A 60948-nucleotide genomic window follows, 5' to 3' on the forward strand; every position below is an offset into this window, starting at 1 on the left:
TATGATTTTGACCATTAAATTTAGCCTTTTCTAATTTTGAGGGGCTCTTATTTTTACACCATTTAACACATATGTTGGTTATACGATGTTGACGGTTTCTGTCTTTGTTTGACGCTTTTTGGTGAATAAAATTCTAACAAGAGATAATATTTTTAGCAGAGGCGTTATAAATGCAGAGGCTGAAAATTGCATATTTGAATGTGATGAATTGGAATGAGTAGAGCATCACTTTTTCGATTGTGTTTGTTCTAATAAGGTTTAGCATGGGGTTCTTAAATAGTTTGGTGTGTAGGGTGCTCTTCATAAAAATGCAATCTCACATTCTCATTAGTATAAAGGCTTACACGTTCGTTATTTGAATATTCAAGATAGTTTTCACGTTATTTGGTTGGCAACAATTTGAGTATTTAGAAAGCTCGTAATGATTTCTTGTTTCATACTTCATCCGATCCTTTTTATAAGGAACACTTTGCAAAAAACACACAGGTCAAGGAAACTAATTTTCTCATTAATAATTTTAAAGTTTTATGTTTTATTCCAAAAGTAACATTGGACTAACATGGAGAATATGTCTCTCTAATTAATGCACTAACATTGGAATGAATAATTTGATTTCATTTTAATAAGAGTATAAATGGAATTGTGTATTTAATAAAAAATAAATTTAAAGAGTGTTTCTTATAAAAATAACCAAATAAAAATTTCAAAGTGTTCCTTATAAAAAGGATCGGAGGGAGTAATAAATTATTTGATAGCGACTTTGTGCTTGATCAAATAAAGGTCAATGTTTAGTGGTGGTTTAAAACGAAAATTAATGCTTTCGAGTGTGCATTACCATTCACCGTGCAAAAGTATTATTTACCATTAGATTGTGAGGTTTTTAGGTTGTTATGGTGCATCACCAACACCTTATACATTATATTTCTCTCTCTTTTTTGTTGTCTTTGTCAAAGCAACATCACAGCATCACAACCATCAAACTTATAATAATACACAAAAATTACATAAACTATTTGCATAGACTCAAAAATAAGCTAATCCAAACAAGCATATATTTCATAAATTGTCTAACTCAAATTTGTCCTTACAAACAACGGTACAATCTTGGCACATATAATTTCGGAAACAAAAGTATGAATTAGATAAATGAAGCAACTACCCAAAATTTGTCGCATTGACTTAATTAGCGTGTTAAGGAAAAATCTTAAATATACAGCACCTTGTTCGTGAGTCTCATGTCACATATGCTTCAAAAATTAAATAATGGAATTCATATCGCTATAGTGTAGCTACTCAAAATTTGGACTAATCAATAAAAGAAGGGAAGACTTCTGACTGACTTATAAAAGAATTCTAAGGTTCTTTCATGCAACTTGTGAAAAAAACTAGTACTACCTTTGAATTCAACATAAAATACTCCTTCCCCGTAGATTATTCGATGTTGCGATGTACTTTCCTAGTAGCTTTTTTGTTTTGTTTTGTTTTGATGACACATTTCCTAGTAATTTAACACCAAACGAAGCAGGATTTCCCACATATATATATTTTAAGCAACATTTTGCTAGTTACTTTCTAAAATATGTCGAGAAAAATTAGTATGAATTTATTTATTTAAAATATCTGTTCATATATCTTCGAACATATTCACAGTTTAATGTGATTATTGCAACTTCGACCGACACACAATATGAGGAAGAAACTCACAAAGAGTGTCAGGGAAGTGTAATATACAAGATCACAAACGTAGATTATTCACAACTAAAGGTTTAATTAATAAAGGGATAGAGCTCCTAAACAATAAAATATATCGACATGAAAAGACCTATATATGTCCTATTAGAGGTGTTGCGAATATCTTAATCAAGTTCGAATCAGCTTTGTAAGACTCTACAAAATGTTAATCAAAATATGATTGGTAGAACATTGTTATTATTAATTAATTAAGCAAAATGAAAAATTATTAAAATTGTATACAATTTATATTTTACATACAAAAAATACTTTATTTGATTATATTGGAGTCTACTATCATAAAAAAGGTGGTAAATTTTAAATACAGAGCGTATCACTGTTGAATATGTTGTTGTGTTGTTGGAGATTGTTTGAAGTCTCACATTGTTTAGGTTTCCGGGATGTGAAGTGTATAAATATGTGAGGACAACCTCACCCTTTGAGCTAGCTTTTGGGGATGAGATCCAAGCATATTTAACATGGTATCAGAGTCGGGTTAACGACTGCAATGTGGACATTTGACCCAGGACCACGCTAGGCGTGAGGGTGGGTGTTGAATATGTTGTTGTGTTGTTGGAGATTGTTTGAAGTCCCACATTGCTTAGGTTCCCGGGATGTGAAGTGTATAAATATGTGAGGACAACCTCACCATTTGAGCTAGCTTTTGGGGATGAGATCCAAGCATATTTAACAATCACAACTACTTATTTGGATTCTCTATTGTTTTTTCTTTTATGTCCTCTCTCTCGACTAAAAATAACAATATTCATTTTAATAATTGATAGAATATACCTACAAATTTAACATCGTTAAAATTGAAAAAGATGAATTTGAGAACAAACCCACAACATCCAAATTAATAGAATACAATAATAAAATATATTTAACCCTTATTTTTTTTATGTGTCTTTATCTCTTGTCATCGCTTCATTATTTTTAATTTCTCTCTTCTTACACTCACAAAATAAAAATTGTTCTCCTATGATGTGCACAGGAGGAGATAATCCAAATGACAACTACTACCTAAAATGAAAATAAGATACACATTATATAAAAAATAAAATAAAATGTGGGACTCCCTATTACCCAATCCAATTTTCTCACACATGGGATTTTCTCTATAAATGTGAAGGTTTTGCAACTCCCTATTACCCAATCCAATTCCAACCAACCAACCAACCACCCACCCTAAGCTCATCAGTATAGTATTAGTATCACTACTAATTACTAGCTTCATTAATTCATTCGTATCCCAGCCAGCCAGCCACCCTACTTCTTTTCTTCATTCCTACCTGTCTCTTCTCTCATCAATGGCCCAAACTACTCCTAATCACACACAGACCGTATCCGGTTGGGCTGCTCATGATTCTTCCGGCAAGATTACTCCATACACTTTCAAAAGAAGGTACTATGACTATACTGATTCATGTTTTGAATGGCAATGTTATTTTTCTTGCTAGTATTTTGTAAATTCAGTTGTAAATTAGCATTAAAATTAAGTACTACTTGTTATTTCATATTCTGCAGGGAGAACGGCGTTACTGATGTGACTATAAAAATTTTGTATTGTGGTATTTGCCACACTGATCTCCACCATGCCAAAGATGACTGGGGCATTACTATGTACCCTGTTGTTCCCGGGTAAGTATCTATATATTTATTTATATTTATTTACACGAATTCAATGTCACTCAAAAATGATATACATGATTTTGATTGTGATCGATGCTTATATATAGGCATGAGATAACAGGGATTATCACCAAAGTTGGGAATGATGCAAAGGGTTTCAAAGAAGGAGACAGAGTTGGTGTGGGATGTTTGGCTGCTACATGTTTGGATTGTGAGTATTGCAACACAGATCAGGAGAACTACTGTGAAAAGTTGCAGTTTGTGTACAATGGTATTTTTTGGGATGGTAGCATCACTTATGGTGGCTACTCACAGATGTTGGTCGTAGATTACAGGTTCATCAATATCCTTATACTATATCATTCCTTTTTTTTTTCTTTTTAATCTTTGTTTTTTCTGTGTAATGGTTTTCAATTTTACGAAAAAGATCTTAACGTTTTTTAAGATTGCGTTGACTTTTAAGACTGTTTTAAAAGATTTGTAACAATTAGAATTCTAAAGTTTCGATTTTAATCAATTTTAACCTGGATCTATTAATTATGACTATAAGCAAGACCATAAATATACCCCGAAAAATAAGTGGGTATAGGAAGTGGGAAACAACAAAAAGAAGAAAAAAAGACCGAATAAACAAATAGACTAAACAAGTTAGGTTGAAGAATGGAAGCCATATGCTACAAAAAGAAAGGATAGATAAAATTGAACAATGATATTAAACTAACATAAATAAGAAAAGTAAAAAATAAAATAAAATGAATAATGGGGAATGGTGCCTGCCAAAAAGGATTTTGTTTCGAGGGTTTAGGTGAGATTGTTGAATGAATATATTATTTTTATCGGTGATACTAATTATTATAATTGCCAAATCAACGAAATGCAAGAATAAAACTAGCAATGATCATGTTTTCCACAAAAGTCCAAATTTATGACGAAACACCAAAATTATTATGCCCACAGCATTTCGTTCCCGGACAAAATAGTATCACTCTATTTTTATTTTCAATTAAAGTTCGCTCCACACAAGAATTCATCAAAATTTATAGACTTTTGAATATCTAAAAATCATTTATAAGTTATGAAAGATCTCAATTGAATATCAATGAGTTTCATTGTCCTGAAAAAAAAAATCTTAATGATCCTAATTGAATATCACGAGATTTATTTAGATCTTATAAAAGGTTTGATTGAATAATATAAAATTGTTTTATGATAAAAAAGTATTGTAATAAATAAAATCTATTTTATCATTAAATTGCTATACTCAATAATAATTTTTAATATGAAATGGAAAGAGGAAGTGAATAAATTTAAGTATGTAAAACAGAGGATTTTAGTTTGGGAATAAGAAAACAGAGGAGGATGGTATCTGTTTTAAAGTCCAACAGAGTGGTCGTTGAAGATGACTGAGACATATTATTATTATTGTGGTTTAAATGAGTAGTCTTTTTTAACACTTTATTTTTTGTCTAGTCTTTTTTAACACTTTATTTTTTGTCTAGTTTTTTTAACAATTTATTATTACAGCCAAATGAAGAAAATAATAGTATTAATGAATTGTCCCTAACGTAGACAGATTTCGAATCTCTCCTTATTTTATTTATAGTACTTCATGTATAAAAACAAGAGAGATTTTTTTTTTTTTACTTAAAAAACAAGAGAGATAGTTCACATGTTAAACTCAAAATTTTAATACTGTAATGTTTTCTTAATCATCGTTCTACTAAAAGACTAGTATTTTTAAATATTTATTAAGAAGTAAAGATGTTTTTTTTAAGGAAAACATTACAGTATTAAAATAGTCATATAGATACGTTTGATTTGAACTGTCGAAAATGCCGGCTACTGAACAAAAAATCTTAAAGAAATGGAAAGCTATTTTCATATAGTATAGTATGAGATATTTTAATTACTAACTAAAGATTATGAAATTTTGATGTGAAGATATGTAGTACACATTCCAGAAAACCTACCAATGGATGCAGCTGCACCTCTACTGTGTGCTGGAATAACAGTATTCAATCCATTGAAGGATCATAATTTGGTATCATCACCAGGGAAGAAAATTGGTGTGGTTGGTTTGGGAGGACTTGGTCACATGGCTGTTAAATTTGGTAAAGCATTTGGTCACCATGTTACTGTCATAAGCACTTCTCCTTCCAAAGAAGCTGAGGCTAAAGAACGTTTAGGAGCTGATGATTTCATAATCAGCACCAATCCTGACCAATTGCAGGTTTGCTTGCTACCTACCTTATTAGTTTTTTTCACATTTAATTGTACCCATATGCTTTTTATGCTATATGATTGTTTATGTGTCACATTTACTACTGGGTCCAAAATACGATTTTCATGGGCCACAGAAATGCATAAACGATCATTTTGTTTTTTTTGTTTTTATTTTATTTTGAACTTTAAAGTGTAAAGAAGTAAGAAATTTCGAGCTTGAACTTGCGTTTTAGGATATTATTTGTCGACTTTTACCATTTAAATTATATTTATACTTTTTTTTGGTGACAGGCTGCAAGGAGAAGTTTAGATTTCGTTTTGGACACTGTATCAGCAGATCATGCTCTCTTGCCCATTTTGGAATTGCTCAAAGTAAATGGGACTTTATTTATCGTTGGTGCACCCGACAAGCCATTACAATTACCTGCTTTTCCATTGATATTTGGTAAAATTAACGTTAATTGAACACCTTTGAATTTGATCACCCAATTTATCATTAAACTAATACAATTTGTTGATGAGGATATATAATAATAAACTATTGTGAAATGTGACAGGGAAGAGATCCATAAAAGGTGGAATCATAGGAGGAATAAAAGAGACGCAGGAAATGTTGAATGTTTGTGGGAAGCACAATATCACTTGCGACATCGAGTTAATCAAAGCAAACACAATCAATGAGGCTTTTGAGCGCCTTGCGAAGAATGATGTTCGCTACCGTTTCGTTATTGACATAGCTAATGCTGCTCCCACCCAAGATAACTAATCCCTTTATGGGTAGCATTGTGCTTGTGCAATTGAATTCTATAATCCAGCCTATTAGTAGTACTTTTCTATTTTAATAAGATTAGTTATCTTATATCCTTGCATTACTAGAATGTTTACATCAAATATCTATGATCATTAGTTTTATTTTTATATTAAAATTACTAAACATTTGGATTAGTTGTTGAATCTAATACAAAAAAAATTATTGGTTGAACAATTGAGACTAGTGCCTTTTTGTATTGGTGAAGTTTTGAGATTATAATGCAATAAATTTATTTTAGTAAAATAAAAATTGAGACTTTATTAAAATTGAAGTTTTGAAGTTTTGAGATTTTAGTATGATCATTAATAGAAATTATTAAAATTGTATATAATTTTTTTTTACAAAAAAAAAAGTTGTATATAATTTGTACACACAAAAACTGTGTTATTTACACACACAAAATTGACACCGTATTTGAACATAGTATAAAACACAATTCACTCGAATTGCTGTTGACATCAGAACTAATGAGAACCAATGAGTGGAAAAAAAAAACAATATAATTTTTTTTTAACAGTGTTGTAGTTTTTTTTAACTATTGTTAAAAATATATTTTTTTAATGTATGTGATTAAACAATCATTTAAAAATTCGTCTTTTAACACAATTTCATATCACAAAGGTAATAGAAAATAAACTTCTTTCGTATATAGTCTAAGTTTCCATTTAGTGGGGGAATGATCACATTTTACTTAGTGAGGATGAATATTAATATATTCAAAACTAACGGACACAAATTGAAATTAGTGGGGCAGATGCCCTCGATTACAAGTCCTACATCCTGTTGGAGAACAAACACATACACTTTGTGTTATTGAAGAAGAAGATAATTTAGAGAGAAAGAAAATAGTTTTATTTTTTTGAAGAAGCAGAAAATAGTCTTATTAATTAGAGAATATGAGAAAAGTTTACAAGAGGTTATGAGAGAGTAAAAGAAATGTGAGATTACAACTGTATTTATAGACTATACAGTGTAACTACCTCTCTAAGTAACTAACTAACTGCAATGCTTAACTGTCAACTAACTAACTGCCTTACAACTGTAACAACAGATAACAGAACAGATGCTTAACCATTTGATAGCACATCACAGTACTGGATAGGTTTGACAATTACTAAACAACAAGCTCCCTTAATTTCTAACCTATACATCAGTTCCTAACTTGAAACACTCCAAGTGAATTCCTTAAGCTCAAAAACCTGTATGTTTTCAAACTCTTTGTCAAAATATCTGCAACCTGAGAACCAGTTCCACAATGCTCCACTTCTAGGCTTCCTGGATTGACTTGCTCCCTTAGAAAGTGAAACCTTGCCTCGATGTGTTTGCTTCGACCATGAAGCACTGGATTCTTAGCTAAGTTTATGGCAGACTTGTTGTCAATCTGCAACTTAATTGATCTTTCAACATCTACCTTTAGCTCCTTTAAAACTGATTCAATCCATAATACTTGACAAGCAGCATATGAACCAACAATATACTCTGCTTCACATGATGAAAGGGCAACTACTGGTTGCTTCCTTGAACACCAAGAAAATGAAGCATCCATGAACTTAAAGAAATAACTAGTGGTACTCCTTCTATCAATCTTGTCACCACACCAGTTAGTATCTGCTGGTTTTGTGAAGCATTCTTGGATTTATTCTTTCCTTTGTAGCCATCATTCTTCTTGAATGTTAGAGCTTTCAACGCTTGTACCCCCTTTCTCTCATTAATCATCAATTCATGTGCTTTTAAAGAATCAACCAAATCTTCCAATTTTATGTCTGCTACTGTACCAACTTCTTGGATAGCAACAATTACATCATCAAAATTAGGGGTTAAGGTTCTCATTACCTTTTCAACAATCATCTTCTCAGAGATTTCTTCACCACAACTCTTCATGGTGTGAACCAGTGCTTGAACCTTTGATGCATAAGATCCAATCGATTCATTGTTGTCCATTTGCAGTAATTCATACTGCCTCCTCAATGATTGTAGTTTCACAGCTTTCACCTATTCTCCACCATCATAATACTTCACCAAGATATCCCATGCTTCTTTAGATGTTTCAGCATGAGAGATCTTATCAAAATTTGTTGAATCTAGTGCAGCCTGAATTGCATACATTGCCTTGCAATCTTTCTTCTTCAAATCTCTATGATTGTTTCTTGCCTTTGAATTTACATTTGTAGGTAATGCTGCAACACCATTAATCACCACTTATAGTGTATCTTGAAACCCAAACAGAGATTTCATTTGCTTGTTCCATCGTTCCCAATTCTTTCCATAAAGAATCGGAAGATTGTTGGGTAAACCACCATTGTCACTTGCCATTGCCTCTGAATGTTGACAATCTCACCCAAGAACCTGAATCTTGTGATGCTACACAATGAACCAAAAGGCTCTAGATACCAATTTGTTGGAGAACAAGCACACACACTTTGTGTTATTGAAGAAGAAGAGAATTTAGGGAGAAAGAAAAGAGTTTTATTGATTAGAGAATATGAGAAAAGTTTATAAGAGGTTTTGAGAGAGTAAAAGAAATGTGAGATTACAACTGTATTTATAGACTATACAGTGTAACTACCTCTCTAAGTAACTAACTAACTGCAATGCTTAACTGTCAACCGACTAACTAACCGCCTTACAACTGTAACAACAGATAACAGAACAGATGCTTAACCATTTGATAGCACATCACAATATTGGATAAGTTTGACAATTACTAAACAACATATCTATCCTTAAATCAGATCAGTTTAAGCTATGTGCATATAAAGGAAAAATTGATTAAAAATAAATAGTTTTTTTCATTTGATTATTATAGAGGAATGTATGCATCAACAAATAAATTATTTGTTTATATTAAAATAAAAAAGGTAAATCTTAAATAAAAATTGTTCTCTTGTGCAAATAGGAGGTAATCCAAACCACGTGCTACTACCTAAAATGAAATTGTTCTATAAATGTGAAGGTTTTGCAACCAACCAACCAACCAACCAACCAACCTAGCTCCAATCAGTATTGTATTAGTACCCCTGCTCCCTCTCCCTTAGCTATTCATTCATTCATATCCCAACCAGCCAGCCAGCCACCCTACTTCTTTTCTTCATTCCTACCTGTCTCTACTCTCATCAATGGCCCAAACTACTTCTAATCACACACAAACCGTATCCGGTTGGGCTGCTCATGATTCTTCCGGCAAGATTACTCCATACACCTTCAAAAGAAGGTACTACTACTACTATACTAATTCATGTTTTGAATTATGGCAATGTTATTTTCATCTTCTTTTTTTTTTTGTAAATTAAGTTGTTTGTAATTTCATTTACTGCAGGGAGAACGGCGTTACTGATGTGACTATAAAGATTTTGTATTGTGGTATTTGCCACAGTGATCTCCATTATGCCAAAGATGACTGGGGCATTACTATGTACCCTATTGTTCCCGGGTAACTAACTATATATTTATTTATTTATTTATTTATTTATTTATTTAATGTTATTATTCATATTCAAATTAATTAATTAATTAATTAATTAATATACATGATTTTGATTTGTGATGATTATATATATATAGGCATGAGATAACAGGGATTATCACCAAAGTTGGAAGTGATGCAAAGGGTTTCAAAGAAGGAGACAGAGTTGGTGTGGGATGTTTGGCTGCTTCATGTTTGGATTGTAAGTACTGCAACACAGATCAGGAAAATTACTGTGAAAACTTGAAGTTTGTGTACAATAGTATTTTCTGGGATGGTAGCATCACTTATGGTGGCTACTCACAGATGTTGGTCGTAGATTACAGGTTCATCAATATCCTTATACTATATCATTCCTTTTTTTTTTCTTTTTCATCTTTGTTTTTCTGAGTATTGGTTTTCAATTTTACGAAAAAGATCTTAACGTTTTTTAAGATTGCGTTGACTTTTAAGACTGTTTTAAAAGATTTGTAACAATTAGAATTCTAAAGTTTCGATTTTAATCAATTTTAACCTGGATCTATTAATTATGACTATAAGCAAGACCATAAATATACCCCCGAAAAATAAGTGGGTATAGGAAGTGGGAAACAACGAAAAGAAGAAAAAAAAAGACCGAATAAACAAATAGACTAAACAAGTTACGTTGAAGAATGGAAGCGATATGCTACAAAAAGAAAAGATAGATAAAATTGAACAATGATAGTAAACTAACATAAATAAGAAAAGTAAAAAAAATAAAATGAATAATGGTGAATGGTGCCTGCCAAAAAGATTTTGTTTCGAGGGTTTATGTGAGATTGTTGAATGAATATATTATTTTTATCGGTAATACTAATTATTATGATTGCCAAATCAACGAAATGCAAGAATAAAACTAGCAATGATCATGTTTTCTACAAAAGTCCAAATTTATGACGGAACACCAAAATTATTATGCCCACAGTGCATTTCGTTCCCGGACAAAATAGTATCACTCTATTTTTTTTTTTCAATTAAAGTTTGCTCCACACAAGAATTCATCAAAATTTATAGACTTTTGAATATCTAAAAATCATTTATAAGTTATGAAAGATCTCAATTGAATATTAATGAGTTTCATTGTCCTGAAAAAAAAAAAATCTTAATGATCCTAATTGAATATTACGAGATTTATTTAGATTTTATAAAAGGTTTGTTTGAATACTATAAAATTGTTTTATGATAAAAAAGTATTGTAATAAATAAAATCTATTTTATCATTAAATTGGTATACTCAATAATAATTTTTAATATGAAATGGAAAGAGGAAGTGAATAAATTTAAATGAGACATATTATTGTGGTTTAAATGAGTAGTCCTTTTTAACACTTTTATAATGTAAATCTTTTTTAACACTTTATTTTTTGTCTAGTCTTTTTTAAGAAAATAATAGTATTAATGAATTGTCCCTAACGTAGACAGATTTCGAATCTCTCCTTATTTTATTTATAGTACTACATGTATAAAAACAAGATAGATGGTTCACATGTTAAACTCAAAATTTTAAGTCACGGCTCACCCCCACCCAAAAAATAATAATTTTTTTATATGTAGAGTATTAATTTAAATGTATTATTAATGATTTTAAGTCATATAGTATACATATTTGTACAAATGTTAATGTAAATATTAATTTAGAGTTTATTATTGATGATTATAAATAACTCGATACACATATTAGTTTAAGTATTAGTCTAAATATTAGTTCATAATTAATTGAATTAATTTATTGTATTAGATAAAATTAGCAATTGAACTAGCATATATAAATATGAAATGACATAAAAAAATATGTTTAATTAATATTTAATTTTTTAAGTCCCATATTTTCACATTTGTTGCAATTTTAGTCATATCTCAATGTTTTATTTTTCTTTTTTGCGGTAAAAAAAGTGAATTTTAATGCCAAAAAAATGTGAATTTTGGTCTCAAATGTTGGAGACAATAAATCACCTTTATTGCCAAAAATCACAATTTTTAGAGTAAAAATATAGATTGTTGGTACCAAAATTGTAACATGAAAATAGAGAGACTAAAAAATTCAATTTGAAAATAGACTAACTTTTTTCCGGCCCACCCACAATATATTTTCTAGTTCCGCCACCGACTGTAATGTTTTTTTAATCATCGTTCTACTAAAAGACTAGTATTTTAATATTTAACCCAAGAGTACTTGGATGAGATGACGCGAGTCTCTTCTAGCTTAATCAAAGTCTTGGGTTCGATCCTTGATTTGGGCATGCAACAGTGTTAAAACTCTTAGGGAGAGTTTGCCATCCATTTGGGTCTTACAAGGCTCGAGGGATTAATCACTGCAGTTGCGCGCAGTGGATACCCGGTTTACAAAAAAAAAAATTTTTAAGAAGTAAAGATGTTTTTTTTAAGGAAAACATTACAGTATTAAAATAGTCATATAGATACGTTTGATTTGAACTGTCGAAAATGCCGGCTACTGAACAAAAAATCTTAAAGAAATGGAAAGCTATTTTCATATAGTATAGTATGAGATATTTTAATTACTAACTAAAGATTATGAAATTTTGATGTGAAGATATGTAGTACACATTCCAGAAAACCTACCAATGGATGCAGCTGCACCTCTACTGTGTGCTGGAATAACAGTATTCAATCCATTGAAGGATCATAATTTGGTATCATCACCAGGGAAGAAAATTGGTGTGGTTGGTTTGGGAGGACTTGGTCACATGGCTGTTAAATTTGGTAAAGCATTTGGTCACCATGTTACTGTCATAAGCACTTCTCCTTCCAAAGAAGCTGAGGCTAAAGAACGTTTAGGAGCTGATGATTTCATAATCAGCACCAATCCTGACCAATTGCAGGTTTGCTTGCTACCTACCTTATTAGTTTTTTTCACATTTAATTGTACCCATATGCTTTTTATGCTATATGATTGTTTATGTGTCACATTTACTACTGGGTCCAAAATACGATTTTCATGGGCCACAGAAATGCATAAACGATCATTTTGTTTTTTTTGTTTTTATTTTATTTTGAACTTTAAAGTGTAAAGAAGTAAGAAATTTCGAGCTTGAACTTGCGTTTTAGGATATTATTTGTCGACTTTTACCATTTAAATTATATTTATACTTTTTTTTGGTGACAGGCTGCAAGGAGAAGTTTAGATTTCGTTTTGGACACTGTATCAGCAGATCATGCTCTCTTGCCCATTTTGGAATTGCTCAAAGTAAATGGGACTTTATTTATCGTTGGTGCACCCGACAAGCCATTACAATTACCTGCTTTTCCATTGATATTTGGTAAAATTAACGTTAATTGAACACCTTTGAATTTGATCACCCAATTTATCATTAAACTAATACAATTTGTTGATGAGGATATATAATAATAAACTATTGTGAAATGTGACAGGGAAGAGATCCATAAAAGGTGGAATCATAGGAGGAATAAAAGAGACGCAGGAAATGTTGAATGTTTGTGGGAAGCACAATATCACTTGCGACATCGAGTTAATCAAAGCAAACACAATCAATGAGGCTTTTGAGCGCCTTGCGAAGAATGATGTTCGCTACCGTTTCGTTATTGACATAGCTAATGCTGCTCCCACCCAAGATAACTAATCCCTTTATGGGTAGCATTGTGCTTGTGCAATTGTGAGACTGAATTCTATAATCCAGCCTATTAGTAGTACTTTTCTATTTTAATAAGATTAGTTATCTTATATCCTTGCATTACTAGAATGTTTACATCAAATATCTATGATCATTAGTTTTATTTTTATATTAAAATTACTAAACATTTGGATTAGTTGTTGAATCTAATACAAAAAAAATTATTGGTTGAACAATTGAGACTAGTGCCTTTTTGTATTGGTGAAGTTTTGAGATTATAATGCAATAAATTTATTTTAGTAAAATAAAAATTGAGACTTTATTAAAATTGAAGTTTTGAAGTTTTGAGATTTTAGTATGATCATTAATAGAAATTATTAAAATTGTATATAATTTTTTTTTACAAAAAAAAAAGTTGTATATAATTTGTACACACAAAAACTGTGTTATTTACACACACAAAATTGACACCGTATTTGAACATAGTATAAAACACAATTCACTCGAATTGCTGTTGACATCAGAACTAATGAGAACCAATGAGTGGAAAAAAAAAACAATATAATTTTTTTTAACAGTGTTGTAGATTTTTTTAACTATTGTTAAAAATATATTTTTTAATGTATGTGATTAAACAATCATTTAAAAATTCGTCTTTTAACACAATTTCATATCACAAAGGTAATAGAAAATAAACTTCTTTCGTATATAGTCTAAGTTTCCATTTAGTGGGGGAATGATCACATTTTACTTAGTGAGGATGAATATTAATATATTCAAAACTAACGGACACAAATTGAAATTAGTGGGGCAGATGCCCTCGATTACAAGTCCTACATCCTGTTGGAGAACAAACACATACACTTTGTGTTATTGAAGAAGAAGATAATTTAGAGAGAAAGAAAATAGTTTTATTTTTTTGAAGAAGCAGAAAATAGTCTTATTAATTAGAGAATATGAGAAAAGTTTACAAGAGGTTATGAGAGAGTAAAAGAAATGTGAGATTACAACTGTATTTATAGACTATACAGTGTAACTACCTCTCTAAGTAACTAACTAACTGCAATGCTTAACTGTCAACTAACTAACTGCCTTACAACTGTAACAACAGATAACAGAACAGATGCTTAACCATTTGATAGCACATCACAGTACTGGATAGGTTTGACAATTACTAAACAACAAGCTCCCTTAATTTCTAACCTATACATCAGTTCCTAACTTGAAACACTCCAAGTGAATTCCTTAAGCTCAAAAACCTGTATGTTTTCAAACTCTTTGTCAAAATATCTGCAACCTGAGAACCAGTTCCACAATGCTCCACTTCTAGGCTTCCTGGATTGACTTGCTCCCTTAGAAAGTGAAACCTTGCCTCGATGTGTTTGCTTCGACCATGAAGCACTGGATTCTTAGCTAAGTTTATGGCAGACTTGTTGTCAATCTGCAACTTAATTGATCTTTCAACATCTACCTTTAGCTCCTTTAAAACTGATTCAATCCATAATACTTGACAAGCAGCATATGAACCAACAATATACTCTGCTTCACATGATGAAAGGGCAACTACTGGTTGCTTCCTTGAACACCAAGAAAATGAAGCATCCATGAACTTAAAGAAATAACTAGTGGTACTCCTTCTATCAATCTTGTCACCACACCAGTTAGTATCTGCTGGTTTTGTGAAGCATTCTTGGATTTATTCTTTCCTTTGTAGCCATCATTCTTCTTGAATGTTAGAGCTTTCAACGCTTGTACCCCCTTTCTCTCATTAATCATCAATTCATGTGCTTTTAAAGAATCAACCAAATCTTCCAATTTTATGTCTGCTACTGTACCAACTTCTTGGATAGCAACAATTACATCATCAAAATTAGGGGTTAAGGTTCTCATTACCTTTTCAACAATCATCTTCTCAGAGATTTCTTCACCACAACTCTTCATGGTGTGAACCAGTGCTTGAACCTTTGATGCATAAGATCCAATCGATTCATTGTTGCCCATTTGCAGTAATTCATACTGCCTCCTCAATGATTGTAGTTTCACAGCTTTCACCTATTCTCCACCATCATAATACTTCACCAAGATATCCCATGCTTCTTTAGATGTTTCAGCATGAGAGATCTTATCAAAATTTGTTGAATCTAGTGCAGCTTGAATTGCATACATTGCCTTGCAATCTTTCTTCTTCAAATCTCTATGATTGTTTCTTGCCTTTGAATTTACATTTGTAGGTAATGCTGCAACACCATTAATCACCACTTATAGTGTATCTTGAAACCCAAACAGAGATTTCATTTGCTTGTTCCATCGTTCCCAATTCTTTCCATAAAGAATCGGAAGATTGTTGGGTAAACCACCATTGTCACTTGCCATTGCCTCTGAATGTTGACAATCTCACCCAAGAACCTGAATCTTGTGATGCTACACAATGAACCAAAAGGCTCTAGATACCAATTTGTTGGAGAACAAGCACACACACTTTGTGTTATTGAAGAAGAAGAGAATTTAGGGAGAAAGAAAAGAGTTTTATTGATTAGAGAATATGAGAAAAGTTTATAAGAGGTTTTGAGAGAGTAAAAGAAATGTGAGATTACAACTGTATTTATAGACTATACAGTGTAACTACCTCTCTAAGTAACTAACTAACTGCAATGCTTAACTGTCAACCGACTAACTAACCGCCTTACAACTGTAACAACAGATAACAGAACAGATGCTTAACCATTTGATAGCACATCACAATATTGGATAAGTTTGACAATTACTAAACAACATATCTATCCTTAAATCAGATCAGTTTAAGCTATGTGCATATAAAGGAAAAATTGATTAAAAATAAATAGTTTTTTTCATTTGATTATTATAGAGGAATGTATGCATCAACAAATAAATTATTTGTTTATATTAAAATAAAAAAGGTAAATCTTAAATAAAAATTGTTCTCTTGTGCAAATAGGAGGTAATCCAAACCACGTGCTACTACCTAAAATGAAATTGTTCTATAAATGTGAAGGTTTTGCAACCAACCAACCAACCTAGCTCCAATCAGTATTGTATTAGTACCCCTGCTCCCTCTCCCTTAGCTATTCATTCATTCATATCCCAACCAGCCAGCCAGCCACCCTACTTCTTTTCTTCATTCCTACCTGTCTCTACTCTCATCAATGGCCCAAACTACTTCTAATCACACACAAACCGTATCCGGTTGGGCTGCTCATGATTCTTCCGGCAAGATTACTCCATACACCTTCAAAAGAAGGTACTACTACTACTATACTAATTCATGTTTTGAATTATGGCAATGTTATTTTCATCTTCTTTTTTTTTTTGTAAATTAAGTTGTTTGTAATTTCATTTACTGCAGGGAGAACGGCGTTACTGATGTGACTATAAAGATTTTGTATTGTGGTATTTGCCACAGTGATCTCCATTATGCCAAAGATGACTGGGGCATTACTATGTACCCTATTGTTCCCGGGTAACTAACTATATATTTATTTATTTATTTATTTATTTACATATATTCAATGTTATTATTCATATTCAAATTAATTAATTAATTAATTAATTAATATACATGATTTTGATTTGTGATGATTATATATATATAGGCATGAGATAACAGGGATTATCACCAAAGTTGGAAGTGATGCAAAGGGTTTCAAAGAAGGAGACAGAGTTGGTGTGGGATGTTTGGCTGCTTCATGTTTGGATTGTAAGTACTGCAACACAGATCAGGAAAATTACTGTGAAAACTTGAAGTTTGTGTACAATAGTATTTTCTGGGATGGTAGCATCACTTATGGTGGCTACTCACAGATGTTGGTCGTAGATTACAGGTTCATCAATATCCTTATACTATATCATTCCTTTTTTTTTTCTTTTTCATCTTTGTTTTTCTGAGTATTGGTTTTCAATTTTACGAAAAAGATCTTAACGTTTTTTAAGATTGCGTTGACTTTTAAGACTGTTTTAAAAGATTTGTAACAATTAGAATTCTAAAGTTTCGATTTTAATCAATTTTAACCTGGATCTATTAATTATGACTATAAGCAAGACCATAAATATACCCCCGAAAAATAAGTGGGTATAGGAAGTGGGAAACAACGAAAAGAAGAAAAAAAAAGACCGAATAAACAAATAGACTAAACAAGTTACGTTGAAGAATGGAAGCGATATGCTACAAAAAGAAAAGATAGATAAAATTGAACAATGATAGTAAACTAACATAAATAAGAAAAGTAAAAAAAATAAAATGAATAATGGTGAATGGTGCCTGCCAAAAAGATTTTGTTTCGAGGGTTTATGTGAGATTGTTGAATGAATATATTATTTTTATCGGTAATACTAATTATTATGATTGCCAAATCAACGAAATGCAAGAATAAAACTAGCAATGATCATGTTTTCTACAAAAGTCCAAATTTATGACGGAACACCAAAATTATTATGCCCACAGTGCATTTCGTTCCCGGACAAAATAGTATCACTCTATTTTTTTTTTTCAATTAAAGTTTGCTCCACACAAGAATTCATCAAAATTTATAGACTTTTGAATATCTAAAAATCATTTATAAGTTATGAAAGATCTCAATTGAATATTAATGATTTTCATTGTCCTGAAAAAAAAATCTTAATGATCCTAATTGAATATTACGAGATTTATTTAGATTTTATAAAATGTTTGTTTGAATACTATAAAATTGTTTTATGATAAAAAAGTATTGTAATAAATAAAATCTATTTTATCATTAAATTGGTATACTCAATAATAATTTTTAATATGAAATGGAAAGAGGAAGTGAATAAATTTAAATGAGACATATTATTGTGGTTTAAATGAGTAGTCCTTTTTAACACTTTTATAATGTAAATCTTTTTTAACACTTTATTTTTTGTCTAGTCTTTTTTAAGAAAATAATAGTATTAATGAATTGTCCCTAACGTAGACAGATTTCGAATCTCTCCTTATTTTATTTATAGTACTACATGTATAAAAACAAGATAGATGGTTCACATGTTAAACTCAAAATTTTAAGTCACGGCTCACCCCCACCCAAAAAATAATAATTTTTTTATACGTAGAGTATTAATTTAAATGTATTATTAATGATTTTAAGTCATATAGTATACATATTTGTACAAATGTTAATGTAAATATTAATTTAGAGTTTATTATTGATGATTATAAATAACTCGATACACATATTAGTTTAAGTATTAGTCTAAATATTAGTTCATAATTAATTGAATTAATTTATTGTATTAGATAAAATTAGCAATTGAACTAGCATATATAAATATGAAATGACATAAAAAAATATGTTTAATTAATATTTAATTTTTTAAGTCCCATATTTTCACATTTGTTGCAATTTTAGTCATATCTCAATGTTTTATTTTTCTTTTTTGCGGTAAAAAAAGTGAATTTTAATGCCAAAAAAATGTGAATTTTGGTCTCAAATGTTGGAGACAATAAATCACCTTTATTGCCAAAAATCACAATTTTTAGAGTAAAAATATAGATTGTTGGTACCAAAATTGTAACATGAAAATAGAGAGACTAAAAAATTCAATTTGAAAATAGACTAACTTTTTTCCGGCCCACCCACAATATATTTTCTAGTTCCGCCACCGACTGTAATGTTTTTTTAATCATCGTTCTACTAAAAGACTAGTATTTTAATATTTAACCCAAGAGTACTTGGATGAGATGACGCGAGTCTCTTCTAGCTTAATCAAAGTCTTGGGTTCGATCCTTGATTTGGGCATGCAACAGTGTTAAAACTCTTAGGGAGAGTTTGCCATCCATTTGGGTCTTACAAGGCTCGAGGGATTAATCACTGCAGTTGCGCGCAGTGGATACCCGGTTTACAAAAAAAATATTTTTAAGAAGTAAAGATGTTTTTTTTAAGGAAAACATTACAGTATTAAAATAGTCATATAGATACGTTTGATTTGAACTGTCGAAAATGCCGGCTACTGAACAAAAAATCTTAAAGAAATGGAAAGCTATTTTCATATAGTATAGTATGAAATATTTTAATTACTAACTAAAGATTATGAAATTTTGATTTGAAGATATGTAGTACACATTCCAGAAAACCTACCAATGGATGCAGCTGCACCTCTACTGTGTGCTGGAATAACAGTATTCAATCCATTGAAGGATCATAATTTGGTATCATCACCAGGGAAGAAAATTGGTGTGGTTGGTTTGGGAGGACTTGGTCACATGGCTGTTAAATTTGGTAAAGCATTTGGTCACCATGTTACTGTCATAAGCACTTCTCCTTCCAAAGAAGCTGAGGCTAAACAACGTTTGGGAGCTGATGATTTCATAATCAGCACCAATCCTGACCAATTGCAGGTTTGCTTGCTACCTACCTTATTAGTTTTTTTCACATTTAATTGTACCTTATTAGTTTTTTTTGTGACAGGCTGCAAGGAGAAGTTTAGATTTCGTTTTGGACACTGTATCAGCAGATCATGCTCTCTTGCCCATTTTGGAATTGCTCAAAGTAAATGGGACTTTATTTATCGTTGGTGCACCCGACAAGCCATTACAATTACCTGCTTTTCCATTGATATTTGGTAAAATTAACGTTAATTGAACACCTTTGAATTTGATCACCCAATTTATCATTAAACTAATACAATTTGTTGATGAGGATATATAATAATAAACTATTGTGAAATGTGACAGGGAAGAGATCCATAAAAGGTGGAATCATAGGAGGAATAAAAGAGACGCAGGAAATGTTGAATGTTTGTGGGAAGCACAATATCACTTGCGACATCGAGTTAATCAAAGCAAACACAATCAACGAGGCTTTTGAGCGCCTTGCGAAGAATGATGTTCGCTACCGTTTCGTTATTGACATAGCTAATGCTGCTCTCACCCAAGATATCTAAACCCTTTATTTGGGAGTGATGGGTAGCATTGTGCAATTGTGAGACTGAATTCTATAATCCAGCCTATTAGTAGTACTTTTCTATTTCAATAAGATTAGTTATCTTATATCCTTGCATTACTAGAATGTTTACATCAAATATCTATGATCATTAGTTTTATTTTTATATTAAAATTACTAAACATTTGGATTAGTTGTTGAATCTAATGCAAAAAAAAAAAAAAAAATTAAAAAAATTGGTTGAACAATTGAGGCTAGTGCGTATTTGTATTGGTGAAGTTTTTAGATTTTAATGCAATAAATTTATTTTAGTAAAATAAATCCGAAGAGTGATAGAGACAAAGTTAAGGTAGGTGATAATTATGTGTTGTTAACTTAAACTAGTAACATTTTTTGTAACAAGAATGGGCAAGCATATTTCAAATACATTAATCAAAGAATATTGTTTGAATGACATCACTCAAGTGATTGTATTTGGAAGAATCCAACCTTAAAAATATAACAACATTAAAAGTTGAGAGAGAATTTTAGCAAGAGATTATTAATTAATACATAAATACAACTCTGAATAAGTGGTGCATAAGATAGGATGATGCATTTGTATTTACGTTAATGATAAATTTGTGGTGTGAGATTAACTATAACTAGTAGAGAGAGACTTGTTCATGAATTCATGGCTTGTCTTCGATTAAAATTTGTTTTGTGATGGAAAATGTTACGGAACATATGCAATCATTATAGGAGTCCTACGTGGCAGACAGATATCTATTGAATAGAAATTTAATTTTACGACCCCACGTTAAGACATTTATTTATTGCCATCTGTGTTCTCCTTTTGATATTTTGTGGTAAAAAACATGGGTGTACTCTCATATCACATCGCATCATATCTTAATCTTACACACAACACAACAATAAATGAATGAATATTACTAATAATAATGGGGCAGGAATTGAGCCTTGCTAACAAACACAATATACGTGGATATTATCCACCATCCAAAATCTATGCATTGGAAGTTGGAATTGGAACCATACTACTCGACTCGAGTACTCGTTCGTTCGGAAAGAAAACATTGTTTTTTCACCATCTATTATTCAAAAACTTAAAAATGGTAAGCAATACCATTTAAATGAAAACTCAGTTTACATATCACAACTTAACTTATAAAAAATATTGAAATTTTAGCTTAAATACGATGACCGGAATAACTCTGATTTATTTATGAGTTTATAATAGCTTTATCATTTCGTCTATTTAAAAAAATTAAAAATAGAGAATATGTCCCTAAACAAACAAACACATGACTCTTATCTTGTAACAAATAATAAACTAACTATTTCATACACTTATTAATTAATCAATTCAAATTAATTGTCTCTATGAGTTTAATTCAGTTAGCATGAATTGTGGAAAAAACTCTAATACCATCTTAGAATTGAGAGTTGAGTCTAAAACATATTCAGGTCATGTCGCAATCGATGTGAGACTTCTTAACATTATTCACTTTAAGGGTGACTAAAATAATTAACGATTGAATTAATTAATGGAATGAATGGATGGATAGACTGAGCTTGTGGGAGGAGCTAGGTAGCAAGGGTGGGTTAAAGAACGTGTGAGGTACACTAACGTGCTCCCAAAGCTAGCTATACTACATTTGTGGTAATACTAACTGCCAACTGGATTTCTTCTTGATAACAAATAACTTGACTTCTCCCTAATTAATAGACTAATTTATACACAACACAATAACACGTACACACCGACCTCTTCTTAATTTCTTTCTATTCTATATATATTCTTCACACCATCCCTTCTTCCACTTTTAACATCATATATATATCAACTTCTACTCCAACCAGACCACATCAAATTGTTACATCTAAATTCCAACATGACATGTTCTCGCTGGTTTTGTTCTCTTCGTATATCAGGTACGTACACTTCAAACATTCTCTACAAATTATAATTGTATATTTTTTTTTCTATAATTATATATGTTTTTCTCCCCCGAAAGCATAATTGATAACTCAACCTAGCTTTGCTTTTCAATTCAATTATTTTTCTTCATTATTATATGATATGCTTCTAGTTTTTGTTAACACAATGACAATGAATTGATAGAGGACGATCATGACTAAAGTAATTCAATTTTGCTTGAAGATAGAATTTAGAGACATATTTCTTGTTTCCATATATCTCTAATTTATAATTACTTTGTTAATTCAATTTTATCTAGTAAATCATATTGATGAAGTTCATTAATTTTGTGGAAATGAATTAAGCAGGTAGATCACGAAAAAAATGTGATGAGGAAGATGGCTTGCGTAGCAAGCCAAATGTAAATGAAGAATATCTCCAAACATTTAGAACAGAATCTTATATGGAAATATGCAACAAAGCACAAAGGCAATCTGGGAAGAGAATTAGCACCAAAAGACTCTCTTCCTCTTCTTCAACATCTCCCCTTCCTCCCATATGCTTGAATCTCACTGACTCATTGCTCGAACCACGACAAGAAATCATCGCAAACTTGATACAAAATTTCAAGGTGCATAATCTTCTAGTGGACTATTTCGAAGCTAGCTTAGAAGCATGTCGTTATTGTGACACAATTCTTGAAGGAATCCACTCAACAAGACTTTCTTATACAAGAATCACAAGAGTTGTTAAGCTAAGCAAAAGGGTATTAATAAATTTCAATGATAGCACCAATGAACAAACAAAAAAGGATATATACAAAGAGCTTGATTCATTTTCATCAAAACTACAAAATAATCATTTGTCCGTTATTAGCACAACGCAATTCAGCAACATTCACAATAAGTACATGGAACTTCTTCAAAGACTAACATCAAAGAGAAAAAGAATTAAAAGAAGACTAACATTGATTAGTGTTTGCAAGAAAGTTGGAGGAATTGCTCTTGTTACTTCACATGGTGCTATTCTTATTGCTTTATTAGTGGTTTCATTACACAGTGTTGTTGGGTTGGTGGCTGCTCCAAGTATTGTTGGTGGTTTAGTTGGTTTGTTCATAAATAGAATCAAAATTAGGATAAAGAAAAGAACAAAGTGTGAAAGATTATGTGAACAACTTGATGCTGCTGCAAAAGGGGTTTTTATATTGATAAATGATTTGGATACTATGAGTAGGATGGTGAAGAGGTTGAATGATGAAGTGGAACATAGAAAAATGATTGCTGATGTTTGTGTGAAGAATGTTGGTAGTAAATGTGAAATAATGAAGCGTGTTATGAGTGAATTTAGTGATCATGATGGTAGCTTTTTGGAGCAATTGGAAGAGCTTGAAGAACATGTTTACTTGTGCTTTCTCACTGTTAACAAATCCAGGAGACTTGTTATGCAACAAATTACAGAGAGACCACAACATTAATTAATTTAGATAATTTGAAATTTATTAGAATTAATGTAAAGTTATTTAAGGTAGTTACAGTTTACAAGTAATTATATAGAGAAATAATTCACGACCATGATTTTTTATGAGCCTTGTCCAGCTCATATATCTCGTTTTGTAATCGCTGATGCTTCTGGAACTGTTGTTCCAAGGCTAGATAGCTTGTAATATTTTCTTTAGGGCGCAAGCCCTCCATTCAATCAAAATAAAAAATAAAAACATTCACGATCACGACCATGATTTTTTTTCTTCCTATGTTGAGGTTATATTTTGAGTCCTGCATTGCAAGGTTGCTCATATAATCAATCTCATCTTATAAACTAGTTTGTCCAACACCATTTAACATCCAAGAAACACTTTGCCGAAATAATTCTTTAAAAAGTACCGATAAATACAACATCAATAAACACTTGCCGAAAAGTACTATATATATGAAGCATAACACATAACTGATCAATACTTAACACACAATCTCTTAATTAAATACAACGATATATACAGAGATTATCTAACGAGATTGCATTGGAGCCTGATCTCTTGTCCACCATTGGTAATGCTACTCATCTTGATCATGGATTTGACAAAAGCTCTTTCAAATTCCAATTGGGAATGAGCATATTTGGAAACCAATGCTTTAGTGGTTGGGTGAGTGAGTAGAGCTTGATCAGAAGAGAGTATGCTTTTTCCTTGGAGTAGAAGTTTGTAATAAGCATTGTCAAAATATGTGGCACTTGAATCCAATGGGGACCCTGCATTTTTCACCTTGTTGTTAATATGGCATTTGCTTTGAAGTGTGTTTGCAAATGATGGGTTTAAGGATGGGTCAATGCTCTGTTTGGAGCTGAATTTGTGGATTCTGTTTTGGAAGGATGAACAATGTGCAAACCCCAGGGTGTGGCCTCCTGCATATTATTTATACAACATTAATAATATTTATTTTTTTTCTAAAAATTTAGGGGCAAAACTCTCACACGAAATAGTACCTGAGAGGGCAACAAGATCTTGCAAGGAAAGTCCTCTTTGAGAGAAGCTTTGTTGTAATTGGGAGATGTTGAAAGTTGGAGCTGGCAATTGTCTAGTTTCAGCAGCCTTTGAGATTCTACCATCCTTTCTTCCTTTTGGTACTTCCCAACTTGGCCCTCCAGACTATTAATGCCATTCATTCAGACCCCAAATCAAGAAAGAAAGAAAGAAAGAAAGAAAGAAAGAAAGAAAGAAAGAAAGAAAGAGTGACTATATATCTAATTTACTTAACATTAAAACTCACTCCTATGTTATGAATATGATAATTTGTGAGTGAGTGACTAACCAGAGTGACAGCATCTCTAGCAGCAAGAGCCAAAATATCAGCACAAGATACGACCCCTGGACAAATGGCTTCCAATGCTTTCTTAGCATTCTCAATTACATAGAATGCATGCAATGATATGTTAGCAGGTCCATCCTTTTCTGCTTTATTCTTTCCCTTTGATTTCAACAGAACAGACCCATCACACCCCTTCAAAACAATATAACATTTGTATGAATCAAATTTACTACTATATGTAATTTATGTATGAATCAAAGTAGTATATATATACCCTTATGAAGCAATCATGAAAATGCATGCGAAGCAGAGCAGATGGTACTGTTTTGTCATTCAAGGTTGCTTTGTGTACTGCACCTGCCACGATGGATTCTACCCGAGGGCATGTATGCTTATAGTAATTCACACTTAGTGTACTTGCATTAATACAACTTGAGCACACCATCATGACCATGATCACCATGCCAATAGCTGATGATGCCATGCTTCAATTCACAATTGAAAGAAAGAAAAAAAGACTTAATTAATTTGCTTATGTTATGATTAATTTGTGAGGAACAGTAGTATTTATAGAGTAGATGATAGCACATGAAAGTTGGAGTTGTTACATTAATTACAAGTATGTATGTATGTATGTATAGTTGTTAAACATATTTGGTGATCTACGACCCTATTAGTGGAGTGGTGTGTTCAAGCATCTTTTTTAAATAATTGCATTTGGTATAATTGCTTTACAAAAGCGTATTTGGAAAATGTATCGAGAGTAGTCGCCCAACATGCAGTTAACCTACAATCTCGTAGTTGTTAGATCAAAATTGGACGACTCAAATTTTAATGCAGTTTTAATTGGATCGAGATTGGACGACCCAAATTTATCTAACTGTATGCAGTTATATGGTGTCAAGTGTCAACTGCATCAAATCCAGATAAATTCGAATTCGTATTTTGTTCCTCCATTTTCCTTTTGGATTAATTTTTAAAGCTTTATATTTTCATGGTAGAGATGTGTTGTCACATTCTTTATAAATTTTGAACTTTATACCATCTTTTGCATTTGGATCCTCAACATCTTGCATTTGACTAAGTTATTCGCTACTTCGTAGTAACATCATGAACTTTTTCTCATTTTCAAAAGCTTGATAGAATGAATACATAACATAAAAGTGACAACCAACAACACTATATTAATTGAAATATCTTAGGAAATCAATAATTTCCCAACTCATCAGTACAGCTAGAACAATAGTATCCGTCCAAAAAAAAGAAGCTAGAACTAGAACAATAGTACTATTCATGATTTTATACTATAAAATATATAAACTTGAAAAATGCTTATTAATTTCTACATGCTTGAGACTCGAGAGAAGCTTCAAATAATATGATGATGATGATGATTGTTATTATTCATAAGAATAACAATTCATGCAAGCCATGTGGCTTAATCAAGGGCTTGAACTTGATGAGTTTAATCCATCCACCAAACCAGAATAGGGGTGGCGGGCTGCTCCAATCAAATAAAAAAAAAGCACGCCTCAGCCGTTCTGATAATCGATTATGTAAAAATCTTGAATCAAAAATTAAACCCATAACTTTAGAGTGTCCTTATTTAGAATTGGAGCTTGCTAGAGAAAGTTTGACCAAATGCCCAATTAGAAGGAACAATATTTTGGAAAGATCTTGTTACTCCATCAGTTGTTGTGACTTTGAAAGACAAAGATTGACCATTCAAATAAGCATTTGATTGCCAATTAGCACCCCAATTTCTTGACATAGACATCCAACCTGTTTTGGAGCCTTTAATGGATACAGATTGAATTGATCCAGCAGCACCTAGATTGCTGATCAACACTAGCTCAAAATAGTCCCTCCCATTTACAGTGAACCTAACTCCTCCATGCTTTTTACAAGGTACCCTGTCCAAAATATCATTAATTGTAAGTTGATATACATCATTGATTGCATGGTTTCTCAACCGAGTTGTGTTATTTTGACACAAATTTAAGTAACACAGGTCGAATATGCAGTTAATTATGTTCACTAGACGGCGTTAATGAATATATCAATGTCACAATTTATTAATCATCAACCGAACACAGTTAACTACGACTTTGAGCGTCAGTAACCACAGTTTTCAAATATCTGGGAGTATCTGCATAATATATGCAATAATGTCTCAACCAACTGAGCTATACGCATGGTACAATGAGTTGTAACTCTTTATTATGTTCATTAACTATCAAATAAACTATGTTAATCACATATTTAAACTGCATCAATCATCTAATTTGTTGTCACATTTTTGTGTAAAAATATCACTTTTCTTGACAATAGTATTTTTAACATGTCATTGATCTTATTAATGACATTAATATTGTTACATTATTAATTAATTGTTAAACCAAGACAAAGATATAGTACAAGTTTAAATTCTAACCTTTGGTATAAGACAGGGATGATCCCTCCTCTGTAGATTCCAATTTTTTCCCAAGCTGGTTGAGCCATATCAAAATGCTTGAGAGGTGGATTGCACCATCCTCCATCATTGTTAGGAAGATCAAAATTAGGAGGGCAGAAATTTGTGGCTGTTATGGTAATAGATCTTCCTTTTATGCACCATCTTGGATCTGTCTTATAATCACAAATAATTTTGTAACATTCCCCACAAGAAGCTCCATCATTAAACAAAGCAGTACTCAATGCAGCTGTTCTTGTCCCATACCCTGCTGAATACAGATTCCCATAACCACAAGCCCCTCCTGCATCACACACACATATATCACAAAGAAAAACTCAATCTTTGTAGATCATAGACTACTAGATACATACATTAATCATTCATTCAGTGAATCTAAAAATAAACTTCTTTTATAATAATAAGAACTAAAGAGAGTAAATCACACTGGTGTCGCGATAAAATACAATTAATTGTGATCTCAATTGTGGTCGCAGAAATAGCAAAAACTATTAATAGAACATTGACAAGGGCTTACCCATAGTGCCTGAGGCATCACTGCCGCCATAAAATGTGGCATGGCCTTTATTCCATCCTGAAGCTATGAAAGCATAGGAATTTAATGTGAAACAACATAATCCAATGAGGGTGCCCAAAATAAACATAATAAGTTTGGTCATTTTGTTCTTGATTTGCTGAATGCTTAAAATCCCAAGTGAAAAAGGATACAACAATGCAATTTAAGATTTTGTATTTACATTAATTGTGGTTTGAAAGCACAAAATGTTTGTGTTTAAATAAGGAATTAGAATGCCTAAGGCAAGGATGGCACATGTGAGTGAGGTAGTGCAAGTGCAACTAAGAAATATTTTAAATTATTTAATAAAATGAGTTAATTAATGAGTGCAAGTAAGTACAGAGAGAGTTTTGAAGGTTATTCAATCATTCCCATGTTCTCTTCAGACTTTGTCTTCCAACCCACGTGTTCCTCCCAATGTAAGAGCCGTGAATGAATGAATCAAAACCCACGAAACCCCATTTCGTCCTCTATTTTCTTTTCTCCCCCCTAATGTTTTGCTCATCCATCATCCCAATGACTACTTAATAATAATTCTTATTTTTTACTACTATAATCAACTAATAATAATAATAATATTTTTTTTTGAACAAGAATAATAATAATAATAGTATTGCCCAAGAACGTTCAGATAAGATGACGTTGTCTCTTCTAACTTAATCAAGATTTTGAGTTTGATCGTTGATTTGAACATGCAGTACCGTTAAAGTTCTTAGGAAAAGTTTGTCACTCATTTGAGTCTTTAATCAGGTGGTCGGGAGGGTTTGATTCCCTAGCTTCTGTATGAAAAAACTCGATTAGAAAGAGAAACTTTACTTTGTGTGTCTCAAAATACTTATTAAAAAAAAAGGAAACAAAGCAAACCCAGTAAAGTCCCTATTTCGAATTTGGATGAAATTGTCCATCATAATACTTTTTTCGGTCCTTAATATAAGAGAACTTTGCTGTTAGTTAAGTTAAATCTTACAAATCATTAATTATTACTATGAGTGTGTATTTCACACAAAAATTGCTCGATATACTCCATCCATTTCAAAATATAAGTAAAAATGAGTCAAACAAACTTTATGTATTTGATTCAAAATTTGAACTAAATACATTCACTTTTGTTGATCAACTTTTGATTATATTTTAGAATGAATGGAGTAATTCTTTTGTCCTATATATTTTTTTTTGTCAATGTAATAGCTAAACTCACATTTTAAATATGAAAAAGTGAAAAGTTCTCATAGATATCTCTAACAGCTATCAATTAAACTTTACTAGTTAAAAGATTGTCCTGTATGAATCTCTTAGTTTGTACATGTTTTTGGATAAAATGACAGAGAGAGAATAGTTTTATGAAATGGAACAGGCGGCAGAGATCGTAAAACACATTATTGTCACATGGAGATGCATGGCAATGTCGTTTTTGGTAAGCTACATCCACATGTCCCATTTTAGCTATATAGATTGTCAGTTGTCTCGTAGCAAGCAACTCTAAAATAATCACCGATCATTGTTCATTCAATCTCAGAGAGAGAGAGAAATAGATCCAACCACATATTTATCCTTCAAGTAAATAAATAATTCACAAGATTGGACACTTAACATTCTTTCGTAACCTTATAAGCCTGATTTAAACAAGCCCTTCTATCTAGGCCATTATTACAGCACCACCGACAAGCAAATTCATATGACAACCAAGTTCACCAAAACAAATTCCCCTTAGACTAAAAAACGCTAAAACAACAACGTTGAGTTAAAGCTAGACTTCGTGGAGAAGCAAAGTTTAGATCACAACTTAAAAAAGATCCACATTTAATAACCGATACTGCTAAAACAGAAAATAAAGAATGGGGGCATTTGTAATCCTACATAAAAAAAAACTATACACTAGCAATGGATAATTAGTGATATAACTCAAATTAGTCATCCACACAGCAAGTACTTTAATTTCTTTTGGCCAATGAGTAATTTTTTTTCCACAGTCAAATTTCACAACTAAATCACTGATATGGTTGGTCCTAAATAATTGATTAATTTTTTCGGAACCAGGAAGATTATTCTCCAAACAAGGAAACAAACCATAGCTAAACACCATGGTTGCAAATAAGCAGTGAATATTTCAGTATATTGAAGTACAGGGATCTTCCATCTAAAATGTAAGCCCACGTTTTAAAAAGGTGGTATTAATGGATGTTCTCCACAAGATTAACATGAGCAAAGGTAGTAGCATGGAGTGATCCTCACAGCAACTGGTAAGATAAATATAATATAATCATCATCAGAAGTCATCATCGTCATCATCCTCTTCAATATGCTTCGCCAGTTCTTGCTCTTGCTGTTGCCTCTCTCTCCGCTTCTCAGCAATTTCTTTCTCCTTGTGTGTATTTTTTGGAAATCGCAGTGCTTGAACAGCCTCATTGTGCATGTTAAGACAAAAGGCGATCCGAGAATTAAAGGCCAACTGAGGCTCATTTGTAGAGTAAATATCTCCAGTTTCCTTGGACAACATCCATTTATTAGCATGATCCAATGTTGCATCAATAGCTCCATCACGGATAGCCTTTGATATAATGCTTTCTGCATCAGCAATGGGATCTGCAGAGCTCAATCTCAACTTTTGAGCTACATCAGCCAGCGAGATGCGAGAATATGATATACTGATGTTGCGCAAACCAGTCCTTATCACATTATGACGCAATCGAACAATCAAATTATTGGTTCCATCTGTACTGAAAGTGGTGGCATACTTCTCTGCAACATTCCTAAACAGCTCTAAATCACCAATCCTAACAGCCTGAAATTCCATAACATATACTAATATTACCACAAAGAAGCACAGTAAATAATGTACTATGGTTATCAAACAATTTCATGTTAGAATCGGAAGAGACTTCAAAATCAAATGAAAAATAGTGGATCAAGAATTAAAGACTAAAAATAAATAACTTCTAAAATGAGTTTTATTAGATAATTTCAACAAAAGAAAAATTGTTCAGGCAATTCAAATTCTGACCGGCACAACTTTCAAAAATCCTACCCATAGGTGCATCTCAAAAGTATGGAAGATGCACCGTAAAATTGTTTTGAAACTAAACACAAAAAGCACCAAAAACTAAAAGGGTAGTATCCTACAGGGCGTTAACCTGCGAGCAAGGTAGAAAGCGCATACACAAATATTTGAGTATATAAATTAGCTGTGCTGCATAAGTAGAGTCATAGGTTCTAATTTCTCAATAAACTGATTTAAACTATATTAAAAATAAAATGACATAGCATTTAAGTGGGTCTTCTATTTAAAACTATAATCAACCTTATTTGTGTAAGAAATGATGCGTCTTTAGCCTCTTTAATGTTTCATAATAATATTTTCTCAATTCGAAGTTTTGTTCACAATATTTATATTTGATACAACTCTTCAATAATGTTTAATGACTGCAATGTAGAGAGTAAAACAAGTTAACTTCTCTCGTGTTTGTCAAAACTAAAAGACAAGTATCCAACAGGGTGTATGACAATGACATGATGTTTGTCATTAGCTTCTGTATTCTTAATTGCCTGCAATACTATCCTCTGGGCAAGACTAAACTATCTCTTTCAATGAAATCTGGCTGAAAGCAACACGTAAACTTCTTGGTTCACAATTATTCTATTTATGTCAAAGCTTTGGTTAAAAAACATTTGTGTATGATTTCATTGCCTCAAGGCTTGGAGTTCCATCAACAAAGAGTTAGTAGGGAAGAGATAAAGAGTTCATAGGGTAGAATAATGTGGCAAGGCACCGGTAATAAAAAAAAAAGGCTTAACTATACATTTGGTCCCTTACGTTTAAATTGTATCAATTTGATACTTTTTAAACGTAAGGGACCAAATTGAAACCTAGAATAAATGTAAGGGACCAAATGTGTAGTTAAGCCTAAAAAAAATAGGGTGCTTGTGTCAAAAATTAGCTACACTAGATCAGTCCTGTTACTAATATTTTTTTCAACTGACATGTCATAACTTTAAGGGTCTGTTTAGTTCAACAGGGGAGGGGTTTTAAATTTTGTGATTGGTTTGAGGAGGGGAGGGATTTTAAAATTTAAAATTTTGTATTTGATTTGAGGCAAGGGATTTTAATGGAGGGGAAGTGCAAATTTACATTTTTTTTACAATTGTGGTTTTAAATAAGATGACATTTAAGTCCAAATGGGAAAGACATTGCTCTCCCTCCAAATCCCCCCATTTTGAAGGGACTTTTATCCCCTCCTTTCAACTCCCATCCCCTATTAATAATTGAACCAAACAACTCAAATTTAAAATAATCTCTCCCTTCCATTCCCCGCCAACCAAACACATCCTAAGAATTATAAAATATGAGAATAGCAGCTAGATAACAGAAAAAAGCAAATAACTAAAGTAACTATATCAAAAAAAGATGAAGCTGTAGAAACTACATTTATAATCAAACCGATTATAAAATAAGAAGTTCAGTTTTATACTGAACCTTAATATAACCAAGTATAGTTGAAAATGTAAACTTACATTAGTAAGTTCAAAGTAAGGCCTCAAAGCTTTTTCCATTCCTTTCTGCACGAAGATAGTCCTCTCAGGAATTTCTCCCAACAGTAAACGCACTATAATGGCCCACTTGTTACACTGAATCCGAAAACCCTGTGCTGCAACTGGTGCTTTACGAGCAGCCTGCAGGAGAGACTCTTTTGCATCGGTATACTCCAACTGAATGGTCCGAATTTTTCCAAGGTAGAAGAGATAGCGGCAGAACTAAAACAGAATGCAACAATATAGACATGTCAAGATGAGATGAATAAAAAGTCAATTTTTAACAACAATTAATTAGACGAGATAAAAAATTGAAATGTAGAATGATGTCAAGAAAGTTCAACACAAGGGCATCATATCAAGAGTCTCAGACTGTCAGACCAGGTATAGAAGGTGGAAATTGCATTCACTGCAGGAAAAAGTCCTTGACACAGAATAAATGAATACCTGCTGGTTTGAATGAGCCTCAAATCGCGGAGCCTTGGACCTTAACTTCTCTGCCTGATCATATAGGTTGTAGTGGAGGTAGTTACGAAGTAACAGATTAAGAAGTGTTTCCTGCATCACATCACCAGGTAAGTACATAATCGATCACATTTATAAAATAAATCTCAAAGCAAGTCAAAACCAACCTGACCAAGCTCATCATGGCGCAGGGTAGCAATCCGGTGCAACTGAAAGAGGTTGCTGAAAATAAACATGCCATTTAGTAATAAATGTGTCAGACTCAAATCCAATAGTTCAGTTGTAAAACTCAATTAACTGTTGTGTGATGTGTCAAATACATATGTATAAGCATCGGTCTATGAATTCGTTCATGCTTAAATTGAATAGACAAGCACGTAACTAACTTACCCTCGAATTTCAGCAAGATCTCCAGTAAGCTCATAGCTGTATGAGTAATAAAAATACAGTCTTGAAGCAATAACATCAACAGTTCTTCTATTCAAGCTCTTGAGCCGATCAATGCTAGCTGAGGAACAGGCTTTGGCCTAGAATGCAAAATTAAAGCAACCTCAGCATGACAGCATACAATCAATCATAAGTGGTCAATTGATGTATCTGATAACAGTATCTATTCTAACCTCATTGTATCGTTTCTGATCAATAAGAAAAAGAAGCACAAGAAAGTAAGAGTAAATTTCTAGCTCAGGCAACAAGTGCTTAGATGGGGTTTGAATAGCTGCAGATGTTGCAGTGTCCACTTCCATGTCGTGATCATCATCCTATACAACCAGTGAAAAAGAACAAAGCTTTAAGACCAAACAATAAACTATAAATTAAAATGGTGCTATTACAAGTGTTATATCTCAAAGGCAATTAAGTGTGTATAGCCTAAGTTCTTATCCTATAACGAAAGATAACGTAAAATCAAACTATTTTCATTAAAGCTATAAGTTGTTTTCCTAAGCTATAGTGGAGAGCTTACGATTCATATGTTAAGCTACAGTTTTCAGCTTATGGAGATATGATAAGCTGTTTTCATAATAAGTTCTCTGAAAAATACTTATACTAGTAGATAGAGTCAACTAAGTCGATCCAAACAAACAGAGGCTATAAAGGTAAATATATATAGATCAGAGAAAAGGAATTACCTTGGGATTGGGAAGATAAGAAGATAACCTAGAGTGAGAATCAGAAGCAGGAGGAAGAACATGATCGATGAAAGATGAGAGAACTGGAGCTGTGAGCTTGGGCCTCAACGCCATTGTAGAGCGCAAAGCACGAGAAATTCTGCGAACTTCCTTAGAGTTGGAACCAGTTTCAATGATTGATGCTATTTCCTTCAAATCTGTGAATTTGACAAAAGAAAATTGAGGAAAATAAAATTGAGGAAAATAATTGGGAGATGAAGTGATTTGAGCAAGATGCTTACTTTGCAATGTAGATGGAATAGTTGGAGTAATGGAGTGGGAAGGTTTTGGGTGATCTTTCATCTCTTCGTCTTGAGTTTGAGTCATATCTTTTTCAACAAGAATTTGAGCTTGAGTTGGTGGATGCAAACCCTAACACGGTGGGTGGAGTGAGGAATACGAAGACGATGTTCAATTGAATTCAGTGTGTCTCTTTTCTTTCAAACTAGGAATATATACTCCAACCAACGACAAAGGCAAATTCTAATGTCACCCACTCAATGGGCTTTTCACTAATTAACGGCCTTTCTATCTAATTAATAATAATAATCATAATTGTTAAATCTACCCCCAACAACAATTGTGTTGCATTATTTCCTTTTTTTGAAAGACAATCATCATAATTGAGTGGTAGGATTGATCTGATGGTTGAAAACAATTGAAAGTTAGGGTGCAGTTCCGCAAAAAAAGTTAGAGAACCGTTTCCTTCCTAAACCATCTCTTATCGTATACGGAGGCTATGTTTGGATTGATGGTACATAACGGAATGGAGCGGAATGGAATAAGATGGAATGGAGCGGAGCGGGATGGAATGGAGCATAAAATGTATTCCATTGTTTGGACATTTTGTATTCCATCCCATACACCCCAAATTGGAGGGGAAGAAAAATAAGAGAAAATGATGGAATGAGATGGAATCCATACCATCACATACCACTCCATTCCATTCATTTTTAAAGAATCCAAACAATGGAACTTCACTTCATACCACCACATACCACTCCATTCCATCTCATACCACCAATCCAAACAAAGCCTAAAGTTACAATTTCCCTACGGTCACTGCAGTTGAGCCTAATCTCGACCGTTCCTTTAATCAAATGTCTTGTAATGTGACATGTCATCTAAAAAATAAAACCAATTGTTTTACATCATGTATCTTCTAGTTTACAATTGACTCAAAATGGAGTGAATTATATACAATTGATATTGTTTGTGTATGATTTTGCGGTGAAGAGAATTAAGTTTGAGAGAATTAATTTTAGTTAAAAGTGAGTTGAACATAATTGATTTATGTCCGGATACATTTAGTAAAAATGATTTGTCAATTCTTCTTCTTGTCTCTTTTAATTTATTGGTAAAATTTATTTTGACTGTGGGATTAATCTAACGGTGTAGATTTGTCAACTGCAGTGACTTCAGGAAATGTGTAACTGCAGTTAATTTGTATCCTCTCCTATCTCTAGCTAGCTAGCGCATAACAATTGGAACTTGTGAGACAAGACGACTATACGGCATGGTGGTTAGAGTCACCACCAGAGGTATACTTCTTCTTCCGCTTCCGGTTTCACTTTCAAACTCACTCTTCGTATTCTCTTCTTCTTCTTCGATGCGTTCTACATTCACACTATTTCGCAATCTCACTCTATCCACTCTCCACTCACCACCACCACGCACGCTCCCTTTCCGACTTCTCCCCACCCGTTTTCCCCGCCTCCAAGCTGCCACCGACCAATGGGTTCTCCATGAAGACCTTCCGGAACATGACTTTTTCCATTTCGAGGTGGAGCCGGAGGCTGATCAGAAGCGGCTTCCCCGTCCTGAGGTCGAGGTGATGGAGTTGAGTGAGGTGCCGGAACTGTGGCGGAGATCTAGAGTTGCTTGGCTGTGCAAGGAGCTGCCCGCTCACAAGGCGGGAACTCTGATTAGGATTCTTAATGCGCAGAGGAAGTGGTTGAGACAGGAAGACGCCACCTATATCATTATGCATTGCTTGCGGATTCGCGAAAACGATACTGCTTTTAGGGTCAGTTTCTCCCTTTTCAATTTCATTTTTTTACACTTTGGTAACTGTTTTACACTGTTTTTTGCTTCAATTCAGTTTGTTTGTTAGAGGGAGAGTTTTAATATATAATAAATAAATGCTAGATATTCATGAAATTAGTATAGCAAAATTCCAAGCTGTGAAACCAAGTTCAACTTCTTAGATAATACTGTATTATCATAAGCTGTTATTTGTTCCCAAATTTAATTATTTTTGTCCTGCTTAAAGGTATACAAATGGATGATGCAACGGAGTTGGTATCGATTTGATTTTGCTCTTGCTACCAGGCTGGCTGATTACATGGGTAAAGAGCGTAAGTTTGCAAAGTGCCGTGAGGTTTTTGATGATATTATCAATCAAGGACGTGTTCCCAGCGAGTCAACATTTCATATATTGGTTGTGGCTTACCTAAGTTCTCCTGTTCAAGGTTGTTTGGATGAAGCATGTGGCATTTTCCACCGAATGATTCAGTTGGGTGGATATCACCCCTGTCTTAGCTTGCATAATTCCCTTTTCAAAGCTCTTGTTAACAAGCCAGGGAATTTTTCAAAGCAGTACCTTAAGCAAGCTGAGTTTATATATCACCGAATGGTTACAACTGGATGTCATGTACATAAAGATATTTATGGTGGCCTAATTTGGCTGCATAGCTATCAAGATTCTATAGACAAAGAAAGAATAGAAGCATTGAGGGAAGAGATGCTTCATGCTGGAATTGATGAGAGTAAAGAGGTGCTAGTATCGATCTTGAGGGCTTGTGCAAGGCTGGGGGAGGTGGACGAAGCAGACAAAACTTGGTCCAAACTTTTGCAGTTTGAAAGCAACCCTCCATCACAGGCTTTTGTGTACAAGATGGAAGTCTACTCTAAGGTTGGTATGCCTATGAAGTCGTTGGAGGTATTTAGGGAAATGCAGTTGAAACTAGGTAACACAAGTGTTGCAGCATATAATAAAATAATAGAAATACTGTGCAAAGCACAAGCATCCGAATTTGCAGAATCAGTCATGACAGATTTTGTCAATAGTGGTCTGAAGCCCCTTACACCATCATATGTTTATTTACTGAACATGTACTTCAACTTGGAATCACATGATAAATTGGAAGAGGTGTTCTCTCAATGCCTGGAGAACTGTCGTCCTAATACTGCTATTTACAGTATATATTTGGATTCTTTGGTGAAAGTTGGTAAACTCGACAAGGCTGAGGATATCTTTAGCCAAATGTTTCGTGATGCAAGTATTGGTGTCAATGCCCGATCATGTAACATCATCTTACATGGATACCTATATTCGGGAAATAACTTAAAGGCGGAGAAGATCTATGACTTAATGTGCCAAAAGAAGTATGACATTGATGCCCCGTTAATGGAAAAGCTTGACTTTATTCTGAGTTTGAGAAGGAAAATTATTAAAAAGCCAACGAGCCTGAAGCTAAGCAAAGAACAGAGAGAAATACTGATTGGGATGCTTTTAGGTGGTTTGCAGATTGATTCTGATGACCAAAGGAAGAACCACATTATCCGTTTCGATTTTGATGGCAATTCTGAGAGCCATTATGTCTTGAAGAGTCATATACATCGCCAGTTTTATGAGTGGTTGCATCCTACTTTTAAGCCAAGTGATGACAGTGAGAACATACCAGTTAAGTTTTGCACCATTGCAAGCTCTCATTTTGGCTTTTATGCCGAGCAGTTTTGGTCAAAAGGTCAACCTACAACTCCAAAACTTATTCATAGGTGGTTGTCACCATGTGTTCTTGCATACTGGTACATGTATGGGGGCCATCGAAATTCATCGGGGGATGTTTTACTGAAAATTAAGGCAAATCGTGAGGGAGTGGAGAACATTGTCAAAAAGTTCAAAGCCATGTCAATTGATTGTAAAGTCAAGGGAAAGGGAAAGGTTTTCTGGATTGGTATTTTGGGAAGCAATACGACTTGGTTCTGGAAATTGGTTGAGCCATATATTCTAGAAGATGTAAGAGATTTCACTAAGGCTGGTGTGAATATGATGGGGCAGGATTTAATGGAAACTCAAGACATTAACTTCAATAGTGAGTCAGATGAATGAAAAAGGGTGATACTGCATTGTTGATCATGGTTGGACTCGGGAAAACAAAATTTAGTAGTTCGCCGGACTAGGTTACACTTTTACACAGGTGGCTAGAAGCTGAAAACATGTTTGCCTTTTGTACTCAATGTTTTTTGGGGGGCTGCCATGGTATAAAAAATGAAAGTCTTCTTGAATATCTTGGTTACTATTCTTTGAAATGTCCACTTGTATATTCCTAATTTCCAATGCAAATGAGAATTAGATAGTAGTTATCTTACTGTGTTGTCGAGTTAGTGCATGTTAAATTTGGGGTGTGAAAAGTTCTCTAAACCTGCCCAGAGTGTTGGTATGGGAGTTCCAAATGCCATTATAGTTACTCTGCATGATAGTTAGCTTACATTTTTTTTCAACTTGGTCGTAATATTGCTTAAAATGGTAATGAAATCACCAACTTTTGTTTTTTCAACATTTTTGTTACTATTAGGATTAACCCTTGAAGTTGAAGATCACCCCTATAGAAACACCATAAACACCAAACTTTATCCAGACCCATAATTAAAAATAAACAACTCTCACACTCTTTCTGTTGAAAGTAAAAAAGGATTGTTTTCCGGATGATGCTCACATGGTGATTAAAATGATGGCTTGGGATTTAGTTTATTGTAATAAGGTGATACATTTTCCTCGGGTGGAAAACCATGAAGCAACTTTTGCTACGTATTTCATATTGTCATATACATGTAGTTTAGTTTTTTCATATTAGATTTTGTTTTGCATATATAACCCATAGCACAATTCAGATTTAACTGTATATATTTATATACTTATTTATGTCCATTTTATAAATAGATGCTCTATTGATTATGCTCATTTTTCTATTACTCTAGTAGAAAACTAAACCCTTCTGAGACACATTACAAGTTCTGGTGGTTCAATTTCCCGCGTAACTTGTGTCAATCTGGGGAATTACACACCATTTTAGGTTATGTTATATTTCTTTCTATTATTCTTTGTCAGGTGAGTCTGCTGATCTTCTGAATCCTGCTCTCTTCCTGGTCGTATTTGCTATGATTATTTTTGGCTTGTTGGGTTTTGTCTTTCCTGTGATCTTAATAATATTCTTATGACGCTGTTTCATCTACGTAGCCGACTCTACCTAGTGAGATAATGATTGGTTGTTGTTATTGGGGTCTTCATAATCTTCTTTGAGCTTTATAAGGTATGAATTGTTTGCAGAGATTAATGTCGGTTGCATTTTTTTACTACTACATCTGATAGTTTTCTGAAAACAAATGCTTTTGGTTTGTCTCATAATTGTCCAGGGATCTTCGGTGAGTTTATCTTGGGTTTTGGTTTTCTTTTGGTTTGTTTGATGACTATCCTGCATATATTATGAACAAGGATCTTCCGGCTCACCTTTTGAGATACTTACCAGTTACCATGCAACAATTTCCTCAAGATTGTGTTTCAACAATTTCTCTCTGTTAGATTGAAGGTTTCAGTAGTAGCACTGCATTGGGAAGATTGTAGAGAGCAAAACATGTTTTTGTAGGTTTTTGTTCTCTTTCTCTGTGTCAATTTAAAATTCTGTCCTTTATTTTTTGTCTGCTTCTCTTCCTTTTTATGCTTAAATTATTACTTTAAAATTTTGGGATTCTCTTCCTGTTGGTTCTGAAGCAGTTTTAGCTGCGGTGGGGGTCCAGTGGGGGTCCAGTGATTGCTGGAGCTTCCTCTAGATAAGAAAATAAAGAATGTGATAAGGAAAAGAGAAAATTATTCAAACAAAGTTCAATAACTCATATATAATACCAGTGAAATTGGTTCACACGTTGATTCTTTATGGGAAAATGTAGGAAAAGAAAGTGTTTGCTTTTGTGTCTCATGAAGTCATGAGGATCCAGTTGATGTAATTTGAAAAGAATATAATGTGTTTTTTGGTCCTTAAGCTTTGTTTTCTTGACGTACGTGACAATGTTCGAGGGTACATAAACATACAAAAATACATAATCTGAATTCTGAAGTGATTTTTTATGAAATTGTTGGAAACTTGGAACTACTTTTCACTTGCTTATAAACACTTGTCAAGGATATCTCGCAACCGATGCGGGACTTCTTAACAGTTTTTAACTGGATCATTAGGATTTGGTTCTAAAAGAGGATGATTAATTATTATCCTAGAAAATGGTAACTATGCTTAATTGTAAATTGATCAATGCACGACTTTAGCAGAAATCGTTTGCTTAGATTTCTCTATTATGGTGATAATTATATGCTCCAATGAACGTCTCATGTCCCATTCTAATACACCTGTTTATCATAGTTACTCTGAACAATTGACATATACTGCTCATATAGAATCGATGGTTTAAATCAGTAGAAATTTGGACAACAATTATACCAAAGAGTTTCCTCCTCAAGCCATATAGAATTAGGAACACTTGATCCTAATAGCTGCAATCCTATGATTATGGTTGCAATTGTCCCTTTAGCATTAAATTGTGATATAACTTGTGATATGTGGGAGAATAAAGATTTGTCAATCCACTATAAGACACAAGTCAACAAAGCTAAAACTTTTGAGATGTCTCTTCTAGTACACAGTTTTCAAATCTCAAATCCAAATCCCACTTGATTATTGCTATTCAAAGCACCCTAGAACAGATTCGTCATCTCAACCCTGTAGTGTTTTAATATTTGGATTAAAAACCATGAGCACTCGTAGCAACAATTGATGGATCAAAATGGCCCAGTGGCAAGTGGAAGTAGCATTTTGAGAAGAAAAGTGTCAGGGTAATTATAACATGCGATATTTGATTGGTTAATTTTGAAGCCAAGGAATTACTGGACGGTGCAGGATAAACTTAATAAATTACAACTTGCATGCAATAGTGTTAGACAGTATTGCAACTTGCAAGAAGGGATAGAAATAGAATCAATGATGTTCAACAAAAGATAATAACGCATATATAGAATAGAAAGAAATAACATCGAAGAAATAAAGAATCTATCTGTCTGCCTACAATCGGTATGTAAGCATCTTGATTCCTTACTGACGCTGTTGGCAACTGCAAATGCAAAGCTATGGGACGAACTTAACAAATGTACTAGGACTGACTAGGAGTACTAAAAATACTCAAAATGTGGGACCTTGAAGTCAATTATTAACACAGCACAACTCACTGTTGCGTTGCCAAGTGAAAAATGGGAGTATTTTGTGGAGGATCCAATTCCAAACTACTATACTCCTGTGTTGGTGAATTTTTTTTTCTTCCTCTCTTGCTCTCGAAAATTTTAAAATATTCTGCTTTTTTTTTTTTTGAAGGAATAAAAAATTCTGCTTAGATTTTAGGGCAATAGTTAATATGCATAAGCCTTTTCTTATGTATGGTGCATAAGTCATTCACAGCCATCAGATGATTTTACACATGTAATAATCATAACTAAAGAACTTTATATTTTTGCTTGCTCAATTTCGGCCACATTTTACATGCGATTCGATCACCGATTTCGAAAATTAATATCGGAAACATTCATAAAATCGAACGACGGTCAAAACGGTATAAAGAACGTCGAGTTTCGTTGATTATTGAGGGAGAACGAACCTGGTCGACGAACCGGGTCGTCGTGACCCGTTTCTGCAGAAAATGAGTGAGGAAGATGATGAACAGTGACGCGCGTCCACGCCCACTCTCACTGGCGGCGCGTGCGGTGCCAAGGAGACTCCAAATTTTTTTATTATTTTTACATAAAAATAGTAAATAATTTTCTGAGAATTTTGGGACAGTTTGGTATTTTTCTGAGACCTGGAACTATTTTTAGTTAATTAAATTAGGTAAATATGCTTTTATAAATATAAGATATTAATAAAATTTTCCCAAAATTTTATTTAGGGTATTTTGAATTATTTGGAACGGTTGGGGATACCTCACTCTCTTCGGTTTTATATCGTCTTAAAAATTTAAATTCATTTCACAATTTTTATTAAGGGTTAAATATGTTTTTGGAGAACAACTCTTTGAAACTATTTCACATCAAAAATGGTTTCATACCGTTATACACTGAAACCATTAGTCTAGTTAAATGGTTTCATGGCGTTATAAACCGAAACCATTATTATAGTTAAATGGTTTTATATGAGCATTAGTGTCAAGATGTTATACACTGAAACAATTAGTCTTGTTAATTGGTTTCAAGATGTTATACACTGAAACCATTTGTCTAGTTAAATGGTTTGATACTGTTATACACTGAAACCATTATTATAGTTAAATGGTTTTATATGAGCATTAGTGCCAAGATGTTATACATTGAAACCATTAGTCATTTTAATTGGTTTCAAGATGTTATACACTGAAACCATTTGTCTAGTTAAATGGTTTCATACTGTTATACACTGAAACCATTATTCTAGTTAAATGGTTTCATAGCGTTATACAGTGAAACTATTAGTCTTGTTATTTGGTTTCAAGATGTTATACACTGAAACCATTAGTCTAGTTAAATGGTTTCATAGCGTTATACACTGAAACCATTATTTTAGTTAAATGGTTTCATATGGGCATTAGTGTCAAGATGTTATACACTGAAACCATTGTTATTAAGTAAAACATCACATAACCATTTTACAAAACCATGCTACATAAAGCAAAAAATCATATAAAGTAATTAGGGTTAGTTTAGTTGAAAAAAATTTGGATAGTATGCATGAGATATTGGATTCGATCATTTTTTTATTGTAAAGAAAAATCGATATATATATATATATATATATATATATATATATATGTAATTAATGTATGAAATTTTATTTATATTGTGATTATGATTGATAAAACTTAAAATTAAATTGTATGTTTGACAAGTATGCTTTATATATACATGAACCATTCGTTATTATGTTGGCCTTCGAGGGGGTGTATGACGAAAATTAATTAAAAATGGATTTTTATAATATATACTTCAAAGGAACAAAAATTATTATTTAATTGGAAACGGGGGGCACGCTAGAAATTTGGGGGAGGGGTGCGCCAGAAGTTTGGAGGAGGGAAAAAAATTGGGCGCGCGCTAGAAATCTAGGGGAGGAAAAAAAATTGAGGGGCTCACAAGAAATCTAGGAGAAAAAGGAAAAAAAAACTGGGGGGTGCGCTAAGCAAAAGGGGGCGCGCAAGTAATGAGGTAGCATATGGGGGGCGCGCGAGTAATGGATTGCCTAATTTTGGGCTTGGGCGGACCTTTGGTTGACTTTTGGTGTAGGAAGCAAATATGGTGGGTGTAAGAAGCAAGTTTATGCATGGTGCATAAGTTTAGGCTTATGCACCATAACCACACCCAGATTTTAGTATACGACCATTTATATATACAATGCAACTCTAATTTTAATCAAATTAAAAATATGAATCTCAAAATAAAAACTAAAAAGGTTAAAAGTTGATTAAGGAACCAATTTTTTTTATGTTCACCTCCAATTTTTAAGGGAATACTTTTTAGTAAGTTTGAGCTTAACTGAGAGGTAACTAAAGTATAAATTCGAAATTTGAATTTGCGATAGCCGCCTTATTCTTCTCAAAAAGTGAATTTATAGTTATTAGGCTATTAGACCATAAAACAAGAAGTCAAAAACTAATATTAGATTTTTATTTTAGATTTCTTATTTTTAATTTAATAAAGATGATGAAAATGAAAAATCTTAAGATTTTTTATTTGGGATTTTCATTTTTAATAATTAAAAATTGCAATTTGTTTATTTAAATTTGTCACCTCAACATCAAATTAAAGCATGTAAGCAATTTTTAACGGAATTGAAAGAAAAAAATAATGGTGTAAATGTCTCATGACTTGAAGGATCACTTGTAGTTCAGACCATTTGATAATTCCATTTAAATTCTTTATATTCTTTTTTTGACTTTTTTCTAATGAGTTCCACTCACCGAAAATAATCCTATTTAAAAAATGATTAGATACTAAATAAGGACACTTTTTTCAATCAATATTGAAACTTTTATTATGAGAGTCTAGACTCTTAAGTTGGTTAGAATAAATTCTTCATAAATTTGAAGATTTGAAGTACTGATCGTGTTGACCAGAAGAGAGCGACTTCGCCGGCGTTTATGGTGGTTGAGAGCGTTGAAACCCCTGTTGAAGCGGAGGGGGGTTGTGTACCTGCAGGCACTCCGACGCTCAAGTCAGTTTGTGTGTGAGTAGGTTTTCTGTGCTAAAAATATGCGTACCTTGTGAATGAAGTGGAGTCACATATATATAGCCCCCAGCGCAGGGCCAAGGCACTTGATGGCATTAATGGCCATCAAGTGGCTGCCGGAAAACGGCTAAGGAGCCTTGATGGGCAGTTAATGCTCATCATTCCGGTGGTTTGACGTTACAGAAGCCATGGAGAAGTAGCCGTTGGTATCCCGAGCATTCACGGTGTGCTCGGTAATTAGGGGTTATCTCGACTACACAAGCTCGTTGACTTGTATACCGAGCTTCTAAGCTCGGCCCAGAACAAGTACAATTTAAAATAAGATAAATGAAGAGATAAATTAAAATAATGTTAAGTTTTGAATAAAGTCAAAACATGATTAAAATAGGAAAAAACACGATGATTAATTTAGAAGAAAGTTGGAAAGTTGGAAATAGAAGAAAGGGTCTAAGTGAGAAGTGATAAGCGGTAGAGTGTAGGGCCTTGGCCTTGGCCTTGTTGTGTTAGTGAGTCTTGTCACATACGAAACAAAGAGAGAGCATAGTAGAAGTAGAACAAAATAAACTAGAAACCAAAAACAGAAGAAAACAAAACAAACTGAGTCCCAGCCATTCCATTCCATTACCCATACCATACCAATATCATATGTGACACCACACCACACCCTCTTTTCTTTTCTTTTCTCATTTCACTCAATAATAAATTAATACTTCTCTCAGCCTAGCATAGCAATACCATCCAACAATCCAATTACTAATTAATTATTATTAATCCCTTTCTGTTTGTTGAGTTGAAGAAACCAAGAAAACAACCGTGCACGTCACACTTAGAGAACAAAACACAAGCTCTGTGTGTGTGACGCCACCACAAATTCATTCATTCATTCATTCTGCAGTATACTCTGTTCCAACCAAGAAAACAGAGGCTTCTTCTTCTTCTTCTTCTTCTTATTCTTCGAAACTGGATAAGATGTTGTTGGATGCAATACTTATGGCACTCTTCTTGCCGTGTCTTGGCATGGCATCCATCTTTATAATATATATGTGTCTTCTATGGTACGCCACCACTCACCCGACCTCTTCAGCCGCCATTCTCAAGCCTGTTATCAATACAGGGCTTTCCCCATCCGAACTACAAAAGATACCCTGTATTTTCGGTAAAGAACTGGTGGCAGGTCCGGAATGTGCAGTTTGTCTTGACGACATAGGTGAAGAAGAATCGGCACGTGTGATTCCGGGTTGTAATCATTCATTTCATAAGGAATGTGCTGACAAATGGCTTTCTAAACATCCAATCTGCCCTGTTTGTAGAGCTAAGCTCAATCATCATGATCCTAACTTTTCCTCTCAAAATCCATGCTAATCAATTTATACTCACATTGATTGATTTACATTGGTTTTAGTTGGAAGTAAAGCAAAGGATTATTAGCTGCTAGTGTTATGTTTATGGTGGCCAAGATCGACGTGTGCCTTTATTTCTTTATAAATTAATTTTCTTGTTTCGTGTTTTTTTACAGTTGCCTGCCTGCAGATTATTATAATTATTAGAATAATATTGTAGCTAGAAATTAGCCCTTGTATTCCAAAAAAAAAAAAAAAAAAAACAAGGATAGTGTTTGTTTTTTAATGATTGAAGTTGAATTGAATGTGAAAGAAAGAGAGAGTGCGTGATGAGGCGGGCGATAACAGGGAAATCATTCATACATACCACGCAAAGAATAGTGTTTTGAGTAACAGTCTGTTAACTTGTACGATAGTATCTATCTATTTTTATTTACTATCAGATTGATTGCTCACTAAATTTTACCACTTAGTAGTTTTTATTTACTGGGTTCCTTTTGGTTCAAGGAAACAATTAGTGGCAGGTGAATTGAGCGTTTCGTGTTGTACCTCTCTTTTTTCATTGCTTCCTATACACTGAGAGAGAGAGAGAGAGAGAGAGAGAGAGAGAGAGGGGAATATTTGAGTGAATGAATAAGTTCCGATTTGATTCCTGACAGACAACAATTAGATACGAAAGTGATTTATCAATTTTTCATTTTATGCTGTGCTGTCTGTCAAAATAATATAGTTGTGTGTGTGTGTGTAAGTAATGTGAATGAATAATAGAAACAAAAAACCATTTATTGTTGGGAATTGTAGTTGTTGTGTTAGTGAGTGACGATTGATGAAGTCAACAAGTTAATTCATTTCATTGGCGGCCACGTCATTGCCTGATGATGAAGTGATCAAATGATGGGTCCCATCCCATCCAATTGCAGAGAATCGGTGGCGTGGCGGCTATACATAAACGAAAATATCACTATGCCTCAATATTTAAAATAAAATAAAAAACAATTAACTAGTAAGGACCATTTTGTAAATCTCTTACATGTTTGGTGATTGTAAGCTTTCTCAGGAGATATTACTTTGTCTCCAATTAACTTCATAAAGGTATATTAGGAAGAGTATTATTATAAATGTCATTTGTTAACACCTAAGAGTTGGTGTCTCTGATTTTATATATGATTCAAATCATTTATGTTTTTTTTTTTTTTTTATGTATGATTCAAATCCAATTATCCGGACTCTTTGTCCTATGCTGTTTATCGGAACTCTTAAATTATTCGTTAAAAAATCTTAAGCTTATGCAATGACTCATGGCAAACAATTATAAATATAGTACTTATATATATACTATGTGTATACGTGTGAGTTATTTTACATGGAAGTGGGTTTACAACAGATCCACTAACCCTGCCAAATTAAAAAAATCAGTAGATAGTTAGTTTATGCAAAATAAAGATGATGACATCCAGCAAAGTCCTAAAAAGCAAATGCAGGAAACAAACAAAAAATTAGATCACAGCGGATGAAGTTTTGAATAAATATTGCTTTTGAGTAAAAAATAGTTGTTATTTAAAAAAGTAAAATTTTAGACACTATATATGACACGTACTTCTCTATCTCTCATTTTGTTTTTTGTTTTGAGAAGCTAAAAAATATTAAAACGGCTATTCAAACACAAAGGACCAAACAAAACTTCAACCAATTGAGATAAGAAACAACAATAATCTAACAAACTAACAAAGCATAACATGAGCAAAACATCAAGCTTGACTTTTAAGTAAAAAATAAAAAACATCAAACTTAACTACAATAGTGCATATGTATTGGACAAATCCGATCAGTCCGACTAAGTCTATTCATATCCAACACAAAAAAATGGATTGGATCGCATCATTGAGTAAATATAGATTTCAAAATAAAAATCCATAAAAATTAATCGTACACAAATGCTAAGTTGCCATGAACGCTATCTTGCAAAACAAATTTTAGATACACTCTACTAATAACTCTATCTCCCGCATGCTTTTTTTATTTTATTAAACTTACACGAATTACAAAATACACAAATATATATATATATATATATATATATATATATATATATATATATATATATATATATATATTTAACTTAAGTGGTTGGTGCAGTATGTATAAATGTTGTAAATCTCATAATATCTTGATTTCTACTTATAAAAATAAAAAAGTTGAGGAAACTTACCAGTTTTATATGTACCAAAAAAAACTTACTAGTTTTTCATTTTAGTTTACGTTGTTTGGGCTAAATTAATTAATGAATATGGGATAAATTAAGTGATAAATTGCCCACAGCAAAAGTTGAGGACTTCCTAATCAATTCAAGAGTTTATTACACTTCAACAAAATAAAAAGGAAGTTATTTGGTGGTAGCTGGTAGGACTAATTAAGATGGGAATTATCTGGTGAAAGATGAGTGGGTTAATTTAAAGGTATGATTTTTTTATTTATAGCTCCATCCAACTCACCTCCTATAATGAATCCTATCCATATTTAAGTTGTGGAGATGGATCCAAATCCATGCAGTGTTTTCATGGGACCATTGTTTAATAATGTCATCATTTGCTCGTCCAATACAAAATAATAGTCTCATGTCTCTCTCACTTTAAGAAAAGGATAAAGTTGGTGCTAGAGACAAAAGTAAATCAAGGGTCCATGATATATATTTACTAAAATCAAATTTAGAAAGCTACTTCAAGTTTAAGTAGCTAGACAGTGTATAAGTTCATTTTGTAAGGACTTGTATTAAGTTTGTGTCCGACTTTCTTAGCATATATTTTTTTTTTTTTTTTTTTTGATAAGCAACTTTCTTAGCATATAATTTGGTGAGAGTTCTGAAACCCTTTATAGAAAGTTGGTAGAATCCTTTTACTATGATGTTGGATTTGAATTTATTTTTGTACTCTCATTAATAAATTTTTCGCTTTATAAAAAATAAAATAGAGAAAACCCCTCTTGTTTGATTTCTGAATGAAGAAAACTTGTCATATTAATAGAGTGATGAACAAAAAACCCATACATAGTATAGTAGTATATGCCAAGTGTTTATGACATTCCAAACTTTTGAATCAAACATACAAGTCTTCCATTCCTACCAACACCAACCGAAGAGTAATGGAATCAATTCTTTCCACAGCATAAAGCTGCAAAACTTACAATCTTACATTATATTCTCACCCCTAGTCCAAAGGAAGAAGAAAAGCACCCAAAAAAAAGTTGTAAATAGTACCAATTAAACATTCATACTAAAACTCATAATGTAAATGCATATATATAGGTTTGGAAAGATATGTTAATTAGGAAAGCAAATAGAAACTAAAAGAAACTAGAAAATGGGATTAGGATTGTTCAAAGTTTTTTTTTGTTGTACCACAAATCAAGACATTCCCATTGTTTCTTCCGATTCAGAGTCCTCTCCTCGGCATAGCTCTGGCTATGGCTACAAACAACCAATGCTGCCAATTAGTCCCAAAAAATCTCCATCTTCTACTAGTAATCCACAAATTGGACAAATTTTAGGGAAACCTTACGTTGTAATAACCCAAATGTACGAGATGAACAAAGAGCTCGGACGAGGTCAATCAGGCGTGACATATTTATGTACCGAGAAAAGAACTGGGAGAGAATACGCGTGCAAATCGATATCAAGGGCAAAACTGTTGAGTGATCAAGAGATAGAAGATGTAAGAAGAGAGGTTATGATTCTGCAACATCTCTCGGGGCAACCGAATATAGTTGAATTCAGAGGAGCTTATGAGGACAAACAGAATGTGTATTTGGTGATGGAGGTTTGCAAAGGAGGTGAACTTTTCGATCGAATTATTGCTAAAGGGAACTATACCGAGCGTGAAGCAGCTACTATCATGAGACAGATTGTGAATGTGGTGCATGTGTGCCATTTCATGGGTGTTATGCATCGTGATCTTAAGCCTGAGAATTTCTTACTTGCTTCACAGGATGAGAATGCTACCGTTAAAGCTACTGATTTTGGACTCTCCATTTTCCTTGAAGAAGGTACCTATTTCTTAGTTATTACCACTTCTACTTTATTTCTGGTCAATAGATTGTACATTTTTATCCGCTCGTTACTTCAGTATTTACAACACTCACACACATTGCGTACCTATCAGCTGCGCTTGACTCCGGTAGTATATATATATATAGCTTAATAAATTAAATACACATGATAACGAAATATATCTCCAAATGAGAGCTAAAGCCCATTTTTGTTTTGTATGATGTGAGCTATACTCCAGTGACTAAAATCCTTTACTTTTTTTGGGCTTGGGCCTAGAGGGGATAAATCACATAAATGGGCTATAAGATCAAACAACTTGAAGCAACAATAATAAAATAACATGAAAACAACTTCTGATGGCATAAAATAGAATAGCACTAAACCGGTTTCCCACTGTCTCTACTCTAGCAAAGCGTATTGATGCAAAAAGAGAGGAATATTGCTTTTTTTGCTGTGTGACTCTGTGAGGACCATCCCAACCCAAGAAAAAAGCAAGGCATAAATCCAAAACTAATACCATACCATACAATACATAGTTAATTATGTTCTAATACATACATATATAAAACCCATGTTTTAAGTTTATAACACCCTTAAAGTCACCAAATCAATCTCTCCATCAACAAACATCATTCAACATGGGACACTGCTTCACCAAACCACACGACAACAGAGTACCTATCAACTATGACTATGGTAATTCACAACCCCCACAAAGAAATCAACCTCGTCAAACTCGATATCCATACCATACCACTGCTGCAAAATCAGAGCCATCTCCGTATTCTTCTGCTTCATCATCGAACGTGAATGCGAATAGTGGTCATCAACCAATATTAGGAAGACCATACATTGACATAAAGGCACTTTATAGTATTGGAAAGGAGCTAGGAAGGGGTCAATTTGGTGTCACTTATCTTTGCACCGAAAAGGCGACAGGAAGAAGCTATGCTTGTAAGTCCATTTCAAGGCGAAAGCTAACAAGAAAGAAGGAAATTGAGGATGTTAAGAGGGAAATTATGATCCTTCAGCACTTAACTGGACAACCAAACATAGTTGAGTTCAAGTGTGCTTATGAGGATAGAGAACATGTTCATTTGGTGATGGAGTTGTGTTTGGGTGGTGAGCTTTTTGATCGGATCACAGCAAAGGGTAGTTACTCTGAGCGTGAAGCTGCTTCTATATTCAAACAAATTATGAATGTGGTTCATGCTTGTCATTTTATGGGGGTTATGCATAGGGACCTTAAGCCTGAGAATTTCTTGCTTGTTAATAAGGATCTTAAGGCACCTTTGAAAGCTACTGATTTTGGATCTTCTGTTTTCATTGAAGAAGGTTAGTAGTTAGTGCCAATTCACTCTGGATACAGATGAAGCCTAAACACAATTTAGAAAACTTATTCAATGTTTGTTTGCTTATCTAAATGTTGGTTTTGTGAAATTGAGTTAAAACTTCAGTTCTCTTTGTTGATGCTATAATTTCAAACCTCAATGTTATTCATGATAAGAACATCCTTGCCAAGTTTTTGAAAGATAGAGATGTGAATGTGATCGATTTAGACAATGACACTATCTCCACTAAGGATAATGGCCACTATTACTAAAGATGAGTTTATTGTGTTTTCATCTAAATCACAAAAGTATAAGCTTAAGAAACACATAAAACTTTCTCTCAAGTCAGGGTGGTCTTAAATTTGTTTATAATGAGTTTTGGTTTTGTCTATTCATTTTTGTTTTTTATTTTCTCTTTTTTTTTTATCAACAAGTGTTCTTTTTTTGCTTAAAAGAATGCTAAACTCAAAATATAAGAGATAAACTCAATTAGCTTGCCCAAATATTATTTGAGATTGAGTTATATTTTAAAGCTTTGATGAATTGAAAAACAACATATGTATCATATGACCAATTCAATTAGTATTATGGGAAACATTGAGTCAACCAAGTAAACGATCATGTCCTATATGATAAGGACAGGTCAATCAAGTAAACGGTTTCCCATTATAAAAATGAGCAACAGAAGAAAAGCATGACAAGAAGCCACATATAAAAATGAGTGTATAGGATGTGAAACCCACACACTCCATTCATCAGTGGACCACCATCCTAATATATAATTCAAATTGCATTATTATTAGATAGACGAGACATATCTTAGGTTAATTTGGGAATGTGGTTCCCACCATAACAGTGAGGTGGCAACCAAAATTGGCTGTTATTGCAATATTGCATGGTAGTAGAAAATAGAAATCCAAGTGTAAGTAAGTGACTATAATAATATGAATATAAAGATCTATTGACTATTGACATGGTTATTGAAGTACATTAGGTAAAGTATATATACACCATATATTTTGTGTCTGTGACTAGTATGTATCTACAGGTAAAGTATATAAAGAGCTTGTTGGAAGTGCATACTATGTAGCTCCAGAGGTGTTAAAACGGAATTATGGAAAGGAGATTGATGTCTGGAGTGCAGGAGTTATTTTATATATCCTCTTATGTGGGGTGCCTCCATTTTGGGCTGGTAATTACAATGTTATAATTCTGTTTCAGTTTACACAGTTAGGTAAAGTTTTGGTTCAGTGACATTATTTGTTGAATATTTCTAGAAACCGAAAAAGGCATATTTCAAGCTATTTTGGAAGGTAAGCTCGATCTGGAGAGTGCACCGTGGCCTTCTATTTCAGCTGCTGCAAAAGATTTGATCAGGAAAATGCTGAGTTATGACCCTAAGAAACGCATTACAGCTTCTGATGCCCTTGGTACGTGATACTAGTACTTTATAGAAACCAATTCAGTTTTCATGCTTAGCATGGAGCTGAAATAAGGTCAAAATGTTCAGCATTGTTAATTATGGAGAACAAGTTTTACTGTTAACAAAGTCACTCACATTATTCATTTGAAGCAGAACACCCATGGATGAAGGAAGGTGGCGAGGCATCAGACAAGCCTTTAGACAATGCTGTTTTAATTAGGATGAAACAGTTCAGAGCAATGAACAAGATGAAGAAACTTGCTTTAAAGGTGCCTCAAATTTGAATCATTTAACACAATATAACTAGTCATAAGTTTGTTCAATTGAGTATAACTAAATTGGAAAGTTTGAACTTTGAACTGTCTATATTTCTAGTTAGTAATACATTTTTTCTTATTTTTGATATGGAAGGTAATAGCAGAAAACCTTTCAGATGAAGAAATCAAGGGATTGAAACAAATGTTCAACAATATTGATACTGATCGAAGTGGCACAATCACGTATGAAGAACTCAAATCTGGACTGTCCAAATTGGGATCCAAGCTTAATGAATCTGAAATAAAGCAGCTAATGGATGCTGTAAGTTCAGTCTCCTTCAGTTTTATATACAAACCAAGGATAAGTTTCATTTCAAAGATCATTTTCTGCTTTTTTTTCATGTTCTGTCTTTTTAATAACAGGCTGACGTTGACAAGAATGGAACTATTGACTATCATGAATTCATTACTGCCACTATTAATCGGCATAAACTTGAGAGGGAAGAGAATTTGTTCAAGGCTTTTCAATACTTTGACAAGGATAACAGCGGGTTAGTATGGGGTTCCTTTGATTTATTCTTAATACAAACATTGATTGATTAATTCTAATAATATATTCAAGTCAGATAATGTGCTATGTAACTTGAATCAGAATCGCTGATTGACAAGTAATTCGGATGTTAAATTCATTTATATCAAATTTTCTTCTATTTGGAATGTTAATTTTCTCAGATTCATGCTTACCTGAAGTTTTGTTTGTGACTTTGTTCAGTTATGTAACAAGAGAAGAACTTAGACAAGCTTTGGCTGAATATCAAATGGGAGATGAAGCAACTATAGATGAAGTCATTGATGATGTTGACACTGACAATGTATGTTACTATGTTATATACTCTACTATTGACAAGTGCTCCTCAATATTCTCTGCTCTCTATGTGAATTAGGACTAATGTTGAGTTTTAAATTTGCAGGATGGGAGAATTAATTACCAGGAGTTTGTAGCTATGATGAAAAAGGGAACCTTGGATAATGATGACAAAGAGAAACCGCAATAATTGTGTGATGTATTTGCGATAAAAACAGTGTGTTTTCTGGATTTTTCTTGCTGTGTTATGGTTTTCCTGCTTGGGATTGAACTACTCTTAAATAGGTCAGCATGTGTGCTTGTGTAAAATTATATGGCACTTGAAATGCAAAACATTGTACAGCTATCTGGTAAATAAGCTACATGATGTACCCAAAGAATATACTCGTAAATAAAATTCTGAAGTCCAAGACATAAGTACACTAAAAATTATAGTGGCCATTTGTCTTTTGACAGTTAGTTAAGGTTTACATTCCTTTTACATGAAATTCTGAAGTTACTAGTCTTCTAAAGTTTTGTTTTGTTGACAGAATAGTCTTCTGAAGTTGTTGAGTTCGAATGTTTTGGAAGTTCATTTCGTAATTAATATACTTTTTAAAAATTATATAGAAGTTGAAAAGACAATTATTATTTTCATATTTAATCTGAACCCGGGAATCAATGCGATGAGAGTTGGACATATCAAAACACAAAACTAAACCTCATGTCCAGCTGCTGCTGTACTAACGTTGATCTTATGATGTGCATAGCGAGGCTAAGACAATAGGGGTTTTACTAAAACCTGTTTAGCAAGCAACGCAAAGAGAGGCTAAGAAAAGTACTACTGCAAAATTCCAATTAATAATACTCTTATTGACACAAAAAAGTATGTGCAAATTTCAGCTGTTATTCATTCCAGACAATAATACCAGTGTGGGTAACTCGCTAGACAACTCATTTTACATATATATGACTTTTTTGGGGATACATAACAGGTTTGCTATCACAATTTTCTAATAAACTTTCTACTAGGTAGTATTGCAGCAGCTTACTTGGCCAGATAGTCCATGATACTCAACTTTCGGCTCTCCTTGAAGAACAGGTGCTTCCCAAACTGAAAAGAACAAGCACATAAGTAAATAAACAAAAAAAATTTAAAAAATAAATAAATAATCCTTCAATGTATTTTCACTTGCCAAAATTTAATTATTTTGAACAAACACGGACAACATATTGGCAACAGAACAAATTAGCAAGTACTCCTACTCCCACATAATCATGAAAGAACAAGGTCAAACTGAAGGATACATTAGACAAACAATTCAGCTTGAGGATATTCCACATGAAAGGATAGAGGGCCTGTTTGTTTTAGATTTTAAAAAATGGATTTTTTCGTTGTATTTTTTAAAATAGATTTTCTAAAACCGTTTTTCAAAATATTACAAGTTTTTTTATATTCGTTTTTTCTAAATTGAAACACTAATTTTGACATCATATAACATAAACACACATTATTGAAGATCAAAACATAGTCAAAATCACAATTTTTTCAAAAAGTTATATTTCAAAAATGATTTTTATGAAAATCTATTTAAAATAGCTTCAAAATTAAGTGATTTTTTGAAATTTTGATATCCAAAAAAAGTTTCAATAAAATGATCAAATACCTAAAATAACATTTTAAAAAATAATTATTCAAACCAAATTTTCATTTGAAACTTCTATAAAAAGTTTCTTTGTAAAATTTTTTTACACAAAATTATTTAACACTATAAGAATCTATTTTAAAAAAAATTTATAACAAACAGGCCCAGAAACTGCTATACACCAAAACCCTAATCACCATAAGAAAAGAGGGAAGGGTTTATTCCATAGGTCACAACTTTTTTTATTTGTGGCAGTAAATTATTCTCTCTTTTCTTGAGATAGGCTTATATTACATTGTTTTCTTCTCTAATTTTCAAAATTACACCCTCATCCTAAGGAAACGGTAAGTAGTACACTTCCATATATTAAAGGAAATGAAACTGAGAGGTAATAATGAGCATTTTCCTGTTATAATAAGGTAATAATGAGGTAATAATAAGTAGCACCCTGTTATAATTTTATGAATTCAAAAGATGAAATGAAATTTTAAACACCAGTACTGTTGGCTTTAAAACTTTATAAAAAAATCCAGCATTTCCCTTCTTAAATTCCAGTTAATAAATGTTGAAAACTAACTACTGATGACACAGAATTATAGACATAGTATGGTAATAGAAGTCCTTAGGAGGCTTGTCTATTTATATCGAAATGAACAAAAACGTAACATATATATATATATATTATTCATCTTGAGAGTGAGGTGAGGGAGTTTTTGTTTTTAAAATTAAATAAAAAGGAAAAATCAGCATCATTTAAGAAACTATCAATAGAGGGAAGTTATACCGTCTCTGTGGTTGGGGTTTACAAACCCTACTCACGTCAATGTTCATGACTTGGGAGGCTATGTAATGATCTAGGTCTTTGAACTGTTTTGAATTAGACTATGAAACCCGCTCAATCAATAGTGTTAATCTAATCTAGTCACTATACCTGATCTAAGGGAGCGGAATATTGAAGGCTTATAAGACCAGTAGACCACCTAAGATTCAGACAAATACATAATAGAGTAGCTTGGGTCTTCCTTTACTTGTGATTATCTTTGTTTCTCCCATTCCCTTTTCCCTTTCTAGTGGAAAAAATCCTTAGTTACTTCTCTGATGTTCTTTTCTTGAAAGACGCATAATTAGCTTTTATGTAGTTACTTAGGTTAATTATTGTCTTGCCCCGACAAGACAGCCTTCATCAAAATGATTGTTTCAATTCAGTTCTTCACTTTCACGATTAGGTGTATGTTTGTTTTTAGAAATCAAGAATCTTAAATTTACAACATTTATTTGAATTATGACATATACAACTAAAATCCTCCCAAAATAACTTAAATGAACAAATGAAAACAAAAAATGTGCATCATTTGTATATATCCTCACCTCACCACCAGTGAAAATCACTTCCTAACTAACTAACATAACATCCTTGAAATCTACAACTCACAATTCAAATCAAACTAGAGAGAAATAATTAAGAACAAAAGAGTTCACATGTAAAAATTAAAAAAATAAATAAATAATGAATTACCTTAAGATTAGAAGAATATTATTGGCATGTGAAATCAGGTTTGATCATGACCACGATCCTTTTGAATCTGTTGTCTCTGCTTCTCGGCGAGCTTATCAATAGCGTTGTGAACAGCCTCACGTCCTCCAATGAGCAATCGGGTCACAATTTCCGGGTCGGTTTCAAATCGGGCGAGTTCGAACTCTTTACGAGCGCTATCTCTGAGAAGGTCACGCCAGAGAACGCCTTTGGAATCAGACCAGGTGAAAAAGCGTGATGCACGAAGAATGTCTCTGTACAGACTCAGTGCCTCTCGGCGAGTGCTGGTGAGTCGTCTCCGATTCAACAACTCGTCTTCTTCATCATCGTTATTATTATTAACTTTCTTGACTAGATGTCTATCAAGAAGCTCATCGATGGTGTCTGGACCCTCGTGCAATAGCCGCCACCCACAAACGTTTTCTGTTTTCGGTTTGAGTTTCACATTTTCCATCAAATTCCAAACACTTCGCCATTTTCCATTCATTTTCCCTTCTTCTTCTTCTTCACTCTCTGCCTCACTCCATTTTTTTTGTTTCAACGTGTTTAATATTTGTTGGGCCAATTTACCTCACCTATGGGCCTAATTTTCATTTCTATATTTCTCATTTCGAAATTTTCTCATCCTACTCACTCACTTTCTCGTCTACTCCCCTAGCGCGCATAAAAATTCGAAAAATATGTTTCGAACTATTTTTCTAGTGTAAAATTTATACTATAAAAAATTCGGAAAACGTTTTCCAAATTTTTAGGGGGTAGGGGAGAAAGTGAGTGGGTGGGATGAGAAAAATTTCTCTCATTTCGTATTCAGAAATTTCAAAAATACCTTTCTATTGAAGTAGCGAATTCAAAGGGTGCAAAATCTGGAAAAAAAAAAGAAAAAAAAAATTTATTTTAAAAGGTTTGCGTTCTGATACGAATTATTTTTTTTCTCAACTTTTACTATTTACACACTTGCATCCTACGTTATAAGGGGTTATGATTGGAAGTTCGGGGTGCACGAGTGGAATTCAAGGGGTGTGAGAAGAAAGACTCATTCTCAAAAGAATTTGCAGGATCATAATTTTTTATTGTTATATCTCTTAAGTCTAAATATAGTGACTAATTAGATTTTTTAGTTATTCAAAAAGATAAAAAAAAAAAAAAAAAAAATTAACAACAAAGTTCATTTTGTGTTTGTCTTTCATCTTAGTGGAAATATTTTTTATATAAAAATCCTAAAGAGCTTATAAAATAAAATTCGTTATTCAACCTGCACATTTCAATAAAACACAATAAATTCACACAAATAACAATTTCAAACAAATTTCGTAATTACATGAAGCCACATTGAAACAAAATTATTATTATTACTATTATTATTATGTTAATTCTTATTTTTAATCGGTTTGAATAATAAAGCGCATTTCATCTCGTATCCTAACTAAAGGATACTCTTAAAAAAATATATACTTCATTTAGTCTTTAATATATAAAAAATAAATAAAAAATCACTTTTTAAATATATTGAAAATTTGATGTATCTAAACTATATCATAAACTTGATACATCAATCTTTCAATGTATCTAAAGATAAACTTTTCACATATTAAGAATATTAAGAATATTAAGAATTAGACATATCAAATCCAAACTAAATCTAATTCAATTTTGAATTAAAATATAGTAATTTCCAAATTAAATTACTAAGATCTCATTTCACCATAATGATGATTGACTATGGTCTTCATTTTAGAACTAACAAATGAAACATCAGTTCTCGTCTGCATATGGTAGTAACAATAAAATAGTGATCACATTTTCTGCTAGACATGATCTAAAAGGATTTGACATTCTTTTTTAAAAGATTTTAGCATTGAAACACATGTTGTATTTATCTCCATTTATTTATTTATTTATTATTTAAATAAAATGTGGTCTTTATTTTTCCCCTTAAATATAGTAACTGTCCACTGAGTAATAGTGGGACAATTATGATTTAAAATACTTTTGTGATGGACAAAAGTTATAAAAGTAGTGCAGTCCTTTAATTTGTTTTGGTTCCCTAAGCTTAACAATCTGCTTCAGGAAAATTTATACCATCAAAGCGAGACTATGGAGGGTTTAGAAGAGCCTCAACATTCTCGTGCAAGCAAGCAAGATCAATCCTCAGCAGGAAGAGCAATGACTGGAGATATTTCGACTATTTAAATTCAATTTTGTTTTTGCTATTTTAAGATAGAATTTCCTTTATGAAATTGTAGAAATTCTAACATTTGGTATCAGAGCATATTAACCTCTACCTTGCAATTTTCATATTCTGAATTTGGGGTTTCAGGTGTATTTGAAATTTTCAATTCCAAATATTATACAAAGGAGGGATTTCAAGATGTAAAATTGGGTCATTACCCAAGTTAATATGTATGACGTAGTATCCAAGCTTCACAGGTAGTAGTTAAAAGAGGTTTGAGATGGCGAATTGAAGTTTTTTTTTTTTGTTGATAGAATTGGAGATGGTTTGTGTGGCACTATCCATTGCTTAGAGACATGATGCCAATCATTTTCTTACAACTTCAACGGTATCAGGATATAAAAGAATGGTTGTGGCAGACCAGATGCAACAAAGTGAAAGGAAATGGAATGTGGATCTAGTTAATCAAGTGTTCAACCAAAGAGATGCTGTTGAAATTATCAAAATCCCAACATTACCATGTCACATAATGAGGATACACCAATATGACGGTTCAACAAAAATGGCAACTACTCAGTTTGATCTGCATATTGCCAACTCATGGAGGTAATAGCATACAACTCTCATCATCGAGTGAACCGGGTGATTGAAGGACAATATGGAAACTTAAAATTCCGGACAGAGTGAAAATCTTTTTGTGGAGGACACTAACAGGTTGTATTCCAGTCAAAGACAGGTTATCCAACGAGAGTACAATGTGGTGCAATGTGTTCGTGTTAATAAGCTGTTAGCGAAAACGAATGGCATTGTTTTTTTGGATGCATGGCTGTGCAGGAAGTATGGAAGCAGACACATGTATATATGTGGGAACAGCTGGAGCGATATGTGCTTGAAGCATTAGGTTATGTGGCACTAATATTTACACTGTTGGAGAAATTAGATAGCATGATGATGGCAGCAATTGCTATGGTTTTGTGGACAGGATGGTGGCAACGAAACCAGAAATGCTGGAACAACAATTTCCCACCTACATTTGAGGTTAACCGACGAGCAAAAGATGTATTGATGGGCTGGCTGCAAGTAAGATGTAAACCCCGTTCATGACAGGTTGAGGATATATATATATAGGTCCGAAAAGGGAGAAATGGACAAGACCACATCAAGGAATGGTAAAATGTAATTAACATGGACGCGACATACTATGTTACGGAAAATTAATACTCTATTGGTGCAAGTTTAAGAGATGCTCAAGGCAAATTTTATGAGAGCTTGCACATCACACTTTGAAGGACAACCAGAAACTAAAGAAGCATGAGGCACAAGGATTGTTAATAACACTACATGGCTTCAACAACTTCATATTGAAAGAGTGTTTGTGAGTAGGGATAGGAATGTTACCGGATATGGTACTGTTATAGAGCAATGTAGGCATTTATTAAGTTCTTTTCCTAACTGGAAGGTCAGTTATATTCAGAGGCAAACTAATCGAGTGACTCATGAGTTAGTTCAGATAACTCGTTCTTTTTACTAGTGCCCGTGTTTATGATTGTTGTCCACCTTGTATTAAACACATTTATGAATGAAATCCATTGAGTTTACTTCCGTAAAAAAAATTGCATAACTATCTAGATTTTGTAAACAAAAAAACAAAGACTATCTATATTTATATATAGAGTTTTTTGGTTACAATATATAAAGTGATGTATAAATTATTGAAAAAATTAACAAATAAATAATCAACACAGGAATTTAAGTTCCTACACATTTTTTAT

The 60948-nt window shown here is 32.9% G+C and overlaps 10 protein-coding genes across 13 annotated transcripts; 6 read left to right on the top strand and 4 right to left on the bottom strand.

The window, feature by feature from the left end:
* Nucleotides 1–2790: 2790 nt before the first annotated feature.
* LOC123884649 (probable cinnamyl alcohol dehydrogenase 6) lies at nt 2791–6546 on the top strand. The gene is made up of 6 exons (XM_045933797.1): nt 2791–3136; nt 3259–3372; nt 3471–3698; nt 5305–5593; nt 5878–6031; nt 6144–6546. Exons 1-6 carry the CDS (start codon nt 3042–3044, stop codon nt 6350–6352), a joined length of 1089 nt encoding a protein of 362 aa, XP_045789753.1. The 5' UTR covers nt 2791–3041; the 3' UTR covers nt 6353–6546.
* Nucleotides 6547–9360: 2814 nt separating this feature from the next.
* On the top strand, nt 9361–13682 carry LOC123902653 (probable cinnamyl alcohol dehydrogenase 6). The gene is made up of 6 exons (XM_045952435.1): nt 9361–9608; nt 9714–9827; nt 9959–10186; nt 12433–12721; nt 13006–13159; nt 13272–13682. Exons 1-6 carry the CDS (start codon nt 9514–9516, stop codon nt 13478–13480), a joined length of 1089 nt encoding a protein of 362 aa, XP_045808391.1. The 5' UTR covers nt 9361–9513; the 3' UTR covers nt 13481–13682.
* A 2808-nt stretch (nt 13683–16490) lies between these two features.
* Nucleotides 16491–20492, top strand: LOC123921927 (probable cinnamyl alcohol dehydrogenase 6). Its single transcript, XM_045974663.1, has 6 exons — nt 16491–16730; nt 16836–16949; nt 17083–17310; nt 19553–19841; nt 19912–20065; nt 20178–20492. Exons 1-6 carry the CDS (start codon nt 16636–16638, stop codon nt 20384–20386), a joined length of 1089 nt encoding a protein of 362 aa, XP_045830619.1. The 5' UTR covers nt 16491–16635; the 3' UTR covers nt 20387–20492.
* Nucleotides 20493–22133: 1641 nt separating this feature from the next.
* On the top strand, nt 22134–24046 carry LOC123921921 (UPF0496 protein At1g20180). Its single transcript, XM_045974650.1, has 2 exons — nt 22134–22320; nt 22675–24046. The coding sequence occupies exons 1-2, from the start codon at nt 22281–22283 to the stop codon at nt 23778–23780; spliced, it is 1146 nt and encodes a 381-aa protein (XP_045830606.1). The 5' UTR covers nt 22134–22280; the 3' UTR covers nt 23781–24046.
* Nucleotides 24047–24146: 100 nt separating this feature from the next.
* On the bottom strand, nt 24147–25648 carry LOC123921935 (peroxidase 64). The gene is made up of 4 exons (XM_045974675.1): nt 25382–25648; nt 25111–25299; nt 24785–24947; nt 24147–24703 (listed from the first exon to the last, which is right to left on the bottom strand). Exons 1-4 carry the CDS (start codon nt 25589–25591, stop codon nt 24306–24308), a joined length of 960 nt encoding a protein of 319 aa, XP_045830631.1. The 5' UTR covers nt 25592–25648; the 3' UTR covers nt 24147–24305.
* Nucleotides 25649–26271: 623 nt separating this feature from the next.
* On the bottom strand, nt 26272–28619 carry LOC123921943 (expansin-A11). The gene is made up of 3 exons (XM_045974688.1): nt 28098–28619; nt 27542–27863; nt 26272–27020 (listed from the first exon to the last, which is right to left on the bottom strand). Exons 1-3 carry the CDS (start codon nt 28237–28239, stop codon nt 26714–26716), a joined length of 771 nt encoding a protein of 256 aa, XP_045830644.1. The 5' UTR covers nt 28240–28619; the 3' UTR covers nt 26272–26713.
* A 1377-nt stretch (nt 28620–29996) lies between these two features.
* On the bottom strand, nt 29997–34796 carry LOC123922350 (probable 26S proteasome non-ATPase regulatory subunit 3). The gene is made up of 8 exons (XM_045975077.1): nt 34540–34796; nt 34259–34455; nt 33749–33889; nt 33519–33655; nt 33296–33350; nt 33111–33221; nt 32646–32885; nt 29997–30918 (listed from the first exon to the last, which is right to left on the bottom strand). The coding sequence occupies exons 1-8, from the start codon at nt 34622–34624 to the stop codon at nt 30403–30405; spliced, it is 1482 nt and encodes a 493-aa protein (XP_045831033.1). The 5' UTR covers nt 34625–34796; the 3' UTR covers nt 29997–30402.
* Nucleotides 34797–35760: 964 nt separating this feature from the next.
* On the top strand, nt 35761–40449 carry LOC123923294 (pentatricopeptide repeat-containing protein At2g15820, chloroplastic-like). 3 transcript variants are annotated; one of them, XR_006814342.1, is made up of 4 exons: nt 35761–36323; nt 36570–38499; nt 39411–39612; nt 39716–40413. XR_006814342.1 is itself a non-coding variant. In XM_045975984.1 (2 exons), exons 1-2 carry the CDS (start codon nt 35814–35816, stop codon nt 38409–38411), a joined length of 2352 nt encoding a protein of 783 aa, XP_045831940.1. In that variant the 5' UTR covers nt 35768–35813; the 3' UTR covers nt 38412–38665. The 3 variants fall into 3 exon arrangements, 1 of the variants encoding a protein (XP_045831940.1); XR_006814341.1 differs by having other exon boundaries at nt 35768–36323; nt 36570–38561; nt 39716–40449; XM_045975984.1 differs by lacking the exons at nt 39411–39612; nt 39716–40413 and having other exon boundaries at nt 35768–36323; nt 36570–38665.
* Nucleotides 40450–48685: 8236 nt separating this feature from the next.
* LOC123921677 (calcium-dependent protein kinase 29) lies at nt 48686–54311 on the top strand. Of its 2 annotated transcripts, none has more exons than XM_045974328.1 (8): nt 48686–49967; nt 52351–52494; nt 52580–52732; nt 52879–52994; nt 53137–53304; nt 53406–53533; nt 53755–53854; nt 53954–54311. In XM_045974328.1, exons 1-8 carry the CDS (start codon nt 49286–49288, stop codon nt 54035–54037), a joined length of 1575 nt encoding a protein of 524 aa, XP_045830284.1. In that variant the 5' UTR covers nt 48686–49285; the 3' UTR covers nt 54038–54311. The 2 variants fall into 2 exon arrangements, with proteins under 2 accessions (XP_045830284.1, XP_045830278.1); XM_045974322.1 differs by lacking the exon at nt 48686–49967 and adding an exon at nt 50263–51306.
* Nucleotides 54312–54678: 367 nt separating this feature from the next.
* LOC123921690 lies at nt 54679–57544 on the bottom strand. Its single transcript, XM_045974339.1, has 2 exons — nt 56989–57544; nt 54679–54940 (listed from the first exon to the last, which is right to left on the bottom strand). The coding sequence occupies exon 1, from the start codon at nt 57491–57493 to the stop codon at nt 57023–57025; it is 471 nt and encodes a 156-aa protein (XP_045830295.1). The 5' UTR covers nt 57494–57544; the 3' UTR covers nt 54679–54940; nt 56989–57022.
* Nucleotides 57545–60948: the final 3404 nt, after the last annotated feature.

Source organism: Trifolium pratense, linkage group LG1 (assembly GCF_020283565.1).
Source record: "Trifolium pratense cultivar HEN17-A07 linkage group LG1, ARS_RC_1.1, whole genome shotgun sequence".
Classification (NCBI taxonomy): Eukaryota; Viridiplantae; Streptophyta; class Magnoliopsida; order Fabales; family Fabaceae; genus Trifolium; species Trifolium pratense.

Excerpts from the sequence above, each read along its gene's own strand:
- LOC123884649 (XM_045933797.1), top strand. The coding sequence starts at position 3,042 with ATGGCCCAAACTACTCCTAATCACACACAGACCGTATCCGGTTGGGCT. Across the intron at positions 3,699-5,304 it reads ATGTTGGTCGTAGATTACAG|ATATGTAGTACACATTCCAG; the intron begins GTTCATCAATAT and ends TTTGATGTGAAG. Across the intron at positions 6,032-6,143 it reads TGCTTTTCCATTGATATTTG|GGAAGAGATCCATAAAAGGT; the intron begins GTAAAATTAACG and ends GAAATGTGACAG.
- LOC123902653 (XM_045952435.1), top strand. The coding sequence starts at position 9,514 with ATGGCCCAAACTACTTCTAATCACACACAAACCGTATCCGGTTGGGCT. Across the intron at positions 9,609-9,713 it reads CCATACACCTTCAAAAGAAG|GGAGAACGGCGTTACTGATG; the intron begins GTACTACTACTA and ends CATTTACTGCAG. Across the intron at positions 12,722-13,005 it reads CCAATCCTGACCAATTGCAG|GCTGCAAGGAGAAGTTTAGA; the intron begins GTTTGCTTGCTA and ends TTTTGGTGACAG.
- LOC123921927 (XM_045974663.1), top strand. The coding sequence starts at position 16,636 with ATGGCCCAAACTACTTCTAATCACACACAAACCGTATCCGGTTGGGCT. Across the intron at positions 17,311-19,552 it reads ATGTTGGTCGTAGATTACAG|ATATGTAGTACACATTCCAG; the intron begins GTTCATCAATAT and ends TTTGATTTGAAG. Across the intron at positions 19,842-19,911 it reads CCAATCCTGACCAATTGCAG|GCTGCAAGGAGAAGTTTAGA; the intron begins GTTTGCTTGCTA and ends TTTTTGTGACAG.
- LOC123921921 (XM_045974650.1), top strand. The coding sequence starts at position 22,281 with ATGACATGTTCTCGCTGGTTTTGTTCTCTTCGTATATCAG. Across the intron at positions 22,321-22,674 it reads TTGTTCTCTTCGTATATCAG|GTAGATCACGAAAAAAATGT; the intron begins GTACGTACACTT and ends TGAATTAAGCAG.
- LOC123921935 (XM_045974675.1), bottom strand. The coding sequence starts at position 25,591 with ATGGCATCATCAGCTATTGGCATGGTGATCATGGTCATGATGGTGTGC. Across the intron at positions 24,948-25,110 it reads CTAGAGATGCTGTCACTCTG|TCTGGAGGGCCAAGTTGGGA; the intron begins GTTAGTCACTCA and ends TGGCATTAATAG. Across the intron at positions 24,704-24,784 it reads AGATCTTGTTGCCCTCTCAG|GAGGCCACACCCTGGGGTTT; the intron begins GTACTATTTCGT and ends AATAATATGCAG.
- LOC123921943 (XM_045974688.1), bottom strand. The coding sequence starts at position 28,239 with ATGACCAAACTTATTATGTTTATTTTGGGCACCCTCATTGGATTATGT. Across the intron at positions 27,864-28,097 it reads TGATGCCTCAGGCACTATGG|GAGGGGCTTGTGGTTATGGG; the intron begins GTAAGCCCTTGT and ends TGTGTGATGCAG. Across the intron at positions 27,021-27,541 it reads ATCCCTGTCTTATACCAAAG|GGTACCTTGTAAAAAGCATG; the intron begins GTTAGAATTTAA and ends TATTTTGGACAG.
- LOC123922350 (XM_045975077.1), bottom strand. The coding sequence starts at position 34,624 with ATGACTCAAACTCAAGACGAAGAGATGAAAGATCACCCAAAACCTTCC. Across the intron at positions 33,890-34,258 it reads CTTATCTTCCCAATCCCAAG|GATGATGATCACGACATGGA; the intron begins GTAATTCCTTTT and ends CTGGTTGTATAG. Across the intron at positions 33,351-33,518 it reads GATCTTGCTGAAATTCGAGG|CAACCTCTTTCAGTTGCACC; the intron begins GTAAGTTAGTTA and ends GTTTATTTTCAG.
- LOC123923294 (XM_045975984.1), top strand. The coding sequence starts at position 35,814 with ATGGTGGTTAGAGTCACCACCAGAGGTATACTTCTTCTTCCGCTTCCG. Across the intron at positions 36,324-36,569 it reads AAAACGATACTGCTTTTAGG|GTATACAAATGGATGATGCA; the intron begins GTCAGTTTCTCC and ends TCCTGCTTAAAG.
- LOC123921677 (XM_045974322.1), top strand. The coding sequence starts at position 50,610 with ATGGGACACTGCTTCACCAAACCACACGACAACAGAGTACCTATCAAC. Across the intron at positions 51,307-52,350 it reads TTCTGTTTTCATTGAAGAAG|GTAAAGTATATAAAGAGCTT; the intron begins GTTAGTAGTTAG and ends ATGTATCTACAG. Across the intron at positions 53,305-53,405 it reads TAAAGCAGCTAATGGATGCT|GCTGACGTTGACAAGAATGG; the intron begins GTAAGTTCAGTC and ends TTTTAATAACAG.
- LOC123921690 (XM_045974339.1), bottom strand. The coding sequence starts at position 57,493 with ATGAATGGAAAATGGCGAAGTGTTTGGAATTTGATGGAAAATGTGAAA.